Consider the following 72089-nt stretch of genomic DNA (forward strand, 5'->3'; position numbering starts at 1 on the left):
TGCAGCTCTCGATTGGCCAAACTGATAAAAGAAGAAGGCCTGGGTTGGGATGGTGATGGAATATATAACCTTTTGCATCGGAACCTTAGTTCTAGCCTGATTTTACTGCAGCCAGCAACCTTTAGTAAAAGAACATAGGTTCTTCAACTTCACTTCAACCAAATGGAGTTGAGGGCCTTTCTTTCTTAAGGGATCTGACCGGGGCATGTCTGATACTAATGTTAGGTAGCTGGAGTTGACAAGGCTCACTTATCTAACTATTTTCAGCTGTGAATTTCTTTTACAACAAGGGCTCAGATTCTTTTTCGTACTGAGGCAGGAAGTAGGCATTGAAAGTCAATGACATGTGCTTCTTTGCAAAATGTAATGCAACACTCAGAATGCTTCTGAGTATTTTTGGCCTCTGCAAAACAACACCCAAAGAGTGAAATGAAGTGTTAGGGAGTTTCACAATCTAGTGGTGTCATATCATATATTTTATTGCTAATTAGTAGATTTCCTTTCAGGGGCAAGGGACTTAAGGCAGAAATAATATGGCCCTCCATTTGCAGCAACTCCATTCTGACTCTAGTGTTGAGCACATTTCTTGAAATAAGTGTCATTAATTTCAGTGCCTGGGGCTTTTAGTCTCATTAGCTTCACAGCTGACTCCAATGGTTTGCACTAAGAAGGCAGCAAAAAAACAAAAAACCTCTTTAAAGAAAGCTCAGCTTGTGAGAGTGGTTTTTTTAAAAAAAGAATCTGAATACTTAGTCTGAGAAGAGACAGAAACTGCACAAATATCTGAACGATATATCTGCACAGAGCAAAACTTGTACAGCTGACTGGATGTGAGAGGGTGTATACGCAAAGGCACGCACTATCTAGGAGTGTTTAGAATGTGTTGTGCTGGCAAAAGCTGGAAAAGGTACCATTTTTTTTTTTGATGCAAGGAAAGAGAGATGAACTGTCATCTTTGGCCAGGGCTGGATTGGGGACAATGTCACATATTCATGTCTTCCACAAATGGTAAACCAGAGCAATCAGGACACTTGCGTTAACCTGTCAGGGGCAAGCAAATAGAACTGCTCATGAATTGTCTCAAGCAGAAACTTTATTGTTAGGCAAATATGTTACAAGAATTTCACCAGATTGAGTGCATTCCTTTGGGAATGGCCAGACAAGGCTTCAGGAATGCCCACTCTTTAACACCTCCCTCCAGTTTAGCTGGAGATTCCACCACACATAACCCAAGTTTCTTATTATTGTCTTATCACCTAAAACACCAATTTGCTTATTTTCTCTTCTAATTTTACAGAACGCAGATACAGAAATCTCCTGAACATACAGGTAAAAATATTTGTTATGCCTATTCACTGTGCACCAATATTCAGAATTCATGCTGGTAACCAGTTTTTTTTTTTTTTTTTTTTTTAATATTCCTACTTGATGGTATGGCTTTAGGCTATGTTGGTTATACTTCAATGTTACAGAAATCAATGCGAAATGTTAAACATGATGTTTAATTTAAATGATTTCCAAGAGAAATAAATGAAATCAATTTACCTTGGAGCCAACAGTTTGATACATAATAATGGCTTTTAAAACAATGAAAGTTGAAGAGCAAAAGCATTAAATAAAATTTACCACAAGTGGAGAAACATTTTTCCTACTTGTCCTTTGATGCCATACTAAAAGATTCCTGTTTTGCAGCTGTAAAACCTACTCATAGTTTGGGCTTCCACCAAAGCCATGTAAATTGAACAGATAAATAAAGCAGGACTGTTTACAAAACTTGCATTTTGCTCATGTTTCGGACTTATCTCTCTCTTCCATTCATTTTGATTGGCAGGCCCAGGATTGAAGGCTTTCAACAGCATTGCATCATTGCAATGCAAACTCCACCCCTTTCAAACTTGGGTTGGATGCCACAGTACACATTCAGAAAGGGTGGAAGTCACAACACAGTGCTGCATTTGTTATTTGATCTTTTGAAATTATGGTTACCCAGAATCAAAACAAAACTACCTAAGAGGCTTAGTATCATATATTGTTTCAATACTGATTAATCATAGGCACTATTTTCACTTCAGTGTCAACTTTCTCCCTTAACCACATGATTTTACTCTAAAATCCCTCCTTCTAACTCAATGAGACAATTGTAAGTCATGTTTAAATATATCAGTAAGAACATAAAGTTTGAATATAATTCAACAAAAGCATCAAGGTGTGTAAAATCTGTTATGCTTTGCAATTTATTTATTGGAGGCAAAGTTAGATGTACAGTAGGGAGTATGATAAAGTTGGTTTGTGAACTGGGGAGAGATATTACATATTTCCTTCCTCCTGGTTATTAAGTAGCCTCAACTATAGTCATCTCTCTCCCAGTGTTTACCCTTTTCATTAGTATTTTGTTCAATAAGTTCTTCTGAACTCATCACTTTGTCATCCACCACCTTTCTATTTATGGTGACAACTTCTCTCCAGGCTTCCAGCTAGAGATATGAGAGTAGAACAGACATCCACTATTTTATTTAAAGAAGGAGAAGGATCACTTTGGCACTCCTCTGCTTTAATAATATTCTGAAATGTATGTTTAATTGAAGATACAATAGTTCTGTTTTTCCTCATTGTGTGCCCAGAAAATGATGAAGGACAGTAAACTGGATTTTCATTACTTATTTGTCATTTCCCCTATATCAGTCTATTTAAGTTATTCCCCCTCCCTCCCACCAGTCCTGGGATGGTAATGGAAATAGTTGCCTGATGGTTAATTAATTTTAGTTCTCCTTACAAGTTACATACTCAGCAGGATTTGTCTTCTTCCTATCTGGGTCTTCCTGGGGTCTTGCCGTGTGTTTCACATATTTTAACCATTGAGATGTTTAAAGATCTCAAGATGTAGGAGGGACTTCCTAGAAAAGCCAAGCAGAATCCTGACAAGAGACTAATCATATTCGTGCCTCAGTGATTACCATGATTCATGATTATCCTCATGACTGGCTGATACCATGCTGAAAGGGAAGAACAATAAAACAGAGGAGAAAAAAAAATAGCCATGCCTGTCCCAAATGGACAACACTATTTGGTGGCGATGCAGAACAGAGGCAGGATAGGGATTATCATTGGATAAAAGGTGGATGTATAGTATTTTAAAGAATCTTTGAGGAATAACTGCAGCATTCCAAGAAGATGGGAGGCAAGGACATCAGGAGATCAAAGTATAGGTTACAAACAAGGCAAGACATTTTCCTGCCTGAGGTGAAAGACAAAAAAGCACTCTCTCTGTCCCGTGTACAGATAATGAACAAATTGGCAATTCAATCTTTGTTTCTGTCTCCCACTCACACTCAATGAGAACAGACTAATGATGGGGTGCAGGCCATATAGCCTGATACACACAATTGTGTTTACCATTTTCCATTGTTTACCATTGTGTTTAGGATTAACACTAATCCATTCACTCAAGTTACTATTCCTTCAGACACTTCCTTCTAGAACCTTGTTACTGGCAATGCAATTGAGTTGGAGATGGTATGGTTTGTTTTTTGTTTTTTTAATACAAGATAGGGAATCATTTTGAAGCCATGCTCTTAATTTATATATTCTTCCAAGAGATATAGTAAGAGTGCCATCATGATTATAATTAAGTAGGAAACACATAAATATAATACTCATTCTTGAACAGATAAATCATACTGGTAGATAATTGTGCTAACAGAATTAAGTCAAAACAGGAACCACTGAGTGTCTCAAATATTTTTGCTATCCTAGTAAATAAATACTACTTAATTATGTACTTCCTGATGTATGAATTGTGAAATTGTTTTTTGTAATTAACTGAGGCTATAGGCTTCAGTTTCTTTTCTTATGATCTTCAGGATCATTTCTTATGATCCTCTTTTTGCTCATATATCTGCTTCAGTTAAGGATGATTCGGGTATACACTTTTATCACTCAATATCCACAATACAGTATAAGCAGGATCTCTGCTAATGACTTAAAACATTTTTAGTATTATCTAACTATAATTGTGCTGATGTAACAGGTCAACCTTAACATTGACTTAACAATGACAAGGTGAAACCAAAAGATGCTGTAAATCATTGATGGAGAAAATGGCCATAATCTGATACATGAAATGTCAAAACAGGACTCTTGAAATTTCACGCTCTATCATTTTCAGTGGAATACATTCAAATATTCAACTGAGACAGACAAATAATATTGTGGAGGGATTATCATGACCTATCAGATAATATATACATGCAGGGGTGAAATCCACTTACCTTCGCTACCGGTTTGCAAATGGGAGTGTGTGCGTGCACGCTCACTTCGCTCACGACACCTCTGTGCATGTGCAGAGCATCAAAAATGGGACGTGATGATGCCTACGCATATGGGTGGAGCCTCCCACCACCGGCGCTACCAGTTCACCCGAGCCGGATAGAACTGGCTGCATTTCACCACTGTATAATGACTTTATTAGCTCTGGTTCCTCTACCAAGCTCTGCTAACTATGCACTAATGGTTAACTGGGGAACCATTCCAAATTTCAATGTTTATATTCTTCTGTGTATTAAGAAATATATTATTTTTTACTGTTTTTCCATAGAATATAAGCAAGAGGAGGGTGATGGCTGGTCCTCCTTTGTAAGTATATTTTGGGATTTGAGGCAAGTGTTGCATTTGTTTTAAAGAACACGCAGGCAAAAAATAAAGTCTGTTAACTGAAAATGTATATTAATTTAATTTAATTTAAACATTAATTTAATATGATTGCTCCATATAAATAGAAAAATTTACCCATTTCTGTAGCTATGAAAATGATGATGGTTTCTCAGTGGTAAATTTTGATGAAGCTCTAGATAGACATAGATTGTGCACTTAAATCTTGGTTTTAAATAACCACAATTTATATGTTTGAAAGAAACGGAATTATAGTAAACATGACACGACTGCTACTGCACTCTTTGCTTTACTTTGCTAACAGTTTGGGGTTGAAGCTACTATTAAAATGTGACAATGCATATATTGTAATATTGTTTTTAATCTCTGTAAACCATTCTTAACTGTGCATGAATGAACAGCCATAGAGTTATCCATGAATGAACAGTCCTATAAATTAAAATTATAAATAAATCCAGTTTTTTGAAAAACATTATTGTGTTTCAAAAAACCCCCAAAGTATCAGAAATAATTCAACTTTCTAATGAAACCTATTATGCAGTTCAAGAACAGATAAACATGTTTGAAGAAAGTGAATTTAGTGTATCACCCTTTACCAAGTTTCTAATTGTCACATATTCTCTAAGCAACTTATTTCCCTGACAAAGCTAAATGAAGGATGCTTTTCAAATCAGTCATTGGGGAGACAGCAGTTAGCATAATCTTGAAAATTAAGGAATGCATTGTTAGCTTTTCTACCACCTTATCAGAGTAATCACTATAAATAGAATCATTAGCTTCTGGAGTATGTGTATATGTTTGTGTATTAAATGTTACTCTTGGTTGTGGCTTGTGATAGAATTCATTCTGTACCCCGAAAGGTAATCTTAAAATGATAGATTGTTTTGGCAAAAGGACACATCTGTTCTGACAGGATGAAAGTGATGATTATGAAAGCCCGGATGAAGATCAGACTGGAGATGGTGTTGATTATGAGACGCCCAATGATCAAGATGGGTTTGATGAAAATGATGCAGATTATGAACCTCCTCCATCAAATGATGAGGACACTGTCCGCAATGTTATATTTCCTCACAAACCAATTCCGGCCACTTCAGACTACATAGGTAACTACTTTTTTTAAAAAAATTATTAAACGGTTTAAAACAAACAAACAAAAAACAAACAAAAACATACATAGGTAACTATTTTAAATCTGATTTGAAGCAGCTCATTATTCAAATAATTGGGAGGGGAGGTGTGGTATTTTGCAGAAGAGATGTGGAGAACTTTCCCCATTGAATAATAATAGCAACAATTTTCTTATTCCTTAAAATATTTTTTTTCAAATTCATTCTTTAAAATGTTTGCATGCTCTTTTAAGCTGCGTTATGGAACTCATTCATAGTTTCTGAAAAGCCAGCCTAAATATAAATATAAAAGTAAAACATAAAGATATAAAATTATGCATCCTGACCACTACTTATCTAGATTACTATAATACTCTCTACTTGGGGCCTGCTTATAAAAGATATTCAAAAACTGCATGTGGTCCAAAAATCACCAGCCTGCATGCTCTGGGGCTCTCAAAACTGGCAGTACATATCACCAGTTTTGAGGGCTTTGCATTGGTTGGCTTTTGACTCCAATTTAAGGTTTTGTTTTGAACTCTAAAGCCCTTCACACCTTAACATCTATATCAGAGATAGGTTTCAGCAGTTTCTGATCAGTTCTGGAGAACCGGTAGTGGAAATTTTGAATAGTTCAGAGAACCGGTAGTAAAAATTCTGACTGGCCCCACCCCCATCTATTCTCTGCCTCCCAAGTCCCAGCTGATCAGGAGGAAATGGGGATTTTGCAATAACCTTCCCAAGCCACGCCCACCAAGCCATGCCATGCCCACCAAGCCACACCCACAGAACCAATAGTAAAAAATTTTGAAACCTACCATTGATCTATATCCCAAAAATGCTTTTTCAAGAGACAACTGGACTTTCTGGTTTTAGTTGCCTCTTGAAAAAGCATCTCTGGGACAACCATGATCTGGATGACCAAGAATCTCCATAGACATTAGGATGTATAGAATTGCTGTCTCCAACCAGTTTGGCCTGACTCTAAATCTAATAGGAAAAAACAGGTACAAACCTCCTATTTCTGGAGATTCAAGGACTACTTTTCTATTGCAATGCTGTATCTATAGAACAGCCTCCTTATGGAGATCAGGTTAGATTCTTTGTGCTGCTTTTCAAAAGCTCTTAAAGTCCAGGCTGTTTTAGAGAGCTTTCCCCTAATTGATTTTGATATTGCTATCATGTTATTCTATTTTTTTATATTGCAGCATTATACTGTTTTTATTTTTATGTTGTTTGAATTGTGGTGTGTTTTTATTTTTATATTGGTATTTTATATATATATATATATATATATATATATATATATATATATATATATATATATATAATTATTATTATTCATATTTCTATGCCGCCCATCCTCCGAGGGCTCTGGGCGGCTTACACCAAAGACAGTATACTAAATAGCATATTGCCCCCAACAATCTGGGTCCTCATTTTACCCACCTTGGAAGGATGGAAGGCTGAGTCAACCTTGAGCCGGTGAGATTTGATCTGCTGATCTGCTGAACTAGCAGTCAGCTGAAGTAGCTGCAGTACTGCACTCTAACCACTGTGCCACCTCAGCTCTTTTTTCCCCCTATGGAAGTCACTAAGAACCATGTTTATTGTGGCAATGTAGAAATGTTTTAAAAATACCTAGCTCACACAACAAAAAGAGGTTAATATATATGCCCTTGCCTTTGTTAGACAGACCTGCAACACAGAGAGGTAAAACTTCTCTCCAGCCTCCTGTTCCCCCACAGAGGCCTGCCCACAGCCCCATACCAGGAGCATCCCGAAGCAGAGTCCATGGGGTATGTAGTTTCTTTGAAGTTCAAATAGCTTATTTTCATATTTATTTGAAGGAAGTCCAGAATCAAACAGAGATGCCGACTGGGAAGAGAATTAACAACATTGCTTTCCTGCAAAGGGCCCACGTGCCTTTGCTTCTCTTTTAAGCCTTATGGGCAGGCCAATCATCTCCAGGCCTTACTCCTAAATCGTCCCTTTCATTTTAACTGTTCGTGCCTTCTGGCAGCTTTGTGCATGTGTGCACTAGGTACAGGCTCCTCCTGTTCCTCTGCCCCTCTGCTGTCCGACTCTGGAGGCTCCGGAGTCCATGCATCAGTCCCAGATGCCCTGGCCCCATCTCTGCCTCCGACAAAGAGCCCTCGTCTGGGCCTTCCCCAGACTCCAGGACTGGCCCATGTTCCTCCCCAGCCTCCTCACTGTCCAACTCCGCTGCCAGCTCCGCAGGCTGCTGGCAGACCACAACATGAAGAAATGCTGTATAGCAATGTATACATGTCTGTATAATCTTCCTCACAACATTTAATCAAACTGTTTTGAATGTTTGCTTTGAGTATGCTTTAGGTATACTCTGCATCTCAGAGTTGAAGAGGCATTCTTCACTAAAAGTATTCTGAAGTATAAATAAACCCAACCTTGGTTAATCTTGAAAAATAAAGCAGGGATAGGCTAATATTTGGATGAGAAACCAGCCAGGCCATAGTCTATATGGGGATGTAAAAAAAAAAGTGTGGAAGAATCCAAAGGCAAATATTTTATATGTTATTGTCAAAATCCCTAAATAATCATATATAAGAAGTCAATAGGACTCAATCTTAACTTAAAGGAGAGTTTTTCTTTATAGTTTAACCTACTTCAATATGCATCCAGCCATAAAAGATAATTGTAATAGTTAGAAGATCATTCTGATACTTTGTTGGCACCTCTGGAGGGCACCTAAAATTATTTCATGCAAATTTAACTCAAGTTAGGTACCATATTGTTGAATACACTCCTATTTATTTATTTATTTGTTTATGTTAATGTACTTTGGCAGACACCTTTCAGTTCTCCTTCAAGCAATAATGAGAGTTACAGAGACAAAAGTGCAAATCTCTTTAGACGTAAGTGTGCTTTCTTTCTTGCATTTAATGGCTTTCCACTATTAAAAATATAAAATATTCCTCCTGCCTTCCCAGCCTTCCACAATTCTAATACTAATCTGATTCTTTTTAATGATAGCATGTTGAGTTTTTAAATTAACTTTATTTTGTAAAGGGTTTTTGATTTATTTATTTGATTTATGTAGAAAAAAGGGGATATCAATAGCACCCAAAATTGTGCTATTCCACCCAGGCAGTTAAAGCTATTCTTTAAGTTTAACCAATTTTTGAATGGAAGTTGTTATTAGAATTCTAAAAATAAGTAAGATGACTTTAAGCTGTGGAAATAGTGCACAGAAATAGTAGCATGCTATCTGATCCAATATCCTTTTTGCATTTCATTCCAGCACCAGTCGATCGAAGCAAAAAACCACCAATGGATCGACCTGGGCCAACCTTTGAGAGAGAAAGCCTTGGAGCTGGTGAGCGTGTATTCATAATCATCATTTTTTAATTCTGGCCTTTGTTCAGGGTCAGATTTGTTAATTGTTAAGAGAGGGCACTGGACAAATATACGGTGCAGGTTATTAGAAAATAGAATGTATAGATGAAATGTAAAGCTTCAGAAAAATAAAGTGGGCAAGCAATAGCAAGAGATTTTTTTCAACCAAAGTATAATTCTGATGAGTCTACAGGGAGATTGTTAGAAATAGTGCATGATTCAAACCAGAGAAAAATTGGATAAAGGTCAGAAAACAAATTTAGAGTGGGTGTATAAAGCTGAAGATAAAAAGTGTTATGTCTTTGCAAGAACATTTTAATGAGACTACATAATTTTGTTTTCAACAAGGAAGAGTTTAGTTGATCGATCTATCAAATAAAAGAACAAGAAACGCACCATGCTTAAGGCATGTTTAATGGACTTTTAATAGTAAAGCAGTTTCTCAAAGGGCATTATCATTTCTTTGGCATTCCAGAAAGAGAACAATTCTATCTGCAATATCAATTTCCTTCACATTTAGAAATGAAGCCAAGTTAGTGCAAATTGGCAAGTATGACTTTGACATGTTCTTGCTGCCTTTCTGGAGAATATTGCATCATATATATACACATACACACACACACACACACACACACACACACAGAGAGAGAGAGAGAGAGAGAGAGAGAGAGCGAGAGAGAGAGCGAGAGAGAGAGCGAGAGAGAGAGAGAGATAATAGATAGATATAGATATAGATATAGATATAGATATAGATATAGATATAGATATAGATATAGATATAGATATAGATATAGATATAGATATAGATATAGATATAGATATACCTACAAAAAAGGAAAGAGATTGTGTTAAGCAGTGGTGGGTTGCTACTGGTTCACCCCAGTTCAGGCGAATGGGTAGCAGCCCACCTGCCTGGACGTCATGAAATACGATCTGCGCATGCGCAGACGCATGCACAGATGCGAGCGAACCGGTAGCAAAGGTAAGTGAAACCCAACGCTGGTGTTAAGATAATGTACTTGTCTCAGATTGGCCAAATTGCAGATTTATTTATGTCTACATTACCATCAGTATAATTATGATGTGAAACATTTCTACAGAGTTATTGTGCAGGGTGACAGCCCCATTCACCAAAAAATAAATAAATAAATAAAAAATCAAATGTGAACAGGGCTGCCAAGAGTTGCAGAAATAGTAAACTACACTGATGGTTCCAGTCTCAATGCTGTGCCCCTGCATTATCCTGATTTCAAGTCCTCAAGCACAGGAGACAAGGGACTCCACCATCCAAATGTTGCTTACAAGAAATTCCTTTAAGAGATTCTCTTTTTAAGGCTTGGCAACATGCAAGTTGCATGGCAACATGCAAGTTGTCCACAGAGCAAGATGGGAGTGCTCTATGGCTAAATAAAACATGAATACAGGTAGTCATCGAATTACAACAGTTTGTTTAGTGACCGTTCAAAGTTACAATGGCACTGAAAAAAGGGACTTATGACCATTTTTCATACTTACGACCATGGCAGAATCGCCATGATCATGTGATCAAAATTTGGATGTTTGGGTACTGATTCATATTTATGACGGTTGCAGTGCCCCGGGCTTGTGCGATCTCCTTTTGCAACCTTCTGATAAGCAAAGTCAATGGGGAAACTGAATTCACTTAATGACTGTGTTAGTAATTTAACAATGGCAGTGGCAAATGTGGCAAAAAAGTCATAAAATTGGGCAAAACTCACTTAAGAAGTTTCTCACTTACCAACCTAAATTTTGGCTCAATTGTGGTCATAAGTTGAGGACTACCTGTATTTTAACACGTTTTATAAGAGATAAAGCCATTATTAGATTTTTGTTTTCTTCACAAAGACCTGGTAATATTCTTCAGCTTTTTTTAAAGTTAAATGTAACCTTAGCGGCACTGTCTAGTTTTCTGAGTTCAGTGATGAGTAACTAACTGTTTTTAACTCTTTTCATTCATTTTTTTTTTCAACTAAGGCAAACGAGCTTTTCCTGAAATGGTAAGAGATGGCTTTATTCTAGTGAATAAAAACAATATTTTAGTTTGTTTTTTCAATTTTTTTCAATGTACCCTTGTTTTTCTTTCTTTCTAGGCTCTAACACCAAAGCTCAGGTAACCATTTAATTTTCTGTAAAGTAAACCATCAGAATTAGCCAAAGAAACACAATATGAAGAAATTCACTCCCAAATCCTCTCTCTTTCTCTCTTAGATCTCTGGCAGAAGACTTGGCAAAGATACAGAAGCCTCCTCTGCCACCCACTGAGAGATTCGAAAAAAATAGTCCTTCCTCTAGAAAAATGCCACCACACATAAAGTAACTATATCTGTAAAACATAAATAATTCACCATTCAGCAAGTGTGGTGCGCTGATGGGCTACATCTCTGGAAAACAATTCTATGGACTTCTTGTTAGCAAAGTATCTTCTAATGTTCTTTTGAACATGCTCTGAATACCACATTTTGATTTTTAAGCTCTAACATAAATAGCAGAATGTCACATGACTGAAATGCAAATAGATATTGTCAGCAGCCCACTTAGAAAGATATAAACGGATAGAAAGGGATATAAATGATATAAATTTCACATAGAATTTCCTTCCTGAGCTGTTTCCCCACAATTATCAGCACTGCCCCTAATATTACTGGTATTGACTACAATTGACACTCTGTCATTAAGCAAAATGAGGGCCTCCGGGGAGGATGGGGAAGGCCTTTTTCGCCCTGCTCAGGCTCTTAGAAAGACTCTGGAGGCTGGGGAGAGCAAAAAACGGGCCTTCTGGTTTCACCGGAAATTGGCAAATGGGCTTTTTCCGGCCTCTGGAGGGCCTCTGGGGGAGGGGGAGACTGTTTTCGCCCTACCCAAGCTCGTAGAAAGGCACTGTGCTATCGCGTGCCAGGAGCGGGAGGGAGAGGGGGGAGGTCATGCGCACATGCACAGGGGCAGGACACATAGAATTATGGGTGTGGCCATGTGTGCGCATTCCCTACTCCTGGCACACGATGGCAAAAAGGTTAGCCATCACTATTATAGAGCATAGTTTGCAAACCACAATGTTCAGTTCACACTGCATATTAAACCAAAATTGCTTTGGTTGATTTTGGTTTAATATGTTGCATAAACAGAGGTACTAAGTAAAGATTTCATAGTTCAGTTTTCTTGTTTAGGTTCCTAAGGGAACAGCAACTACTGTAATCTTTTGTCCAAAATGACTTTTTCTTGTTTAGAACAACAGCAAATTACTTGGAATCAAAATGCCATTTTAATTACTGATCATGCAATTTCATTACTTAGGATTTATTTTTTATTTGATTTTTTAAAAACAGATCAACTATTTTTTTTTAAATTAAATAATACTTGCAGAACATATTAGTAATTTTACTTGTTTTCTAGGAGCAATCAGATGCTTGAAAGACAGACAGAAGTAAGTATATCCATATATAATCTCTCTCTTTGAAAATGTCATTTGTACATGTTCTCAATTTAACAGGTCTTTTTTTTTTTTTTACATTTTCTAATTTCACTAATCCTTGAACTAGTTTATACAATCTCTTTGCTGCCTTAATATACTACATTCCAATATGGTTAACTTAATGGATAAATTAGCAGTACATTTAACAATCTGGATTTTTTAAAATATATATATTTAATACATGCTTCCTACCCTGGAAGATTTAAAAACAGAACCTCTCAAAATTATGCTGCCAAGTGTAGAATAGAGAGTATAAGAAGGTGTCCATCTTGAAGATGATATAGATGTTTTGGCTGAGCTGGTAAACATTAGGCTCCTTCCACATTTAAGGGCTAGACTGACTTGAGATCATCACCAACAATGGGGAAAATGCCTATATAATTGCAAGCTAAGGCAATTACTGAGTGGATCAGATCAGGAAGGCAAGGGTCATACTTTTACGGCTAAAATAAGATTATTTTGAAAGTCTGATTGTGCTTCTCCTTTCCTTCCTCATGTACCTCAGTCGGAGGGGAATTTTCCTGAGACTCCACTTAATACAGATAGTCCTCGACTTATGACCACAATGGAGCCCAAAATTTCTGTTGTTAAGTGAGACATTTGTTAAGTGAATTTTGCTCCATTTCACGACATTTCTTGCCACAGTTGTTAAGTGAATCACCGTAGTTGATAAGTTAGTAACCTGGTTTGTTAAGTGAATCTGACTTCTTCCTTTGTTTGTCAGAAGCTTGCAAAAGGTGATCACGTGACCCCAGGATGCTGCAACGGTCATAAGTATGAACCAGTTGCCAAGCATCTGAATTTTGATCGCATAATCATTGGGATGCTACAAAGGTTGTAATTGTGAAAATGGTCATAAGTCACTTTTTTCAGTGCTGTTGTAACTTTGAATGATCACTAAATGGACTGTTGTAAGTCAAGGACTACCTGTACTATCTCTCATCCCAGGATTTAAGGAACATTTCCATCTTTTATGTTTAATCAACTGCTTCTGAATACTGTATTTGTATCAAGTATTTGTACCCTCTCCCTAGGTCTCTAATAAGGGAAGTCCTATAAAGGCAGCTTTGTGGTGTTTCTTTGAGAGCTTGAAGAAGATGGGTTCCAATTGGCAGGGATTCCCATCTTCCTGCTATTCAGGATTGCCCTTCTACATTGTAGTCAAGGTTCCATAGCACCTTGCTGGTTTTCTCCCAGTTCCTGAGGTGACTCTGCTGCTACCCTGCATAGGAGACACCTGTATTCTTTTCTTCCCCCGCCCTTATAAGCAGATGCAATGAGAGAAGAATAAGAATGGGAGCAGATGGCTGCCTTGCTGCCATTTTTCATGCTTCTACCTGGACTAGTTGGAGAGAATGGTGATCGTTAAATGGGACAATAGAGGCCAGTGAAGTGGGCAACAAAGTAGTGTGGAAATGCTTCCGAACATATTGGTGTCTATATTCCTTATATTGGCACAGAAATAGTATCCAGGCAGAATAACTTTAGGTCACTGTGTACCTTTTGAAAACAATGATGTCCCAATCAAGTTGATGCCAAAAGGGATTGAAAAAGAAGACTGATCTTAAATATCCATTCTTTCTTAGTCCCTAAATAAAACATTTCAAAAATTACCTTTAGCAAAACAAAGCTAGACCTAAAACTATGGTTATTTAAACTACTGTATGTAGTTTTAATTATAGAAGTGATGATTTATTGAATTGTTGTCTCAATTCTGGCAAATTGTTGGTTATTATGACAATTATTGAGGGAGGGAGGGAGGGAGGGAGGGATGAAGGGAGGGAGGGAGGAAAGAAGGAAGGAAGGAAGGAAGGAAGGAAGGAAGGAAGGAAGGAAGGAAGGAAGGAAGGAAGGAAGGAGAAACATAGGAAATTACCTTAAAAGATTTCTTTCGTCTTCTAAGATAATTCCTATTATGTCACTCATATGTATGCATGTATGGATGTATGGATATGCACATACATATGTCTATGATACATTCTTTTGATTTCTGTAAATTTTGTACAGATTATTTGATATTCTAAATAAACCAGTTCAGTTAATCAATAAAGAACTGGCAACACTAATATTGATTTATGTTATATTTCTTTCAGATGGAATCTGACAGTACGTAATGTTTTATATTTACTCTACTATTGTCATACCCAGTGAATCTGTTTTCTATTAAATATTAGCAGTAAAGAATGAGTCACTTTCCAAGTGTCTTTCCAAACACTTTCCAAGGAAAAAAAAAAAGCTCTGGAGAAGGAATTGAAAAAAACTTTCCATGGGAAATAAGCAATTTGTACTGAACCACTTACATGATGATGCCACTACTGTACATTGCTAACAATGATGTGTGCTAGGAATGCTATCAAACTACACATGATATGAAATTAGTGGGCAAATTTGGAGCCAGTGGTAGCCATGCAATATCAATGGACTTAGTTTATTAGAAGTCTTATTAGATGTTCATATGGAAAGCATGAATAGGACCTACTGTCCTTGCATAATTATTTAGCTACACCATATAATATAGCTCATATGAATGCATAAGAATGTAAAAAAGTCCTTCTGGTTCAGGGCAAACCCAGCTTAGTTCAGCATTTTGTTTTTCACAATAGTAAACCTGATGCCTTTATGGTGCTCAACAGCAGGAGATGGATATATTCCTCACTCTTACCATTGCTCCCATGCAAATTCTATTTGGATGCAGGCTTCCCTCAATGAGAATTAATCTAGAACCTTCCAGGACCAATAGCTCCTAATAAGCCTGTCCTCCCAATTTTTCCAATTTCTTTTTAAGACCATTGAAGAAAGGTGATTAGTATATTTGCGGTTATTCTTTCCACAAGTTAACTGTGCATGATGTGAAGAAGTATTTCATTTTGTGTCTTTTAAAGCATCTTCCAATCAACTCTATTGTATGGGGTTTTGACAAATGTTTTGAGGTAGCGACAAAACCTCCCTATTCATGTTCTCATGCTATTTATATCCCTAACTCATGTTTCCTCTCAGTTGCCTATTTTCCATGCTAAAAAGTGCCACATGCTGTAGCCTTTTCTTGCAGAGGAGGTCTTTGAGCCATCAGCTAATTTTGGTTGCCCTATTGAGTAGCTAAAGATGGCTACCAGACCACCAGGTCCATAAGCAGTATTCTAAGTGAAGCTGTACCATAGATTTGATAAGAATGTTACAGTGTTAGCGTTTTTATTTTCAATCCCATTTCCTAGTGATCGTTAACATGAAATTGGTCTTTTTCACAGCCAGTGGATTTTTTTTGTCAATTGTTTGTTTTTGCTCTTCTCTCTAGATATTCTCCAAAGGCCAGTTCCACAGCCATCACCTCAGCCCTTCAACACCTTTCCTTCCAGAACCACTAAGTCTAATATAATTCCTTTACCACCCAAAATGAAGACAGATCTACATACAGAAAGGTTGGTTGAATGAACCGTCAACCCAAAGTACAGAATCAACTTATGTCGCAATTATTATTCATCATTTAATTCTATAAATAATATTCTTTTAATAATGATGTTCTATGCTAGTACTCTACAGTAGATTAGTATCCATTTTAATAGTTAAGTAGTCTGAAAGAAGAAACTTTCATAATAATGTATTTAAGATTCTTAATCTAAAGATGTTTCACTGCAATGGAAATCCCATAAACCAATAGCTAAGGCTATAATAATTTATTATTTGTTTATAAAGCTAACAAGCAAATTAAATTGTTTTAGCATTGGTCTGAGACTATCAATTATGTCTTTGTTTCTATAAAGAATATAGAAGAAAATACAGCCTCCCTCTATGTTCTTTATAGAAAGGGTTTGATGCTTGCTTTAGCCATAGATCTACTGTACTTCTCGTATTAAAAGCTTCAAGGCAGATTTGAAAGATGTACAATGAAGTATAATTTTAATATTTATTGACACTATAAAATTTCACTCTGAACAATAGCAATTTGAAAATAGTGGCTATACTCTTATTTTGGAAATCAAGAGTACCATCTGCCCCAGTAAAATGATGATCCCACCTCTGCCTAAGAAGATAGCAATGGTTCATCTTCCATTCCTTTCTGGAACTCAATCCAGACTCAATCTTTGGACCAGAAATTGGGCAATTTTGGTCCTCTGTCCAAGCTGCCCATTTTAGGGAAAGTCATTCAGAAATTGATCATGACACAGATTCAAAGAGCCCAGAATACATCTGGACCTATTTCACTTGGATTACATATTTAGTTATAGTATTGAAGCAGAATTTATTGCAGGACCAATAAATCCTGGGAACAGGATGGTCCTTCTTGAGCTTCCAGTGACTTTTGATATTATCAATCATGATATATTTCTGGATGGGCTAAGGGGGTTGGGATTGGGGGCACAATGTTGTGACAATTTTCCTTCTTTTGAGGTCATTTCAGTCAATGTTGTTGGAGTGGAAAGACTTGATCCTGTGCCTGGCTTTGCACAGATTCTTAGGAAATTGGATAAATTTTAAAAAGTTTAACCATTTATCAATCAAGTCTCTAAATTATTTCAGTTATTATCAAAGGAATGTATATTACCTAAAACTGAAATGGTAATATATTCCATTAAAACATCTCTTTTGCCCAATGTCTTTCTGACATGATCCAGCTGCATCTAAAGCTCCTAAGGTATTATCAGCATTAGAATTTGCCTTAGATTACTCTAAAACTACATTCTTTTAATATAAGTATTGTAAATATTAGTTGCTTGCAAGAATTCTAGAATAAAGGATTGCAGTAAGCAATTTCTGGTTTACATATAGTGAAGATTGAAAAAAAAAGGGACAGCAAAACTTAACTACTGTTCATATAGCTATAGATCAGTGGTTCTCAACCTTCCTAATGCCGCGACCCATTAATACAGTTCCTCATGTTGTGGTGACCCCCAACCAGGGGTTCTAAATTTTTTTACTATCGGTTCTGTGGACATGGCTTATTTTGTGGGCATGGCTTGGAGGTCATGTGACTGGGTGGGCGTGGCTAGCTGGTCATGTGACCGGGTGGCCATGGTTATGTGTATAGGGACTACTCAGAGGGCTGAAAAAAGTCATTTCTGACAGATCCTCACACTTTTGACTGGTCCTCACACTTATGACCATCCTCACATTTATGCCCATGCAGCATTCTTAACAACCATGTCACTCATTTCACAACTGCTTCTCTTCACCATGGTGATAAGATAGGGCAAAAAACGTAAAATGTGAGGCCAGTCGTAAATTCGAGGACTGGTCAAAAGTGCGAGGACCGGTCAAAAATATTTTTTTCAGCCCTCTGAGTAGTCCATGTGCACAAAAGGACTACCCAGAGGGCTGAAAAAAGTAATTTCTGACAGGTGCTCGCACTTTTGACCGGTCATCATTTATGCCATCATTTATCTTCTAGTCCAGAGATCTCCAACCTTGGCAACTTTAAGCCTGGCAGACTTCAACTCCCAGAATTCCCCAGCCAGCTATGCTGGCTAGAGAATTCTGGGAGTTGAAGTCCACAAGTCTTAAAGCTGCCAAGTTTGAAGACCTCTGAGCTAGGGCTTTGGGGCCAGCCTTTTGGGGAGGGGGTCCCATTTGGAGAGACCCCCTGCCTCTCAGGAAGCATCAGGCCCAGGCAAAGAAAGTTGCCAAAGTTGGAGATCTCTCGACTAGAAACCTCCAAAGGTCCCTTCCAACTCTGTAATTCTGGTATTGACAAGCAAGCACAGTTAAGCTACTTAAATCCTCCAGAGCAGGGGTCCCCAACCTTTTGGACCTCAGGGACTACCAAGTTCATAATTTTAAATTTCGCAGACCACTAATATGAATCCAGTGCGCCACTTGCTGAAGCACCTGGACTCCCAGTGATGGGATAGGGTCCTTCAGGCACTCTCCCCCCCTCTTTCTCTCTCTCTCCCCCCCTCTCTCATTCTCTCTTTCTCTCCCCCCTCTTTCTCCCTCTCTCCCCCACTCTCTCTCTCTCATTCTCTCTTTCTCTCCCCCCTCTTTCTCTCTCTCCCCCACTCTCTCTCTCTCATTGTCCCTCCCCTTCTCTCTCTCCCCTACTCTCTCATTCTCTTTCTCTCCCCCTTCTCTCTCTCCCCCAGTCTCTCATTCTTTCTCTCCCCCTTCTCTCTCTCCCCCACTATTTCTCTCTCTTTCTCTCTCCCCCCCTTTCTCTCATTCTCTTTCTCTCTCCCCCCCTTTCTCTTTCCCTCTCTCTCCCCCACTCTCCCCCACTTTCTCTCTCTCATTCTCTTGCAGGGGGCTGATCTGGTGTCTGCAATGGAGAGCAAAATCCAGCTTCTTCTCTCTGCTGTAAGTGCAGCATCAGGATTCCGCCTTGGTATATTTGCGGTGCAAGGCAGCCCTCGTTTCCTGCCGACTCGGAGCTGTAAATAGCGTCTGATTTGGGGAGCAGCTGGATTTTGCTCTCCATTGCTCTCTCGGCCCCCTGCAAGCTCTCATCTCTCGAGAAGCCCAACCAAAGTTTCCCGCACCACTTCAGGGAGCACTCCTCAAGAGACGAGAGCTTGCAGGGGGCTGAGAGAGCAATGGAGAGCAAAGTCTGGCTGATCCCCAAACCAGATGCTGTTTACCGCTCCGAGTCCCAAGCTGCAGGAGAGGAGGGCTGCCTTGTGCTGCAAATATACCAAGGTGGAATCCTGATGCCGCACTTACAGCGGAGAGAAGAAGCCGGATTTTCTCTCCATTGCAGACACCAGATCGTATTGCACCACCTGCAAAAATGCAAAAATTTCCAAATGTAGCCCTGCCCTCTAACAGCCCTCCTGATGTTCAACTGTTGTCTCTCAAGGAGGATACTTGGCCATCTTCATGCTTGAAAGGATTCTACAGTGTAACAGCAGATGTCTCCCACCTTGGCAGCTTTAAAATTTGTGGACTTCAACTCCCAGAATTCTCCACAATTCCCCAGAATGGGCTAGGCGGGAGTTGAAGTCCACAGGTTGTAAAAGAGCCACAATTGCCCAGCCCTGGGCTAGGGTAGGCTGACACCATGTGGGTGGGAGGCGGGGCAAGGTGAGGGGCAGATGTGCCAGCAATTTAACAAACGGTTCAGTGTGCTGCGAGGCCAATAAATTGCAAAAAAACACTGAACCGTTTGTTAAATTACTGGCTCGCCCACCCCTCACCCCACCCCACCCCCACTATTTATTGGCAAGGGGTGGGGTGAGCCAGCAATTTAACAAATGGTTCGGCCAAACAACCTAGAACCGGCAGAATCCCACCACTGGTTTGTTTCCCTCTAGCCATCAGCTGGGACTCAGGAGGCAGCAATAGATTGGGAGTGGGCGGGGTAAGCAACTGGCGACCGGCGATCCAACAGAGGCAGAGGGTGAGAGTGAGTGAAGGCATGGGGGGGGGCGAGAGAGGGCTTTGGCGACCCCTGTGAAATGGCCGTTCGACCCCCAAAGGGGTCACCACCCCCAGGTTGAGAACCGCTGCTATAGATTAAGAGGGTACTATATCAGAATTCATCTGTGTATCCTAATCAGTCTTTGTTTTCATTATAGCATTCCCTCAAGTGCATCATTACCACCACGACTTCTGCCAAGTATGTATTTTAGAACTATTTTATGAATGTTGAGTTTGCATTTTGAGATAATCTACAGATACTGAAATCTAGTATTTCATTAAATTTTATCAGTTGGAGAACCATAAAATATTTGTATTAATGCAAATTTATAACGCATCAATGATCTCTGTGTCACAACAGAATAAGACAAATAAATTAAAGACATGAAAGAAAAACAGAAATGTAAATTCACCCAACTTTCACTATTCTTTTTTGTAGCTTCCCATACTTGCAAATCAGGCACGATGTCATGTATTGCCTTTTGTTCTAGATTTGAACTAGTGATATAATTACACAGTGATGGGGATGCATATCGCTACTGTACATGCCAATAAATATGGGTATTAAATATATGAGCAATTAAGGTGACCCTTTAAAATGTGTGTGGGGACATTTTACATATATAGTGATGAATCATTATTCCAAAGAATAAACCATAATTAGGGTAGAGTAATAAAATTAAGGAGATGCACATGTACCAGTGGAAGCCAAGATCAACAAATAATCTACCCTGTACTATATAACCAGATAGCACTGTACATGATTTATCACAGAAGATCATTATCTACTTGTCTTTGCTAATTCTACTCTGCTGGCACCAGATAGAGGAGTAACATCTGTATATACATTACAGTGAAAGAGAATATCTGTGGTGGATTTTACAAATGGAAAATTTTGAGAATTTTTCCATCTCTAGCAAGCTATCAATGTATTTGTGAGTAAAAGTTTGTGGGTAATATAGTCTGTTTTTAATCAGTTTGTATACTGGATTGACAGCAAAACAGCATTAATCTAAATCTTGGTGTCAATATGAAGTACATCTGGTTCACTTGAAATAGATTCCTTAACTATATCTTAGTATGAATTCAGTGGGCTAACTTTAATTTCTAAACATATTTAATGTTTCTGAAGGTAATCTCTCCAGAACCTTTTCCAAAACCCCAGCAGATGGCAGACCACCATTACCAATTCCCAATAAACCAAATGCAGAATTTCCTAAAGCTGACAATGAAAGAATGGAACAAAGTCATAAGGTATACAAAAATTAAATACTGGAACACGTAAGTGATTTATTCAATAAAATCTCAGACCTAGCTGATACATATGAAATCAAGGGAACAGTATATGGACATAAGATGTTAGGTAAGGTAAGTTGAGGTCAAGGCAAGTTGAAGTCAACAATAAAGACCAGCAGGAAGGTATCTTCTTCTATTATTTAAATAAAATAAAAAGAGGCTTTGTAGGAAAATGTGTAAAGAAACTTGTTATATGATTCCCTCTACACAAAGTAGAAACTTTTTTATAATATCTGTGGCCTCCAGAGGTGGGAACTAGATCTGTAAGAGGCAAAACATGCCGTCCTCCGAAAGCACGTGCCCATTCAGTCACATATTCACTATCATAATTGATGGATAGGTTCTTGCCAGTTGTTTACTCCAGAAGCAAATAAACCAGATTTAACCAATCATTTTGCTTAATATGCCCTGCACGCATGAAATCAGGACACCATCATTGGTTTGGGGTGGGGGGACTAAAACACAGGCAAAGGGAATCAGCAACAGGGACAACAAATTCCATGGTGGCATAGAATTATAGCAATCCAAAAATAAATGGATAATATTTTAATTTAGTAGTTAGCTAACATATTTGATAAATCTCAAGGAGACATTGGTATTAGAAAAGGAAAAAAGCTAACACAGCTAAAAATGTCTTAACCCTGTCTAATCGTGGGTTGGTGACATGGCAGAAGAGAATACACAATCCAAACTCAGGTCAAACTAACATCCCTCTTAGTTTAAACTGCAACTTCTTAACTGTAGATTTTCCCCACTGTTTCTATTGCTTTCCTCATTCTTTGCTTTTATAAACACTATAATATTAGCTTACAAGGCAGAAGTATTATAAATTATAAATTGTATTATATACAGATAGTTCTTGACTTACTACCACAATTGAGCCCAGAATTTATATTGCCAAGTGAAACATTTGTTAAGTGAGTTTTGCCCCATTTTACAACTTTTCTTGCTACGGTTGTTAAGTGAATCGCTACGATTGTTAAATTAGTAACACAGTTGTTAAGTGAATATGGCTTCCCCATTGACTTTGCTTGTCAGGGGATCACATAACCCCGAAATACTGCAACCTTCATAAATATGAACCAGTTGCACAGCATCCAAATTTTGATCTTGTGAACAGTGGGATGCTGCAACAGTTGTAAGTGTGAAAAATATACGTCACTTTTTTTCAGTGATGTTGTAAGTTTCAATGGTCACTAAATGAACTGTTGTAAGTTGAGGACTACCTGTATTAGAAAGAAAATATACAGAACGTCTGTATAGACCCTTAAGCAAGGACTTAAGACAAAGCAAAGCAAAAGCAAAGGTCTGGCAAAAGCTGGGAAGTATGGAAATAGTTGACTAAACTACAGATGGGTACAACAAGATTCAGAGATACTCTGAACAAATGAGACTATCCGGTGGCTTCTGCCCTTGCGATTGTGATGACAGGCAGACAACAACACATATGTATACCTGTGCTTTGTGTCCTGATTAGTGTACACTTGAGGATCTCATGGCCGTGAGATGCAATTAATATTGCTAATTTCTGGCCAAGATCTGTTTAACTTGTACATATTTTAATCTTGCATTTTATATTTTAAATGTTATGCTGTGAAGCATGCCTTGTTTTAATCATGATACTTCTGCCATGAATAAAGAAAGAAAGCAAAGAAAAAATGTAGCAGGGAGAGGAAAGAATATGAAGGAAATACCTCTGGTTATGGTGAAAAGTTCCAAATACTAGTTGGTAATTTTAACTTAAGACAGAATTTGGACAATTGCAAAGAAGTATTATTAAGTAAATACATGGCAGGTGCAAAATATTTTAGAATGGCATCCAAAAGCCATGAAGGATAAACAAAACTTTTTCAAGAAGATACAATATAATTTGTTTATTTACATTAAACATACATATTTAGCAACATAAGCAAAATCAACTCTCAGCAGTTGAATACTTTCAGGACTTTAAATGATCTGTATGCTTTTCTAAATACATTTCAAAATTCCACCTCCATGATTATGATAATAAACACATTTTTCCATTTCTTTTTTCATTTGGCTGACTGATCATCAGGGTCAACAAAATCAAAAGTGGTATGCTGCTGATATCACCAGGTCAGATGCAGAAGTTGCACTTAGGAATATAAACCAGGTAAAGATTTCAATGATTATTGTCTGTATGGATCAGTATTTTTCAACCTCAGTAAATTTAAGAGGTGAAGGTTTCATGCCGGTGGGGCATTCTGAGAGCTGAAATCCACACATCTTAAAAGTTGTTGAGGTTGAGAAACTCTAGTACATATGTATACAAGAAAATTGCTAACTGCTTAAAAATGCAATCAAAATTTATCTGTTATTTATGTATTTTTAATTTATAAAGCTGTTGTGATGACATCTTTTCTCAAAAATGTTTTAATGTGTTACTTTTTTAGGATGGTTCATTTTTAGTAAGAGACAGCTCCAAAAAATCAGTTGCGCAGCCGTATGTTCTAATGGTGCTTTACCACAACAAAGTTTACAATATCCAGATACGTTATCAACAAGAGACTCAGGTCTACTTCTTGGGAACTAGCTTGAAAGGAAATGAGGTATGTTGTGGCATCATTCTCTTAACTCCATAATATTTCCACTATGAAAGTTTATTAAATGTAAGACTTTCTATGTCAGTCAAATTGTCCTCCCTCAGATGTTCTACAAAATCTGTATATATTAACTGAGCAGAATCAAATCTATAAAAATGATGATGTTATCTATTAAAGGATATCCAAATTGTGGCCATTCAATGGGCCAGGTCTCTTCACATCTTCTGATCTAATATTTCTATAAAAATATTAGTAACTAAATAAAGATCCATTGATCTGTCCTCAACTAAATAATTCTATAAAATGAAATTATTACAAAGTAGGCAAAATGAAGTTGTTTGAACTTTTTTTCTGTCACAAAAGTAACTGAAAGGTATTTTGCAAATTACACAGGACTTCACTTCAGTGACTGAAATTGTTGATTACTTCAAACGAATGCCCCTTCTATTGATAGATGGAAAAGACCGATGTTCAAAGAAGCAATGCAAGTTAACATATGCTGCTGGAAGTCTTTAGAAGCGAAAATGCATGAAGATCAAGTTCAAGCTCAACTTTCTCTTTTCAAGTTAGAGGAGTAACTGATCTGTGTTAGCTGAACTCTAAATTCATATTAGAGGAGTTATCAATTTATATTGGATGAACTGAGATAATTTCTTATCTGTTTTTTCATATTATACCATAAAGGTTGCTAATATATTATCTCTCCCTCCCACCCCTTGGTATGAAAGCCGTTAAACACATTCATTTTTCACTGAAAAAATTATATGTGTGATATCCATTGATTAAAATATACTCTGCAGACTGTCTTATTATCACTGGATATTTTTTTTCAAGATGAAGAAGTCTTCTAAACAATGATTCTATATACATTTTCCATATAAAGGTTTAGTAACAGATTCATTCAAGAATAGCTTAACAGATATTTCTTGATGTTATCAAATCCAGCATGCTTACTAATGTTTGTTCTTAGTGAAAACATTTGTTTATTGAGTTCCATATACCATAGCATTGGTTAATTGTGATCATTAAGAGTCAAAGGATTTTTGTGTGTGTGATCATTTTCTACTTAAATATTTGTTAAAGAACTGATTGTTTCTCTTGCAGTCTTTATTTGTATTTTTCCAACAAAGCTATTGTATATTATGACTTCTCACAATATAAATATGTTTTTATTTTTTATTGGTCTTCGAACTATGAAATGTACATTAATTTCTGTATCAATAAATCTGGATTTCATTCAAACTGGGTATAGGAAACCCTACACCCAGTGGTATAGGGTTTCCTGCAAGACCGGGAATTGGACTAGAAGACCTGAAGGTCACTTCCAACTCTGCCAGTCTGTTATTATTGTTATCTAATTTACTTTTAATTTTAATTAAAAAAAATTAAAAAATTTGATTTATATGCTGCCGTTCTCCGGAGACTCAGGGCGGCTTACAATGTGCTCAGCAATAGCCTTTATCCTTTTGTATATATTTATACAAAGTCAGTTTATTGCCCCCAGAACTGGGTCCTCAGTTGTGGACCCGTCTGACCTACTTGCCAGTCTGACCTACTAAGTCTGACCTACTAATTGCCAGTCTGACCTACTAAGAAGTATATTTTTTTATTAAACTGTCATTGCAATTTGTATGGATTGTATTTTTGGTCATTAACGTATTATATCTTGGTGCCCGAGTTAAACTGAAGAACCGTTCTTATTTTTTATACTACTAAAGAAGTTGAAATGACAACAAATTTTTAATGTGGACATTTCATAATGTATTTTACAAAATGCAAAGATGATGGACTGGATAGAATGGGTCAATTTGTTGAAAAAAATATTTTAGTGACTTAAACAAACCATTTGGTCAACAACCTTTCATTATATTCTTCTTGAACAGAACCAGAATATTAAGATTTTAATTTTTTATTATAGTAGAAGAGCGGCTGAATCTTTGATCTGCCTGTTGCAGTGTAAAGCTTGTATATTCTTATCTTTTCTAAAATAACAAGTTTATTATCACAAGGTTTTAAATGAGGAATGTGGCGGCTCAGTGGCAAAGACACTGAGCTTGTCAATCGAAAGGTCAGTGGTTCAAATCCCTAGTGCCACATAACGGGGTCAGCTCCTGTTACTTGTCCCAGCTTCTGCCAATTTAGCAGTTCGAAAGCAAGTAAAAAATGCAAGTAGAAAAATAAGGACCACCTTTGGTGGGAAGGTAACAGCGTTCCGTGCACCTTTGGCATTTAGTCATGCCAGCCACATGATCATGGAGATGTTTTTGGACAGCGCTGGCTCTTCGGCTTTGAAATGGAGATGAACACCATCACCTAGAGTTGGGAACGACTAGCACATATGTGCGAGGGGAAGCTTTACCTAAAATAACAAAAATATTTGAATACCACACCAAAGCATATTGACTGTTATCTAATTTACCTTTAATTTTAATTAATTGCCAGTCTGACCTACTAAGAAGTATATTTTTTTATTAAACTGTCATTGCAATTTGTATGGATTGTATTTTTGGTCATTAACGTATTATATCTTGGTGCCCAAGTTAAACTGAAGAACCGTTCTTATTTTTTATACTACTAAAGAAGTTGAAATGACACCAAATTTTAATGTGGACATTTCATAATGTATCTTACAAAATGCAAAGATGATAGACTGGGTAGTGTCAGGAAATTACAAGGAACCACAGATTTTCTCTTGTCTAAAATACAACGTTTGGAGGCATTTGTCTCCAGTTTATTCATTTAGATGAATAATTCACTATTAAATGTGATTAAAACGAATTATGGAATGAACCAAGTCTGAAGCTTTCTATATTAAACAAATCATGACTAAAACCAACCTCATAAAAAGTTATGATTGGAGGAGAAAAAAGGAAGTAAAAATTTCTGAGTACAGGACTAAAAGAGGGAAGGGGATCCATTAGCGCAAGCCCTCAGTGGTTTGGTCCCAAGCCACTACATTCTCCCAAGCAAGTAGCAATCTGATATTTCAGATGAATGATGAATGAGCCCCTTCCACCACAACAGAAAATATTTCGATGGAATTGATTGTATGCTGGTAGTTTTTTTTCTCCAGGAAAATAATTATGAAACATTTACCTGCTAACAGTTGCATTTATACAGGTCTATTTTATTTAATACACAATTGTTTTAACAACTAAACATTCCAAATTAAGAACATAAAAATCAAAATATTTTATCATTCTTATTGAAACAATATTGAATATTTATTAGATTATTTATCTAAATAAACAAATACATAGCAAGAAATGTATATTGGTGTTTATATAATCTGAAAATAGGCATGGCTTTTATGTTCAGAAAAAAATATTATTTTGTGACAATATATGCTGGATCTTTTTTCATAATACAGAAATATTATCTTAAACAGAGGACTCAAGTATTTTTTTTAATTCTCTCTCTCTCTCTCTCTCTCTCTCTCTCTCTCTCTCTCTCTCTCCTCTTATGCAATCCAAACCCACTGCTTTCATGTAAAATGTTGGTAAAAAGAATAAGAAAATGCCAAAAGCATTTTTATGTGATGCCAGCTTATATATCAATATTTTAGTAGCTCAAACTTAAAAATCTTTACTTCTAACTTCTGATACTCAATTATAAATATATTCGCAGTAATATTTTAAAGGACATTATAATAAGAGATCATTAAAAATCAGTAAAGTTCCCTTTCACTTAACCATTTTAAATATTAATGTTTTAGACAACAAAACTACTGGAGAGATGCAAGCGAAAATAATACTCAGTTTTTATTTTTGAACTCTTCTTGACTCTTTTCCTCATTTTCTCTTGAAGCATCTGCTTGAACAGGATGACTAAAGTTCAGAAGAAGATCACAAAGCAGGAGTTCAGTTTTTACTGCAAAGCAACATTTCATTTTGTCTTTAAAAATCTGTACATTGTGTTGTTTCTCTGTATTATCTTATGTGCATTTATTGCTCCAAGGGATAATAATATGATTGCTTCCACAATGCAATTTGGATAAAAAGGATGAGAAAGAAAAGCAATGGCTTTTAATGTTATATTGTGATCGGGTATGCATGACAATATTGTATTATGTAAGACAATATTATAAAAAATCTGAATGCAAGAAAAAGGAAAAAATATTATTCTGTTATATTCTGCATGCTATTTTTAAAATTTCCCATGTGGAGTAGTCAAGCAATGACACCAACACATTCCAGTTAAACCTTCAATTATTAAACTCCCAACTGTTAAAGTTGGAAATCTGTAGGAAATAACTGAAATGGAAGGGAAAGCTAGAGGGAAACTGTGAAATTGGAAAGAAAATACCCTGTTTCCCCCAAAATAAGACATCCCCTGATAATAAGCCCAATCGGGCTTTTGAGCGCATGACAATAAGGCCAAGCGCTTATTTCAGGGTTCAAAGAAAATATAAAACAAGGTCTTATTTTTGGGGAAACATGGTAGTTCTGAAAAGATTTTCTTGAAGCGCAGGTGAATATATTGTGAGGAATACTAGGGACATTCCTCTTTTCCCACATAACATTTTTAAAAAATCCACCACAATTAAAATACATGCTTGTAGATTCTAGTCATTTTAAGGCCATCTATTGATTTATGCAAACTGTGTGTACAGTACATACAATATTCTTGATTTCACAATTAAACATTTGTGTTAATATCACTAATGCCATCGTTTATTGCTATTATCATAGGATTTATGTAGAAATTCCTGACACTATGCCACAAAATGGACTGGAAGGGGCCAAAAGTTTGACAAATCTGAGTTATGCTTTGAAGCAGCTAAAGACAAATTGTAACTAAACAACCCTCTCCTATTCCTTAATGCTATTATTGCAAGGAGTCTTTGCATTAAGTAATGTTTTCTGCTGTATTTCTGCAGTGATTCCAATAGCACTTTTTCCCCTAGATACTGGTGACCTAGATGCAAAACCTTGCTCAACCACAGAAACAATTCAGCAATTCAGTAGCTACTATCTAAGACTAATCTAGAGCCAGAATGCTATCATAAACTGTTAAAATTGTTTCTGTCTGTCTGTCTGTCTGTCTGTCTCTCCCTGTGTGTGTGTGTGTGTGTGTGTGTGTGTGTGTGTGTGTGTGTTCATTACATTAAAATATTGACTTAGCAAGTTTTAATAGCACAGTTTCAGCAACAGAACATTTAATTTACAGCTTCTACTCTCTTGCATTATAAAAAAGATACTTTTAAAAAAACTAATATACATTTAGAGCAGGGTTCTCCAAAGTGATCAGTATCCACCCAAGACTTGACAGTAATATCCATTATTGTAATTTAGTAGTATTACTATTAGTTAAAGTAGCATTAATTAAATTATTTTCATATAATAAATGATTTAATGAGCTGAAGAGTTTTGGGAACCCCACTTTAAAGAAAGAAAAATATTCATATTCATATCATTCTTCATTTCATATCTTTATTCTGACTGTGGCATTAGAAATTACCAATAAGTTTATTCATTTCAGATGATACTTCATCCAAAATTGTGATTGCATTATCAATAACAAGCAAGTGATCCTTATCATTCAAGGACATCTGAAAAGAAAATAGAAATAAAAATCAGAATGAAGTGCAACAACTTTTTCCAAACTTTTGAAACTCCTTTGGTAACTGTAATGGTATAGGAATCAATTTGCATAAAACGTGAGCTAAGTAACAGTTTGTTCTTTAAATTCTAAATAATGGTAATTTATTTGTACTTCACATGCATACAATAAATTGCTAATAAAATGATAAGATCTTCAGGGTGATTAAGTTTGATTCCTGATTATTTTCTAAGCAACAGAATTTAAGACATCGTTTACAATTACCTTTGCTTCTTACAGTGTATATTTTCCACTTCCTAGTCTAGGCCAGATTTTTTTTCAAACTATGTTCTGCACAATCTTAGGTTTCCATGAAAACTTGACAGGGTTTTGTGAGAGACAGAAACAAAAAAAGAAAAAGAAATAAATTCACTTCAATGTAGCCAGTTAGTATTAGTAGAAGTCTCTTGGTCAGGGATTGTAAGATTATAATAATTATAATAATAACAAGATGTTTCAAAGTTTGAAAATCCTTGTCCTACTACAGCCATGGCATCTTAATCAAGTTCTAAGCAGGTTCAGTACTGTTCAGTTCTTTCAAGATTAATAAAAATCAACTAACCTCTGCCGCCTAGCTTTCAGAGAAAAGATAAATATGAAGAGAGATTTTTATTTACAACAGAAAGCACAGTCATATAAGTATTTTTATCTGAATATGGCTTAAATCTTCCTTGCTTGACATAATATTCTATTTATGTGAAAATGGGCTGATAATTTTAATAGTATCTGCAATCACAACTGAGGTAGTTGAATAATCAGTGGAGCTGAATGATGAAATACACTGACAGTCTCGATATAAAACATCTATCATGAAAACAGGCAGTTCATTATCTACTTCTTTTACCATAAATGCAAGTAAACTTGTGTCCTATTGTATCTCTCTGTGTCTCTCTGTCACCACCCTATAAAAAAGATGTTGAGAATCTGGAAAAAGTGCAGAGGAGAGCAACCAGGATGATTAGGGGACTGGAGACTAAAACATATGAAGAATGGTTACAGGAACTGAGCATGGCTAGTCTAGTGAAGTGAAAGACCAGGGGAGACATGATAGCAGTCTTCCAATATTTGAGGGACTGCCACAGAGAGGAGGGGGTCAAGCTAGTTTCCAAAGCACCTGAAGGCCAGACAAGGAATAATGGATGGAAATTGACCAAGGAGAGATTCAACCTAGAAATAAGAAGGAATTTTCTGACAGTGAGAACAATCAACCAATGGAACAGCTTGCCTTCGGAAGTTGTGGAAGATTCATCACTTGAGACTTTCAAGAAGAGATTGGACTGCCATTGTCAGAAATGCTTGGGGGGGTTGGACTAGATGACCTATAAGATCCCTTCCAACTCTGTTAATCTGTTAATCTGTGTGTGTGTGTGTGTGTGTGTGAACATATATATGTCAAAAACAGCAGCAACTGATTTTAATTCCCTTAACCACACGGGGGCACCATTGGTATTTTAAGATATTAAAGTATATTCATTCTGTTAGCTTCATTTTACTGTACTACATCATGGGAACTCAAAATGTAAATACACTTGTTTTATTAAGAGATGAATCATGTGATAAATAGTAAACACCCTTGTGCATTTTAACCCACAGAAGCTGTTCTTTTGGGTCAGGTTCTGCTTAAAACAAAAGGCATTCAATTATTTCAATTGTTATAGAGCTAACCTGCAGATTTTCTTGTGTATGAGTAAAATATAGACAGTGTTAATCTAAAATATACTAGATATATTACAGGATGGAAAAGTAAAGGCATCCGGTTTTAAGTTATGTATCATGTTTTAAGGATTTCTGTTCGTTTGAATAACTTTTGAGGAACCTGCAGGAAATAGAAATTAAGATAAAGAGCTGCAGGTCGAATTTGCTGTTTGCAATTCGTTGCTACTATTGAGGCAAGCCAGAGATCAGATTGTAGAAGTGGTGGACGATGACGTTCTTCGTGAAATAAATTCTGAAAGGATGTTTAAGGCTTTTCCATTCCCTTTTGGGGGAGCGAGCGAGAGCAAGTATATCGGACGTCCCCGTGTATTTTTTAACCCCTCTCTCTGTGCACACTGAAAAGCGATAGCCAGGAAGAAGCGCGGCGATAGAAATCAGCCGTGTAAGTCCGCCGTGAAACGGCTTCTCTCTTTCTTTCTCCCGCTTTGTTCCAACGTTCGGCCACGCGGGGTCGCTCGAAACAAACGCTTTTTTTCTAAAAATCGAACGCGGGAGAAAGAAAGAGCGAAAAATAAATTCGAACAAGGCGGTCTTTGAAGACTCTGAAGAGCGACCCTAATTCTTTCCTTAGACATTAAGCTGTTACCACGGGATATAAAACCAAGCGTTTATTCTAGCCGGAAAGGAGTTTCCCCGATGCTTTTATGCGGAGCGCAGGCTGCGGACTGTAGGTCGAAACGACATAAGTGAAATGGAAGACGATCCCTCCGGTGTCTAAAGGGTTGGAAGCGTGTAAAATAAACATTAATATTAATATTATACATTTCGAGAATGGCCGGTAGACTGAGCACAGAGGGAAAGGCAGGACCCCACCTCGAAGAAAGCGAAGTCAGTGACCCACTATGAGGGGGTGAAAAGAGAGATGAGGTGAAGGAAGAATCGAGGGGGGGGGAGGCTACACGAATGGAGGGAAAAAGAGAGAGAAAAGCAGGAAGAGCAGAATGTCTGGGGAATGCAAGAGATAAGTGCATGTGCATTTATCTATAGCAGTGTTTCTCAATTTCAACCATTTTAAGACCTGCAAACTTCAACTCCCACAATTCCCTGGCCAGTGGTTGCTGGGGAAATCTGGGAATTGGAAGTCGAAGCATCTTAAAATTGCCAAAACACTGACCCATGGCAAAATAAAAATGAAGGCCCCTTTAAACCATTATTGAGTCCAGGGAAGTTAACCACGCACTTTGGTTTCAGAAGTTCCAAAAGTTGCCTCTCATGTTGACAACAGATGATCCAGTGGATTCAATCTCAAATGTCTGAAGCTAGGACAGACACTCAAGGACCAGCCACCATTTCCATTCCCTGCCTGGTTTCTGGGATGTGCAGGCCAGCTTTTTTCTGCCAGCATCAGAACCAATTCCAGAGCTTGAACTGGTTGCTATTTACAAGAGCAGACAAGTAAGAAACTAGTACCAGTGAATAGGGCACAAGAGGAGTAGCATGCAATCAAAACAACCTGCAAACTATTCATGGAGAATCCTGAAATTTGAATATTTTGAAATATATATTTAATATATATTGGAATATGCTGCTTAGACTCCTACCTTCTGCTAATCAGAAAAACAAGTATTTCCAGTACCAAAAACAACATTTCGTTTTTTAATCTGTTCCAGCCCCCTTCCCCAGCCCTCTTGCAGTTTTCTGTATGCTATGAAAAAAATGGCTTTTCTCTCTATTCTAGAGTAATTTCATAAATGCCCATTTTTAATGCTTGTTCAACTGGACTTACAATTCATTTCTTTCAGTGGAACTGCATTAAGGTAACAGTTGGGAAAAATTTCTCCAAACATGAGCCAGATTTTCACTTCTCATTCCATTCTTTGTAATCCAGAAAGTCCCCTATGTTCCAAACCCCAAATACTTAAAGCAGTTTACAGATCTAGACTAGGGTCCATAAGCCAAGTAAACTTGCTGATATATCCTTTCTGATTTTGAAAAATTTGAAATGTGTTGTTTTCCTATGAAACATTTGACATATGGGAAACTATTGAAAAATATTGTGATTGAAAATAAAATAAAATGCAAACTAAACAAATTCCTCATCTTTCCTAGGTATGGAACAATCTGAAGAGCAGGGCATATAGAAAAGTTTACAATAGAATAATACATATGTGAACTTAATCATTAGAATTCCAAATTTCAGGGAAGAGTGAATTACACCTTGAAGCTAGATCAAAACCAATGTGGCTTGCATAGAATACATATAATGTTTTAATATATTCACATCATTTAATAATCAAGAGGCTGTGTTCTGAATCACTGGGGTGTCTGTATACAGTTTTCAAAGGGCCTTAATATAAATCAACAGTAATCACATCAATGGTTTTAAAACAAAGATATAGAAAAAAGACATTACAAATTCCATGCATTTTTAAAATCACTAATAAAGACTTGATCCTTTGATGAAACATGGTATTGTATTTCTCATTAGGAATTTCTAGTACATAAAAAACTACATCAAAGAGGTCCATTCACATAAAGCAACCATATTAATATAATGTAGTCAGAGATATATTTTATTGGGTGTCTTGTTTCTTTGCTTTCATGTGTAAGAAGATAATCAAATTTAAGCTTGTCTTAAAAGCATGTTAATATTTCTCCTTTTAAAATAAGTGCTTTCACATTCTAATAGCATCTAATTCAACTTGTTAATATATAAGATATATCATTTACACACAGCAGTACTTAAGTCCTCTTCATACTCACTCATTATATTGCCTTAATCAGACCATGACAGAAAAGAATACAAAACAGGATTAGTTCATTTTGCCTCAAATTATTCTCCTCCAATACTTGCTGGAACATTCAAATCACTCTTGCTCCTGAAGCTCTTGAAGTTAAATTAAACCCATTTTTAAACTAAAACAAATAGCACCAGTAAGAACATTTTGAAGTTAATTACTAATTTGTGGGTAATACAGCAGCTTTTTGATGCCGGTAACTGTAAAATCTAAATCCATATAAACAAAATGACCTCTTAAATTCAAATGTATTTTACATGTGCAAATATTTGTGTTCTAGTTTATATTATTTAGAGTTCCCTGCTTGCAGTTTTACCTTAGAGGTGGATTACTGTTTTACATTGCAGTTTTGCATGAAGATATTGGGTTTCTGTTTCTTTTGATATATTCTTTTCTAATGTAGGGATTTATATTAAAAAGATAAACTGCCTAAGAAAGCTATATTCCTTCTGTTTAATCAATGCATTCTTCGTTTTATTAACTCATGGAGCTGATAAAACTATGCTTTAGTTAAACTTATCGAAAGACAGTTCAGTTAGGCATTACAGCATAATTTGCACATTTTTGTGCCAATTATATTTTGAAAGCCTAAGTGTCAACAGGTAGGGTTGATTTACCACTACCAGCAACCAATATTCCCACTATTCATTACGTATTTGCTATCTGCAAAGAAGTAATCAAAATAGGTTTTATCCAATGACAACTCATATACAAAGATTGTCTTTTTTTTCCTAGCAGAATTGTTAATATTAATTTGTAACAATAATTTATTAATCTTGTATGCTGCCTAAATCTCAACAGCTCTAGATGAATTTATTGAACATAAATTCAGTCCAATTTATGGTTGCAACAGGATTATAGCTATCCTAAGAGACAACCTGACAAATTTACATTATTATATTGGCATATGCTATACTATGCACTATGCCCGGCAAGAATCAGAGAATCCCTTATTGTAATACTCTGTCTTCTATTCTTTTCTATTAAAGTTTAATGTAAATAAATTGACTGGCAAATAACATTAGCTGCCATTTGTTTCTAGAGAGCAAAATACCAAGGGTAACGTTTCTAGTGGAGATACATGCTCAAACTGGCATTATAGGATGATTGAACATTTTTTGACCTGAGAGAAGCAGAAACCAATGTGAAAGACCTGTATATTTATGCCTTTTATTTCTTCAGTAATAAGCACACTATAGAAAATATATCATGTCTAATGCATTTCTTCAAAATAAAATATGATACTATTGAAATATTATATAATGTAGAATGAAAGCTACTGTTGACCCTAAAGAAATATTTAATATATTAGATCTTTGATTTATGTGAATATTAAACATGTTAAGAAAATACCCATGTTGTCTTATCCAGCCGTGCAGTCCTTCCATATGAATATATCCAGATCTGCATGGAATTTGGTTCCACCAATATTTCATGATGGCTAAAAATGGCTTAAATGTAATCAATAGTATCTGTTCCTAATTAATTACTGGCAATAGAAAATAAAGTTTATAATGATTAATTTCTGAAATCTTCTCAAAAATTATCATTTATATGTCTTAAGCTAATCATAGGCCATACACAAGAAGTAGTTTTCTTTATTCTTGTCTTTACCCAGCAAATAATTGAATGTGTGAATAGCTTTTGTATTATTACAGTCCAGCTAGCTTTACCAACAGGATTACACTCACAATTGTGGATATATAAAAACCTATATAATACTATTTTGTTCGTGATAGGAATAAAGCTTATCTATTTACTATTGTTCGGAGGGATTTATGGAGCAGCCAGTTATTTCTGGATTTATTCCTACAAAATAAGCTTTCATCCGAGATCTTAAAATTGTTATATTCTATTATTGCTTTGGTAATATTATCGAACTATTACATATTATACCTCATAGGGATATAAAGCCTTAGAAAAAGAAGTTTATATGTGGATGGATGGGTGGATGATTTCGAATCCAATGTTTTCTTAAAATTGTTAGGGAACAAAAGAAGCAACAACATAAGATTCACTTCAATTATGAATATATATTGTATCTACATGAGGTCCACAAAAGTTTCTATGGCAGCCCAATTTTCAACATTCAGAAAGATGAAGTACTGACTCATATTTTATTCATACAATCATTATGTAATGAGGTATAATGGGTATAAGCTGCCTTCTGGTTCAAAAGTAACATTTTATGTATGCCAGTTGCTGGGGAGTAGATATATGTGAAAGATTTGCCATTATGAACAATATGAAGAATTTGATGGATTTTTGGTTTGATTCAGAAACACTTTCCTTATGCAACTATGTTAATTTTTAGAAAGTTATTTAAGAAGCTAGCAGAGACATACAGCTTTCTGGTATTTACAAAATGTTTCAAGTTTCGGTGTAGGGAAAATTAATATTATTTAATATCTCTAGTATCTTCTTTTTATTGCAAAATAACTCCCAAGGTAGGTTTTTTTTTTTAAAAAAAAAAAACAAACCAGTCTAATAGCATCAATAAAAAATTCTAAAAATATAACTACAAACTATTAACAAGAAGTTACTTTACCTTAAAAGCCAGATTAAAAAAAAATTGTTGGAAAACTACTAAGAAATGTATAATTATTTCCCTCAGCACTGCATATCCTGCAGTGCGTCTCATGAGCTGCACCGATTAGCAGTTGACTTCTTTATAGAATGATATTCTCTCAGTAATCTGGATGGCTCTCAACCTGATGACATTCAAGAAGCTAATACAAGTAGTGCTTGACAAATTTCTGTCACTAAGCAATGCGGTCATAAAGCTAGGCAATGCAACTTCCTGCCAGCTTCCTGCCACAATCATATCAGTTGAAGTGACTCTGAGGTTGCAAGTTTCAGGTTGTTCCCAAGTATGCTGGCAGGTAGGTAAGGGGCTGCTGCCAGAAGGGGAAGGGTGCAAGTATAAAAAGAATGTGTGGCAAGGCTCAGGTAGGAGTAAAGTGGTGAACAAGGTTTGGGGAAGGTGTGTCTGTGTGTGCAAGAGAGGTGTGGAGAGGCTCTGGGTCAATATTCACGAGTGTATGAATGGGTGGCATGTGAGTGCAGAGGGGCATGGGGAGTTTGCATAGATGGAAGAGACTTGCCCCAGTAATTTGCCACATTCCTTGCCCGCTTCCCCATTGACTTTCTAGGAAAACTGGCAGGAAAGGTCGCAAATGGAGATTACATGATTGCAGGGTGTTGCAGCCATCATAAGTCTGAACTGGATATGAAGCAGTGAATACAGGGTGTTGGGATGTTCAATATTGGTCAAAACCACCATTTGTTCAGTGCCATCATAAGATTGAATGAATTTATTTATTCATCATAACCTTGAACGAATTTATTTATTTGTTGAGAGAAGAAATACTTTAAAATGTTTGCTCATTTTTTTTAATGTGTAAAAATATAAACATATACTGTTTGACACATTGGCGTAGAATCATTCTACTACTATATTTTCTCAGATACGATCCAGGACTAACCTTTTTTTTCAATTGGAAAGACAAATATCAGAATGTATGGGTCCTAATTACATTAAACATTTTAATTAAAATATCATTTTTAAAAGGCGACAGTGTTAACCCTTCAAGATAGGTTAAGTCTGGAAATAGACTCCACAGATTTGAATGGAACTATTGTATACGCTATTGATTATAGGGTATAGTAATATAACCTTGAAAGCTTGATTGAGTTTTCTTTTTCTTCCTCCTACACATCAGTAAATTAAGAAGACTATGAGCATTGTATTTATTTATTTAATAAATTTATTTATTAAATTTAAAAAGTTTTTTCGAAAGTTTTTTCTACTTTTCTGACTTAACACGTATTTTTCCAGTTGACTAAGAAATTTCCAAACAAATCTTTGTGACTACTCATAATTAAGATATGCTGAACAAATAGAGCAAAAAATCCAGAACTCTTTTAGGACCTCTGAAAACTTTTTCAAACCCCTATATTAAGAAGTTGAACAGGAAAGGAATCCAAGTCCCTCAAAATGCCAATGTACTTAATAGAATCAGAAAAGCTAATAATGAGAGAAAAAAGAGAAAACAGAAAGGAATCCATTCAAAACAAAGTGCTGAAGATTAATTCTTCAAACTTATCTGATATTTCAGCCAAGACATGATTCAAAACTAGTCACAGTTTGAATATATTAATATAATAGGATGGTTTATTAGAAAAAAATCCCAGTGAATTACTAATAATTATTTTCATTTCTAAAAGTGACATATTTTGATTTCTTAAAAGAATATTTTCTATATAGACAGAAATTAAACAATGTAGACTTACAGAGAGAAAATATTTTGTGGCATATAATGTCAAAGTCAATATCATCATTTCTTGTTTAGATCTATAATTTTTAATAAATGATGGATCAAGTTATTTTACTGTTTATGAAAATAGCATTTACTGAATACATAAAATGAAATAGCTACAAAATCTGGAAGAATTCAGATGAAATTTTATTTCTGCTGGATACTGTTTGTAAGGTCTGGCTCTTTTTTTAAAAAAAGAAGTCTGTGCTGCATTACCATTTGGAAGCCTATAAAAGCATGAACCAATGTTTCTTGTAAACACAAAGCTTATATGAGATCACATTACAGCTTTTGCTGCACTTTGCTTCAGAATAGATTATTTTAAAATGAGAGAGGATGTTCTTCCAAGAGTTGTTTCCATAAATGTCAGTGATGATTTTGAGAAAACATTTTATTTCAGGTAAAAATGCGGTGAATAAAAATATAATTTCAACACAATAGTGCTATTAGGAAAACATGAATCTGGGATCCTTCTGATAGAAATCCAACCATCATATTTTCATTAGATGGCACAGCGAATTAGATACAACCACTGCATACCGAATGTATCACTGTGTTCCACTTTCAAAATATCGCTGACAAACTGTAATGGGAAGGAAGACAACTGTCTTTTTCTAAGACATTATGTGCTTATTCTTCAGTTCAGCAAGAAGTGTTTGTGCAAATCTCTGTTGACTTTGATGACGTCTCCATCCCACCCAGTGGTTCACACCACTTCTATAGAACCGGTAGTAAAACTGGCGGGAGGCTCTACCCACCGACCCCAACATACTACCGGTTTGCAGCGGGGCCAAGCACACGCTCCTCTGCGCATGCACAGAAGCGTTTTGATGATGTTGGGGTCATCAAAACGCTTCTGCGCATGCGCAGAAGAGCGTGCGCGTGGCCCCGCTGCAAACCGGTAGTAAAGGTAAGTAGAACCCATCCCTGATCCCACCCTTTCTAATAATGTTGTGATAATAGAGCAGAGTTCCCCAGCCATTCCAGCTTTGTGGCCTAACCAGGGGAGAGGGGATGGTTCTGTATGTGCAGTGGGCATGTGCAGCTCTATTTGCATGAGCAGCGGGCACATGTGCCCTCTGCTTTCATAAATGGAGCATGTGCGCATGCGCTCACCCACTGCTAGTGCAAGTGGATATGCATGTTTCCCACACCCACCACTTCCGCAGCATGGTTCTGAACGACTCAGCTCAAGGTTGGGGACCCTTTTTCTCTATTATCACATTATTTTAAAAAATAGCTTTTTCATTGCACCGTCAGGATAAAAAGAAAGATACAGACTGCTGATTGGAACTCTGAAGGCTCCACTTTGGCACTATTTGACTACACATTTCAAGATGACCCAGTCCTTAACTTTTCTGTATTACAGTATGAGAGGGAAATCGTCAAGTTTCTAGTGTGATCCACTGCATCAAATTGACCCCTATGTCTGTGCAAGTGTGTCTGAGTAGCATTGTCCATATTTAATGTCTTAACACTTAGGGCTTCAACCCATATTTGTATACTGTAAGTGTGTCGGTGTGTGTTGGGAAGGGCTGACATTTCATAACTGAACTTACCATTTTCCCTAGCCTGTCTACCTTCCAGCTTTTGTAAAGCAGCATCAGGTAAAATATACAAGAGGATCATTCTATCAGATTTCCAAGGAGCTATTATGATTAAAGTATTTAATTCCATGATATGGGGCATCCATGGAAGCAATCAAAAATAATATCTAATTGTTTAATAATTATTCCAGTCTTCTTATAGGGCTTATTAGAGAGAACCAGAAAAAAGCAGTGACTAAATTCTGTTGAATGTTTGTCTGTATGGTTTCATGTATATGCATATATAGGAACTGGAGTGCAGGTATTTGTGGAGGCCTTAGTGATAGCACTTATATATTTAAAACATGGATTATCATGACACATGAGTGCTTGAGAAAGCACTACAGTGGTACCTTGGAACTCATGCTTAATTGGTTCTGGGAGGCTCAACAAGTACTAAAAAAGGATAACTAGAAAACAAACCATGTGATTTACCTTGTGACTTACCATGGGAAGGACTTTCTATCTATCCCTTTTCCTATGTCAGTGACCTTCCCAGCATAGTCAGCTTCCTGTCTGCTCTCTGTGGCTGTCCCCTACTTCCTCTTGCAACATGCTGAGTGACAAGCAAAGATGAGTAGCAAGACAACATTTTCATGTCAAAATGTTTCCAGTACCAAATTCAATGAGTTTTAAAGCAGTTGAGTACTGAAGTACCCCTGTGTATCAGTGGTGGGTTGCCCCCGGTTCGCACCAGTTCTACAGAACTGGTAGTAAAACCGGCGGGAAGCTCCGCCCACCGACCCCAACGTCCTCAAAATGCTTCTGCACATGCGCAGAAGCTTCTGCACTTGTGCAGAAGAGCGTGTGTGTGGCCCCATTGCGAACTGGTAGTAAAGGTAAGTAGAACCCACCCCTGCTGTGTATGCTATTTCTCACTCTGCCAGTTTGTTTTATAGGCATTATCTTGAATTTCCTTAAATCAGTTTTCCTTTTCTATATATTATCCAAAAGCAGTAAGCTAGACCACCAAAGCACCTTGTTTTAGGTTAGGCTACAACACATAACATTCTTTGATTTGTACGCATGTTCTTGAAATTACTGATAGTTGAAGTAAATTTGTCTATTATTATAAAGTATTTAACACAAGAACGCCTGATTTAGAAGGCCTGTAAACTGACTTTATGGTCAGTTTCTTTGATGGCATAGATGTCTACATAGCATTCTCCCAGTTCAGCCTTTCTCTGCCTGTTCTGTTTAAACTTGTCTTTCTTGAGACAGATGACAGGTGATTCTGCCCATCAATAGCCAAGGCCTGAACTGTTAGAGGCTTTAAAGCTTAACACAAAACTCTTAAATTTTGTTATCCAAAGCTTGAATGGCTATAATGCTTATAGCTTTTAAGTAAAATGTGCATTGTCTAATTTAATGGCATGTTGCATATTACATGGGGCTATCCTTGAATAATATATATATATTTATTTATTTATTTATTTTTCATATTTGTATACCGCCCTACTCCCGAAGGACTCAGGGCAGTGAACAGCCATAATAAATACAAATACATATAGAAGTTAAAAACTATTAAGAAACAGATTAAGTAATTTAGGCTCAAAGATTAAAAAAACATCCAAATTTATCTAAAGAGGTTTAAAACCCAATTTAAAAGACAGTTTAAAAGCCAATTAAAAAGGGAGAGTTAGGCCAGACCAGCTTGTTGGAATAGAAATGTTTTCAGGGCTCGGCGGAATATGCGTAAGTCTTGGATGTTTCGTAACTCTGGGGGAAGCCCGTTCCAGATGGTAGGTGCCCCCACAGAAAAGGCTCTCCCCCTGGGGGCCGTCAGTCGACATTGTTTGGCCGACGGCACCCTGAGGAGTCCCTCTCTATGGGAGCGAACTGGTCGGTGAGAGGCTATTGGTGGCAGGAGGCGGTCTCGTAAGTACCCTGGTCCTGAGCCATGGAGCGCTCTAAAGATAGTAACCAAAACCTTGAAGCGCACCCGGAAGACCACTGGGAGCCAGTGCAGCTCGCGCAGGAGGGGGGTTACATGAGAGCGCCACATTGCTCCCATTACCACCCGCGCGGCCGCATTCTGGACCAGTTGGAGCCTTCGGGTGATTCTCAAGGGGAGCCCCATGTAGAGAGCATTACAATAATCCAGGCGTGAGGTGACAAGGGCGTGAGTGACCGTGCGTAACGAGTCCCGATCCAGAAAGGGATGCAACTGGCGAATCAGGCGAACCTGATAAAAAGTCCTCCTGGCTACGGCCGTCATATGCTCTTCAAAAGACAGCCGTGAGTCCAGGAGGATGCCCAAGTTGCGAACCCCATCTGTGGGGGCCAACGATTCGCCCCCAATAGTCAGAGATGGCGCCAACTGACTATATCGGGACGACGGAAACCACAGCCACTCGGTCTTGGATGGGTTGAGTCTGAGTTTGTTCCTCCCCATCCAGATCCGTACGGCCTCCAGGCACCGGGACATCACCTCGAGGGCATCATTGGGGTGGTCTGGGGTGGAGATGTACAGCTGGGTGTCATCAGCGTACTGATGGTACTTCACCCCAAAACCACGGATGATCTCACCCAGCGGCTTCACATAAATGTTGAATAGAAGGGGCGAGAGGACCGATCCTTGTGGCACCCCACATATAAGGGGCCTCGGGGTCGACCTCTGCCCCCCTGTCAACACAGACTGCGACCGGTCAGAGAGAAAGGAGGAGAACCACTGTAGAACAGTGCCCCCCACACCCAACCCTTCCAACCGGTGCAGCATGATATCATGATCGATGGTATCAAAAGCCGCTGAGAGGTCTAATAGGACAAGGACTGAGGAGCAACCCCTGTCTCGAGCCCTCCAGAGATCATCAACCAATGCGACCAATGCTGTCTCTGTGCTGTACCCGGGCCTGAATCCCGACTGGAATGGATCTAGATAATTCGATTCATCCTGGTACTGAGGCAGTTGTCATGCAACCACACTCTCAACAACCTTTGCAACAAAGCGAAGGTTGGAGACAGGACGATAATTTGCTAATACAGCTGGATCCAGGGAGGGCTTCTTGAGGAGGGGCCTCACCACCGCCTCTTTCAAGACGGTGGGAAAGACACCCTCACTCAAAGAAGCATTTATAATCTCCTGGAGCCAGCCTCGTGTCACCTCCCGGGAGGCCAGTACCAACCAGGATGGACACGGGTCCAATAAACATGTGGTCGCCTTTAGTCTGTTCAGTATCCTGTCCACGCTTTCGGGAGTCACAGGATCAAACTCTTCCCAAATAATATTCTCAGGACCTGCCCCTGTCATCTCCTCTGGATCAATCCAGTCAGAGTCTAGCTGTTCACGAATCTGAGCAATTTTGTCATACAGATATTGTACAAAATCCTCAGCTCTATCCTCCAAGGGGTCTTCCCGCGTCTCTTGATGGATCAGAGAGCGGGTCACCCTAAACAGGGCGGCTGGGTGATTATCTGATGACGCAATAAGAGTAGAAAAGTAGTTACTCTTCTCTACTCTTATCGCCACTAGGTAATTCTTAATATGAGATCTTACCAGTGTTCGGTCGGATTCAGAACGACTAGCCCTCCAACTGCTCTCTAGGTGTCTTTTCCGGCGCTTCATCTCCCTCAGCTCCTCAGTATACCAAGGAGCCAGGTGAGACCGGCGCCGGGTCAGAGGCCGCAAAGGCACGACTCGGTCTAAAGCATCAGCCGCCGCCCTATCCCAGGCGGCCACTAAGTCTTCAGCCGAGTCGTGTGCTAGAGCCTCAGGAAATGGCCCAAGCTCCATCTGGAATCTCTCAGGATCCATCAGGCGCCTGGGGCGGAACCACCTGGTCGGTTCCGCCTCCCTGCGGCGGGGTGTGGCAGTTCGAAGGTCCAGGCGAAGGAGGGAGTGATCTGACCATGACAAGGGTTCAATCGCTATATCCCCTATCTCGAGATCACTCAACCACTGTCCAGAGACAAAAACAAGGTCCAGTGTGTGTCCCCCCATGTGAGTAGAGCCATAAATTAACTGGGTCAGGTCCATAGCCGTCATGGAAGCCATGAACTCCCGAGCCACCTCAGATGTCTCGCCAACTGATGACAGGTTAAAATCCCCCATGACCATAAGCCTGGGGGTGTCAACAGCCACCGCGGCTATAACATCAAGCAGCTCAGGCAGGGCTGCTGCCACATGGCAGGGAGCCAGGTATGTGACTAGCAAGCCCAACTGCACCCTATGACCCCACTTCACAAGAAGGGACTCACATCCAGCCGTCTGAGGAACAGTGGCCTCCCTTGGTCCAAGACCCTCGTTAATAATAACCGCCACCCCTCCGCCCCTCCCCTGAGACCTTGGCTGATGGAAAGCACGGAAACCTGGTGGGCACATATCAACAAGGGGGGCTCCCCCTTCCTGGCCCAACCAGGTCTCCGTAATACCCGCCAGGTCCGCACCCCCCTCCTGAATAAGATCACAAATGAGGGGGGCTTTATTTACCACGGACCTGGCATTGCACAGCATCAGCCGAAGGCCTGGGGCCCGAGGTTCCGTACAACCTGGGGAACGAGAAGAGCTTTGAGGGTCGGAGCGCACCACCGCTTGTAAACAGCGGGGACGCACTCCCGTAGGATGATGTGGCCCCCTGCTCCCGCCATATCTGCCCCTCCCACCTACAGTATCGATGTTATGGGCATCTGTATCGTAAGATCTAATCATCTCCTTGACCCCAGAGTTCACACCTCCCATGCCATGCCCTACGGCTGGCCCAGATACCCTCCCCCGCGGGTCTTCCCCCGAACCCACGTAATCTACCCCCCTCCCAGAATCCCTTAAAATCTTATTAAGAAATTTCCCTAAAAAACCCCACAACCCTATTTTTGCTGTATGCCATCTCTCCGGACTCCAAAGTCCGTCATCGAGATAGGCCCTCGATAAAGAAGAGGACCAGACCTGCGAGAGGGGGGCATCTCGCAGTTTGAGGAGTTCTCCCAATGAGTACATTTTGTAGCTAGATAGTCTATAGCTGGTAGGCATGTCCTAGTTATCCAGGGTCCTGTGGAGAGAGTATCAATTAGAGGTACAAGTCATTTTAGTCCTGCTGAACTCTCATATCAGCGGTAGAAAGAGCCATTTTGAACTCAGATGTGAACATTGATCACCCTCTCACGGCAACCAGATATAAGGGAGGAAAACAGCAGCTATAGTCCTGTTCTTTCAATGTTGTACCTAGGCATAGATGGAATAGCCAATCCTTGAGATTAGAGATACGGATAGTCTGTGGGAAATATATATAGTAGGCGAAAATCCAGGGAGACTCAGATGAAATAAAAGTAAGGAAATTCTCATCCTGATATACAGGAAACAACAAACCTGGATAGCAAATGATTCACAAAAAGCCGAATATCCGGTCATAAAAGGGCGATAGGAGATAAAAATACAGGAGGGGAGATGGAATAAGGCAGTCACTTTGTAGAAGCAAAGCCCCCATGATAGATATAACAATCATTTCTAATCTCCTTAGCTTTCTTTAGGTCTTTTATGCATGAAGGTTTAACCCCCCCCTATAGAAAGAGAGGGGGGAGGCCTCTGGGATGGTAATCCAGAGCTGGCCCGACAATGGAAGGATCAGCATCTTTCCATTGCCCAGGAGATCAGTTGAAAATAAATAAGAAAGGTCCCTATTCTCCTTTCTGAGGCCTCTTTGGTCTCTAAATTGCTTTGGTTTTTGCTGCCTGTAACTATAGAAGCTACAGCAGGTTTAAATTATCAGTGTGTCTCCTTTACCCCACATTACACCTTTGTTTTGCAAACTGTATTTGTTTCCAACAGAATAACAGAGTTGGAAGTGACCTTGGAGGTTTTCTAATCCAACCCCCTGCTCAAACTCAATTCAAGTTCAATTGAAGCTACTTGGTAGTTAGTGATAATTCCCTCATAGTATGCAGTCTGGTAATTTAGGGGCTTCTTCTCCCTGAATGTATCTACTCACCCAGCATCCAACAGGAAAGGCATGATGGTCGTATTTTATTCTAATTGTATTTTAATTGCGAGTTCTTCCAATCTTACTTAATTTGTTTTACCAAACCTTTGTAATGATTTGTCTTTGTAATTCTGCACTTGATATGGCCCAAAGGGCTAATCAATAAATAAAAATTGAAATACTGTATAGGTTCTATCTATCAAAGAGTGTGATTGAATGGGAGGTGTTTCCATTGTGGTATCCCCTCTTTGGAACACCATCCTGCTTGACATTAGACCCTGTTGGGCTTTCTTATGGGCTTGAAGATGTGGCTGTGCCACTGACAACAAGTGGAAGAATTCATAAATTGTTATGTTAGATGGATGTTGTAGATTAAGTCAGTTGTTCATTACAGCTGTTCTTGATTTAGTGACCATTTGAAGTTATGAGGGACTCTCCAAAAGCTAATGATGACCTAGTCCCAGAGGGCCTGCCACAGAAAGGAGGGGGTCAAGATATTTTCCAAAGCACCTGAAGGACAGACAAGGAATAATGGATGGAAACTGAACAAGGAGAGATTCAATCTGGAAATAAGAAGAAACTTTCTGACAGTGAGAGCAATCAACCAATGGAACAGCTTGCCTTCAGAAGTTGTGGGAGCTTCATCACTTGAGACATTCAAGAAAAGATTAGACTGCCATTTGTCAGAAATGTTGTAGAGTCTTCTGTTTGAGTGTGGGGGGGGGTTGGACTAGATGACCTACAAGGTCCCTTCCAACTCTGTTAATCTGATCTGATCACTTTCAATGTTACAGCCACTGCAGGGTCCCCATGGTCATTTGCCCTTACAACCAACCACAAGGATGCTGTAGCTCCCCTCATCTATCTCTGTCTATCCCACTGCACAGAATCCCTGCAAATCTTGTGCCTGGTTCCCCCAAACACAAGTCCCTTGCAGGCCTTCGACATTATTTAAAGAGACTATTATTTAAAGAGCATGATTGTTAAAAATAAAAGGAAGCGACCTGATAACTTTCTTATATTGGATTTATAAAAGAGATTTGTTAAAGCTTTGAAGAATTTTGAGAAAAAGAAAAAAGTAAATCCAGTTCTAAGACATTATTTGAAGGGACTAAAAATCAAGATGGCTAAAAGTAAAAGAAAGGAATATAAAGTTGGTTTTTTTGTAAGGTTAAAATAAATGTGTTGTTATCTGGTAACATTTAATGGACTTTTGCTGATCACAACTGAACAATGAGGCCTTAAGGATTTGTTTATAAGATAAAGAGATGAACTATGAGAAGAAGAGATCATTTGCTGCATTTTAAGAGAAGCTGATAAGTTGCTAAAATTATTTATACTTGTCAGAAGGGGGTGGGAAGTAATTTTTTTCTTTTTTTCTTTCTTTTTTGTTTCTTTACTGTGTTCTTATTCTTCCTTTTTTCTATTTTTTTCTTTTCTGCACTTTCTGGTGGGTTTTTTCTTTTATTCTTTTAGTTTGTATTGGTTTTTATATTTTAATTGTACTTTTATGGATTGTTCATAGTGAAAATCCTTCCAATAAAAAATAATGTCCCTGACTTCATGCTATTTACCTGTTGTAGCACATTTGAAAATTGCAGCATGCTCACCACGTATTTCAAATAAAGCTCAACATATCTGCAGTGACAGTCCATATACCCCAGCTTCGGCTAAGACACGAGAGCTCTTGAATGCCCACATTGGAAAGGGGAAAGCTCTTAATATGTAACATTCCATTACTTTCTCTTGTGTGATAGAGATGAGGTTAAGCTGATGTGCTAGGATCAAATGGAGTTTTCCCCTCCTGCCTCCTGCTCCTTGTACTTTGTGTTTGCTTGGGCTATAAAAATAAAATCAACACATTCAAAACCAGCAGGCACTTTTTTAGTTAATGACCTTCGTCTACTTTTTTACAGGATTGTTTTCAAGAGTGCACTGATACAAGTGGGCAGAAACACATTTGACTTCGACATCCAGCAAAGGCTTATTTTGCAAAGAAACATCAAGTGTTAGTTGTTGAAACTATGTTGTGCATTCCCACAAACAAATGACACTATTCAGAATATTTCCTCTCTGACCAGTAGATAAAGTCTGCGGTGTTGACAATGCTAATATTATATGCAAAAATATATTTTGTCTTTATATCTTGCAGATTTTTATTGCTTTATATAAATTGCCCAGCAGGGACTCATTTTCAGAAAGAACCGTATTTCTTAGAAGGGCTCTGGACAGGGTCGGGATATTAGTTTTGCACCATGCTTATGGATGGCTTAAGAAAAGGATCTGAAAAGAAAACAATTTTCAGTGCACTTCATGCATTCATAACTGGAATCAGGCCAGAAGATTTTTAACATTGGGTCTTGCATTGCTTCCAAGGTGACATCGTGAATGAACATTGTACAAAGATTTTACTGTTATCTCTGCTTTTTAAGTAGAGACAGATATAGTGTATATATTTCAGCTTTGCCAGATATTGGGGTATCACAGTATGGAGCCTACCAGGAAACAAAACCCCTCAGTTATGGATAATATATCTGTATATTCCTGTGATGATATGCCTTTATCACTATTTTCAAGTGTTATAGACACCTTATACTGAGCTTTGGAAGATGGAATTTATGGTTAACTTCTGAAAGTTAATGAAAAATATCTGTTTTTAAGGTAAAGTAAATAAATGCAGCTTCTCTTCTAAATTAGATGCTGTTCTTGGAATTTCTTTTTCAGCTAATGGCTCACCTTATTCATTTTCTTTCACTTCATGTATATGTGTGTATGTATGTATGTATGTATGTATGGGGTCTATCTTGTTTGAAAAGAATTTATTCGACATATATATCCTTTCAATTATGAAAACATTTTTTATTTTAATGGTTATACAGCTTATAGGTATGTACTTTTGTCATGGAAGAACTGTCTATAAGTTATGAATGGTCTAATATCAAATAATTTGTCTGATACTAAATCAGTGTTTTGATTGGAAATTTTCTTTGGTATCTGTAGTTGTCACTTAGGTAACTGAACATAGAGAAAGCACAAAAGTTAATTATTTGGAACTAATATTTACGATACCTTCAGCTTCATCAATCTGATGATGCAAATGGGAATTCCATTCCATTCAAAGCTACCAGTTGAGATGCAAACAATCTTGCAAACTCAGCTGGATTCACTAGAGCAAAATATTGCCTTTCATTTTTTTTAGTACCGTTTATGGATAGTTTTCTTCTAAATATTATTTTTAAGGTAGAATGCTTACTTTCATCAGTTATAGATATTTTTAGAAATTTGTTTGTTGGAGTCGTGCAGCTGTTACCTAGAATAGAGACACGTTAGAATGGTGGGAAGTTATACCTGAAAATGTTGTAGATTGAGTTGCCTTTATAATGCCCTTCATAATATATGTCTGAATGATAGTGAAAATGTTTGTGGTAAATTACTCTAAGATACACAGTTCTTGACAATACAACTTTACTCATTATATTCCCTTTTACCATAGAAAAACAATTCTGCTGTTTCCTGCCTTTATTTATTTTCCCCAGCTTTTATATGGTTCAACCAATAATTTCTATCCATTGCTGGTAACTTGTCACATCTTTGTTAACCAACATGATTGTATTTTTAAAAAATCCTTTTGAAAACGTGTTTCTTTACAGTATTTAGCAGTCATTGTAGGTGTTATTTTCCTGTTTTTCATTCTCCACTTCTGAGATAAAATTGTCTTCTACTCTTTTCCTGAAACTATTTTTTGTCAAACTCTGTTCTCTTTCTTCTCTATTGTTTTGTATGTCACATCACATGTGGAGCATCCACTCTTGGAGATAATCTATGATATTATGAGAGAGCTTTTTTGTTGATGAAAGAGGCTATTGAAATATTTTCTGTCAAAACATAAGGAACACAAATTTGCTTTAATGAACCCTACGCTGTTTCTCAAAAGATTTTGGTCACCTGCTCTTTTTTATTTATCGACTTTGAGAAGAAGTATTGGCATGAAGATTATAGATTATAGTTTTGTCTACATACTATTCCAAGGTATTATAGTCATGTCTGTTTTGTGACTAAGAAATTAAATGTTTATAGAGAACCAATGCAGAACCCATAGGACAGAAAGAAGGTGTTAAGCTTGTCCCTGGTTTTAGAATTTAGCTACCTAAACTCTTCAAAAAGTTTGCTATCTTTTTCAGAAATATTTAAATAATTTTGCATTCAGAACATCCAGGAATCAAGAATATGACAAGATAGGTAAGTGACTAGATTATTTACTCCATACAGCAGGTAACAGAATGAATGCTCAAATCTCTGAGTTTGATGACAAGATGTAATTGGTTCTCTCAGGATAGATTGATATAGTGACAGACAGGCATTTGATTCATGTTGGCTGATAAAGTTTAAAATGTTCAGGTGGGAAGCCAAAATATATTCCAATTGTGAAAATCTTGATTCTAAGACCCTTCGAAACTGAGGAAAAACTGTAGTGGATAGGTGACATTTTTGGACAAACAGAAAAACAAGTAATCCAAAAGAAATGAGTGTTGTCTTGAAAAGTGTGAAAGGAAAATATCTGGTGGGGTAACTTTAGTTTTTTCATTTATTTTATAATAAGCAAAACTATAGGACATTATTTCTCCTGTTCTTGGAACATCTTAATATTCCATTCTCAAATCACAGGCATAGGGAGGTAGGGGGAGTAAGAGATACATAAATTATTTTCTTAATAAAATCCACAAACTTCTAGTACCTTCATTTTAATCCAAGCTCACCACTATAATGTCAAGTATGCCTTTCCAAAAATAGTATAAAAGGATACAAAATCTTTTTTTAAAAAAAATTACAATCAGATGTAATGGTTTGATATTCAGCTTATTTACAAATAAAGAGGCTAGGCTCTTACCATCTCACCTTTCTTCAGTAATTCAAGTCTACTTGCATGGAATGCAGTTTTGTTTCCATTTATCCAAATAAAAGCAGGTCCTGCTATTTGTGAGGATTTTTACTTACAGGTAATCCCCCCCCCATTTCCTTATCGTGCACTTGGAGACCTTTGTTTATTTATTTCTCTGAAACAATTCCAGGTTCAGTTATGCAGATGTCGGTGTACTATTATATTAAAAAGGGGGGGGAGTCATTAGATTGAAAATAGTCCAAATCAATCTAAATTGTTACTAATTTTTATGCAAAAAGAACATTCTATCCATCAGTGCTTTCTAGATCAATGGGACGCTTGACAAAATAGAAAAAAACAAAGCATTTTCTACAGTTTATCACTGCAAACATATATTGGAATCACCTGGTGCTAGGCTATATTGGTAATATGTGATAATTTTTTATCTTTGATATACTTTTAGTAAACAAATGTTTGTTTTAATTATGGGATTGAAACATATTTCATGACCATCTGTTCATCTGCTGTAGAAAACTGCAGAATAAAATAAAATAATTAAAATTTGAACCAAATAGAAAAATGCATAAACACAATCCAGCAAAATACAGAGCTGTTAAAGTCAAACGTAGAATATTCATTTCAGGGTCTGCTTAGTCTTTTAGCGAATTATGGAACACAGTCAGAATGCCACATTAGTTAACTTGAGTAAGTCTACTAACACATTCAGAAACAAATGTTTACATTTAAATATTGTTAAGAATGTGCTTAAAATTAATATAAAACATTAATACATGCACACATTGTTTAAAAAATAATCTCATTTTTTAAAATTATGTGCACACATGAGAAAATACAGATATATCATTTCCAGTGTTTGGGATTTAAAGAATCATGTTTCTTTTACAAATATGCTCTGAACCTATGTTTCCTGAACAGCTAAATTTAATGAGATTGAATAAGACCTGGTCTTTATTATTTATTATAATAAAGTTATCTTCTGTGGTATAATGGTAAAAGTTTTGGACTATGATTAGGAGATCTATATTCAAGTTCACAGAATCAGTCACCGAATGATTAGGAGATCTGGAAGTTCACTGTTGACTTGGCTCAGTACTCTCTCTTATTACTGCTATGAGGGGGGGAAAAATCCAGAAAGAAGGCTGTGAAGGAAGGAAGGAAGGAAGGAAGGAAGGAAGGAAGGAAGGAAGGAAGGAAGGAAGGAAGGAAGGAAGGAAAATTAATAATAAATAAAAAAAATATTTCAGTTTGATTTGAAATGGCTTGTTGTGATAACACTGTCTTGGAAACTAACTTGAATACCTTAAGAAAGAGCTTTAAATGATCCAGAACACTAAAAAAAAAGTTGATAGGCATTCCTTGCAGGGATGTCAAACTCACAACCCGTGGGTCGGATGCATCACACGTTGGCCATGCCCACCTCCATTTTATCAAAAGGGGAAAAAAGTTGCGATATGTCACATGATGACAACATGACGCAGTGAGTTTGACACCTGTGCTCTACAAGATTATATTTATAGTGACTGAAATAAAGTTCTGGTACTAACTATTAAATTAGGTCCTGGAAAAACCTAAGCTCTTTTCTCCCATCCTAGTGTGTCCATGTCTTCGGATCTGATGGAGGAGCTTTTTTTTAAATCCCAGTTGACAGGAATTTGAGAAACAGTTTCAATGCCCATAGTTAAATTGTAGAACTTTTGGAATAGGGAGCTGGACTGTTAATTTAGTCTTGATTGCTATATGACAAAGATCTCCTTGCTTATCAGATATCATTTGTATCGAGATAAATAATGTCCAGTGTTTCTCTTTTGGCTGCTACTTTCACCTTTTCTTACAATTCTTTTTAGGGAGGAAGGAAATACCATTGCATTTATTAATGATTTTCCTTATTATAAAATACTCTAAATGATGCATACTTCCAGAAAGACAGAAAATACATTTTATTGGCATGTGTATATTCTTGCGCATAGATAAAAGAGATTTTTCAATCCAGCCAATATTCCATAATATCTGACTCTGGGATTTTCCATTACGTGCATTTCTGACACCCCCTTTTGCCCTTCAAACTGTAGAAGGCTTATACTTATTTACACAAAATATGGATGGCCTCATTTCATTGTTCCAGTTCTTGCAACCAATATAATATACCATCCATTTGCAGTCTTAGCAGGAAACAGTCCTACCACAGGTCACAATTATATGACTTGTGGGTTCATTCCATTCTGAAAACTTTAGCAAGCATGTTGTCTCTAACAACACATCTGATGTAATATTTACAAAAGTTCAGCCTGTTCTGTTTTCTACTTATTGGAGATATGACTGTTATCAAAACATGCTATTATAGGCACCACTGACCTTGATTTTCAGATGATCATACCAAGGTGATATCTGAAAGTTAAATCAAACGTTGACCTGCATGGATACTAATTCAGTGTGCCACATCTTGCTTTTGATGCATAACTATATTAATATTTTGCATTTTCTGAGTCTTCATTAAAATGAAGATATGTTATAAACTAATTAAGGATGAATGTCAAATGTTGCTGTGAATAGTTGACTAGAAATGTACTCTGCTTCTTGTTGACTTTGTAAAACATTAATGCTTTGTAGAATACTGGTATTGTGTCTATCAAGAATCAGTAAATGGCAAGTAACAAAATTAATAAACAACAGCAAAGAAGAAAATTCATGACAGCTGGAATTTCCAGAAGTCCTTCCCAGTGCAAGAACCGTATGGAACTACCAATATAAAGTTTCAGCAGAGGAAAGCCCTTGCATGTATTGTCACTTTATGAACATTTAGAAGGTTAGTAAAACAATAGATCTCTTTTTAAGAGCTGCTCCATTCTTGGGGTATAAATGAATATAGAAGAAAGTGTTTGGTTAAGTAGCCTGAAAGTCAAAACAAAATTCTATGAAAAAATAACCCAGGCAATTTACCAATTTCAGTTCTGCCAGCCTAATCAAACTTTGGAAAACTCAGATTCAATAATCGGTTCAACATATAATCAAACTATAAAGCTTTATTGAAATATCAAGAAAGTGTAACAGATCTAAACAGAAAACAATTCCTACTAATCCGAAGACCCTTTGCCACTCAGTTTCTTTGTCTCCACCCAAAACTATGAGATGAGTGTTTGTTAATTTTTGCCATCAAGAATCCTTTTCACTTTTAAAAATTATGGAAAACGTCAAAAGAGCTTTTGTCAGTATGGGTTATATTTATTGATACTTATTATGTTAAAAATTAAAATTGACACATTCATACAATATTTATTTATTGAATCATGCACAATTTTAAATAGAATAAATATCAACGTAAATAAAATGTTTTACGTTAACTCCCATGTTTTTAACAAGTAAAACATAATAATGAAAACTCATTGTTTAAATTTTTTGCATATATCTTCAGTATCTGGCAAATAATTCTGAGCTCACAAACTCTGGAGAAGATTTTGAGGAACTTCCAAAGATTCTTAGATCACACTTTAAGAAATGCTCTGTTGCATATTTCTTCTGCAACAAGTGTCAGCTTCACTATCACACAGTGGAATGGTTTCTGATGTAGCTTGTTGGAATCATCATGAGTTTTCAAGTACTATTATTCCAATTATTGTCTTTCAGTTTATTATACTGACTCTGAAAAAAAAACGATAATGAAAGTATGTTAATATCCCAGTAATGGTGGATAAACTCCAATACTTATTGAGCAGTCAACCCCCAATTTTCTTTTTTCTTCTAAAACATTCTAGAGTATTGGGAGAATCCACACAACATGTGATGTGGGCAGCAGAGCAGGCAGAAAGTTCCTATTATTAACCTGAAACCCTTGCATTAATTGTGCAAGATTTAAGATTAGATAAATGTCCACCCTCTTTGTTTTCCAATGAGATGCATTACAAATGAATCTACCAATTATCCCATGATTCTGAACAAGAATCTTGAGAAATGGCAACAGATGAAAGGGGAAAAGATGGGCTTGTATCCTACCAATACAACAGTAGTTTTCACCCCTTGTAAATACTCTTTAAAGAATTTTATTAAGGTATTTTGTTATAATTCAAAAAGCAAAAATTAATATACAATAATTTTTCTATCACGGTGTAACATCACCAAAATATCCATATATATATATATACACCAATAATCAGAGAGTAAAATTAGAAAATATTTGCAAATTCTTATATACAAATTTACATTTCCCAGACTTATAAATTACCATAAGTATACCATCATCTATAATTATAATCCAACATTATCCTTTGTCTCTCTCCCATCGTTTCTGGATCCAATCATACCACATATTCCAACTACCATAAAAGTCTGAGTCTCTTTTACCTTTGATCAGTTTTGTAAGTCTATTGGACTCCGCACATTCCATGATTTTATATATTATTTTTGAGTCCATTGGTAAGTCCTCATTCTTCCATTCTTGTGCGAATGCCAGTCTCCCTGCAGTGATTATGTGCAGCATCAGATACCATTTAGTCATTCCAATATTTACGGGTCTAACCCCCAATAAGAAGGTTTCCGGTTTCAGTTCCACTCTACAGTGTGTGATTTCAAGCAACCATCGTCGTATTTTCATCCAATATTTAGCTGCCAGTTGGCACGTCCACCATTGGTAGAAATAGGTTCCATTGCTATGCCCACATTTCCAGCACTGTGGAGAAGTCCTGGGGAACATTTTAGCTAATCTTGCTGGAGGTAGGTGCCATCGATAAATCATCTTGTAAATATTCTCTTTATAAGAGGATGCCATAGTTAATTTTAAGTTTTTAAACCAAATCTCCTCCCATTTTTGAAAATGCAATGAATAACCCATATTTCGCCCCCAGGCAATCATGGAGTTTTTAACGACATCCTCCCCCACTTTCAATGATAATAGATAAGAATAACATTTTGATAAAACTTTCCTGTCATTACCTAATAAGATTTTATCCAATTGTAAATACTGATTTCATTCTTTGTATAGGCTGGATTTTATCTTTGTGTGGATATTTTGAATTTTTACAAATTTATATGTTATTATCAAATTTATAATATTTTTGTTTTAAAAATTAAAGTTGTAGTAAAATTTTGTCAATTTTAAAATTCTTTAAGTTTTTTTCCTTTTTATTTGCTTATATAGAATACCATAATTCATCCTGTTCAGGAATAATTTTAGATTACACACTTTTATTAATTTATAAGCTGCCCCAAAGATAGACAGTATGAAGCTGAGCGTGTATATTTTTTTAAAGAAAAAATTATGCACAAATAATGTACTTAATTATACAGTACCATATATGATGCCACCAACATTCAGGTGAATAGAGAAATGAAGTGCAACATATTAAAAGAGCACCTTAAATAATATACCTAGATTTTAAATGTTTTTTTTCAGGATGCATTCATCTATAATTATTGTTTAACTTTACTAATATAAAGGAATCAGATAAAACTCTCATAGAATGGGTAAAATATTTTGATTCTTCTTTGGACTGACAGCCACCTCTCCAATATTTTTTTGAATTAGAAGAGGGAAATTAATTGTGAAACCAATTTGGGAGTTCTTTGGGGAAGAAATTGTTTAAAATTAATAAATGTACCAAATTTCTAAGCTTTATTTATATCCATACTGAAATTCTGTATAATGATTTTAAGATCAAAGATTATAAAATATTCAGATACTCTAAACCCCAAGAGGTGACATCATGGAGCATAAAATATAAGAGTTATGGCATCTGGATTCTCTGCGAGAAATTAAAAACTTAGTTCCATGGGAATCAAAGACAAGCATAAGATACCAGTCCTAACAAGTATCTTATTGTACTACCTTGACCACCAAGGGATTTAATCAATGCAAAGATTTGCAGCATTAAAAATAATGTTGCAAAAACTACATTTGGAAATAGGAGTGTTTCAGTATGTAGCACAAAGCCATTAAGTAATATGTTCTTCATAACATGGTATGTTTCCATAATCACTGGTGGATAATGTTTGATATGTTCACCAATGAAGGAACAACTTTCCCATACAGAAGTATTTGCATGACTTCCGGTGGCTCCGCGTTGCCCAAATGGACGCTTCCTTAGGAGCTCCAGCCCCGTGATTCCGTTTGCCGCTAGAACAGCGAATATCAGCTGTTCTAGCGGCTCGAAACTCTCCCCCAGGGAAAAAGGGGAAGAGAAGAGCAGAAGGGTCTGGGTAGAGCTCCCCTAGACCCCCAGGCTTTTTTTTTCAAGCCTGGGGTTTGCAGTGTGAGAATTCCCTGAAAGCCCTTCAGTGCTCCGGATCCGGGACGATTCTGCTTTATGCAGAACAAGGGGTAGCGGCAGAGCAATTTTAAGGATTGTGAGAAAATTTGAACCTGGACCCTGGCAGAGCAAAATCAGGAGAACCGAAAATGCAAGTACTAAACTTTAACTCTGTTGAAAAGAAAAAGAAAAAAGATGGCGCTTAAGGGCGTTTTCACTTACTAGTGAAAGTGATCGTTAAAGCTGCAACATTGTAAAGGCTACTGGATTACACAGCAAGAAAAAGATTTAGAGTGCTAGTGGAAAAGGACTATGGTATTGACCCCAACTACTTTATACCTCTAAATTGTGTGGAAAATTATTGGACTTATTGACCTGATAGCTGAATAAATTTAATGTGGAAATCAAAATATGGCTGACATTAAGGATGGAGGAACATTACTATATGAGCCAGCAAACTCACAAGTCGTCACTGTAAAGGTTTTACAAGAACTCTTAAATTTTTATACTTCTGTTATATTAGAATCAATTGAAAGAACTATTCAAAATTATAATCTGGAGAACAACAATGTTTTGCTGGCTGGAAAAGAGGAAGGAAATCAACTTATTTCGACTTTGAAGCAGGGAAAAGAAGCTGTCAGGATCACGATGGAAGTTAGCACACTGAAAACAGAGGTTTTGGCAGAAGCTTTTATGCAGTTAACTGAAAAGCAGCAAATAGACTTTTTCCCGCAGACTGTTTTAAGGAAGGAAGTGACTGATTATATAAGCAGGAAGAGTCGAAATGGAGGTTTCGAATTGAAGGAGATAACTTTTAGAAGAGAACAATTTCCAAAGATGCATCAGCCTCAAATCTATATTCAAAAATTTTTGAAAATAAAAGCAGGGGGAGGAGCAATGTTGAAGAAAGTACTATTGCAGAAGAAGGACTGGAAAAAATATAGAAAGAAAGGAAGAATTGAAGATTAGTTTATTTTGGGGAGGATTTTAATACTAAATTTGAAAAGTTTACTGAAATTAGTATTTTTTAAGTTTAAGTAAAAATGTTTAACTAAAAATGGATAGCTTTTTAAAAAATTATCAAGGTATTAAAATGGTTAACTTTAAACTTAATTGATAACTTTCTGAAAGTTTTGAAACAGATATTTTGAAGAATGAACTCAAGAGTTAGAAATAATTTAACTCAATGGATTAATAGTATTTTTAAGGTTATATTTTGAAGAATATTATATTGAAGTGTTTTTTTAAAAATAACTTACTGAAGTATTAAAATGGTTAATTTAAAATTGAATGGATATAAATAATATTTTTTTTCTTCTTAAAATATACGCTTTAAAGAAAGTTTTATAATGTTTAAATTAGAATTCTAAAAGGGAAGGCTGATGAACAATTTTTAAAAGAGGAGTTAAAGAGTGTGAGGGGTTTTTGAATCTTGTAATAAGTTAGTATATTTTAGCTTATGTTTGTTTAATGCTATACCCTGTTTTTGCTTTGGGAAGTCGGAGGTGGGGGTGGGGAAGGGAGGGTTGAAGGTTGTGTGGTGATAAAATGGTTGTCTAATTCTTAATAAAATTAAAAGATAGTTTAATAAATAAATGTATTATTAATAAATGTATTAATAGAGAAGTAAGAAAAATGGGGGAAATGTTATAATAAAGGAAATGATAATATTAAGATATGATAAATATTGGAAGAGCAAAAAGAAGACACAAAAGTTGTATTTAGAAGATATATTGACTGATTGATTATGTATTGTTTGTTTGTTTATAAAATAAAAAAACTTTTTGAATATAAAAAAAAGAAGTATTTGCACAAAGGCAGTGTAATGGGATAATAAAATAATTAGAGCATGATTTGAGCTCACACACAAAAAAGTGGATTAACAGTTCGGTCCTATACAACTTTATTCAGAAATCTGCTTGAGTTTAGTACTTCAAAACATATGTTTATGGAATCACAGTACAAATAACCTTTCAAACTGAAAAGGTGTAGGCAATTAAGAAGAGTTTGCTGGACAGCTGTTGTGGTGAGGGAATTTTCATGTGATCTGATGTTGTACAATAAAGAAAGTAGTCAATAGTTTATAAACTACATGCAAATTCAGTAGCAGGAAGAAGTTTAGGAGGCTCTTGTTTCATGAGCCACCATTTATTCAAAAACAGCTTTGCTTCTTAAATAACTTTGAACTCCACTGATCTTTGATAAAAAGCCCATTAAGCTCTTCCAGTAGTACTCAAGGCTAATGTGTGTCATAGATTAGTTTTCCTTAACGAGTATGGATTTGGATACTTAGTCTTCACATTGATCTAAATGTATCAAATACTTCATAGCAGTTCTCTAAATATTTTGAATGTACAATATTTTCAACAAGAATTGGTATTGGTTTTAGCTGTAGATATTTTTTTTTTTTAATTTGATTTATATGCCGCCCTTCTCCGAAGACTCAGGGCGGCTTACAATGTGCTCAGCAATAGCCTTCATCCTTTTGTATATTTATACAAAGTCAGCTTATTGCCCCCACAAACTGGGTCCTCATATTTCAGTCAAACCATAATGCAATCTTACATATACAGTATTTGTTACAGGCTGCACAAACGTAGTCATTCAGTTTAACAAATACAGATTACAAATATAGTCTAAACATACTTATTAGGATATAAGTCTCATTGATGCTTATTCTTATAGTAAAAGTAATTTCCACATAAAGCTGTTGACTCCATTGCAAATAGTTGTTTTGAACTTCCATATGATTTACACTGGGCTTAAGAGTTACCTTTCTTTCAATGGTAGAAAACTCTGAATAGGATCTGCACCAGAGGTGGGTTTCAGCAGGTTCTGACCGGTTCTTCAGAACCGGTAACATAAATTTTGATAGTTCAGAGAACCAGTGGTAAAAATTCTGACTGCCCCTGCCCCCATCTATTCTCTGCCTCTCAAGTCCCAGCTGATTGGGAGGAAATGGGGATTTTGCAGTAACCTTCCCCTGGAGTGGGGTGGGAATGGAGATTTTACAGTATCCTTCCCCTGCCACGCCCACCAAGCCACACCCACAGAACTGGTAGTAAAAAATTTTGAAACCCACCACTGATCTGCACCTTGCATGGCATCTGCCAAGACTCCCTGTTTAAATGGGACAGAGTATCCTCCTCTGAATGTATCTGGGGTGCTCCTCATCAGACCCTGGATCACATAGTGACTAACCATTTAAGAGCTTGTTCAGGATGAAAAGCAAACTTTCTCCAACTAACAAATACCACACTTAATTGGATAAATGGTCTAGATATTAATAGATAGAATAGCTATTCTGTTCTTATGAATCAACATATTTTATGACATATCAACAACCTATGACATATACATATAAATATTTGAATTCCTCAAACCTTACAAAATTGATAACATATTTCCACCATATACATACTGTAGTATTATATGTTCATTCCATATCATTTTATTACTGTTATCCATGTGATCTATGCCATACACTAAATAATAACCTGCAGAGGTTTCTCTTGTGCCTCTTTCTGTTTCGTCACATATATAAAACCACTCACCAAAGTATCCAAAAAGATGGCATTAAATATACTAAACCTAGTTGTCAAAGTCTGGCCCTTACTCCATATCTACCCATGATAGAAGTTTCCATAAACCCCAAAAGTCAATTTATTGACGGTAAACTGAAATGCTAATGGCTATTAAGTCCCACTGAAACACTTAACTGAGCAGGCATGGATTACTATCAACACTCAGAATCATAATCTTAGAAAATCTCTGGGTTCACCATTACATTTAGGTTTAAGTTTGGGATTACCCTAAACAGGTACAAGGAAAATCCCAAATTATTTTTTCCAGAGAATGGTGCATTTGCACCATTTACCATTGGCTTTCCTGTTCTTTTCTGCCCACAATTATGCTTTGGACTTTGGGAGGTAGGAGTTAATAAAACATTTACTGTTCATATTTTGGATTATATTCTGTCCTGGGAAGTGGGGCACTCTTGCTGTGTTTTAGCTTTTATCTGCCCTCATTTGATTAAAAATAGCTATCCTGAAGATTTCATGGAAGATTGTCTTCTTCGGAAGAGGAGTTTGTCATTATTTGGATGAGTGATTAGATTCACCATCATGGTTCTGATTTCTCCATTCCAGTTTCAGGTGAGCAGACCAATTGGGAGGACAGGTATTGTCATATAGTTCTGCTCCTTGACAGTGCTTTGCTTTCCCCAATCATGTTTTCTGACTACAGCTGTAGGTTTTACCCTTTGTTGAAATGGTGGAACCCAGAAATACATCATTGGATGGTATTTGTCCACATAAAGTGAAATAATTAAAAATAAATTAGATGAAACACATTTTTACCTTTGAGGTTATTGGGATATTATTGCTGCTATTTGTGCGATTGTTTGGCTGGAATGGCAGTTATTAGATAATGATGAGAAAAAACAAATTAATTTTTATTTTGATGTATATCAAATAAAATTTAATAAGAAAACTGCCCAGTCTGAATTCAAATGAACTAGTAAAGTTAATTCGGTGTTGGGCTGCTTAGATTTTCTGCAATGCAATATTTTTACACAGGGGAAAAAAAAAACTACCTCAGCAGCATCAGAAGTTTCTACAAGCAACTTGGGGGTGGAATTATTTGTTTGCTTGCTTGGCTTTTTAAAAATTGTACATGTAAACTCATTTATGCATCTCCAAGAAGAGTGAGGGGAGAACATAGCCTCATTTAAAATCAGTAAGTAAAAGATCTGTTGTAAAAAATGAACCTTCTGAATAAGTAAGCATTTGAGAAGGATGATTCCCTACACCCCCCCCCCACTTCTTTTGTATATGCTGTATTTGTGCAAAGCTTCCTTTAGGATGTTGTATCCTAGAGTTCCCTTAGGGACTCAAGGTTACTGCAGCAAAAGGAGAAGAGCAATACGTGAAAGCTAAAACAACAATGTCCTATCAGAACAAGTTCTGCTGGTCTTAGTCCAGAGCAGCAATGCATTGAAATGAATCCAGCAGAAAGCTAATGCTTGTAATCTTTCCCTTGATTGTGATAAATCTGTTTTACGTAACATCAAAAAGTTTGCTCTCTTTTATGATTTTTTTTTTGCCTTCCTAAATTTGTAATCCTCTATTTCATCTCCCTTTGCTCATCATTCAGCCAAACTAGGCACATCCAATCCTTGTAGCACATCTTCATTCTTTCCCTGCGGCAGCATCTCTGGAAGAAACTGCCAGCCAGATATATAGAGTGCACTATAGAGTGAATCAATGCCTATGCAGTCTCACTCTATATTTTACACTTGTTTGTTATAGGGTAGTGCTGTATGTAGCCTCATCACTTGCCAAGAAAGAATAGATTCCATACTCTTCCTGTCATTTAAACTGTAGAGGGCAGTGGAGCATTTTAGGAAACAGATGTTAACACCTACAAGCAAGCGCTTGGTCATCTACACCTCTTCCGTAGTTGGGGGGGGGGATATTTAAAAAGAAGCCATCTCAGTTAGCTGCTATTTCTATTTTTCTTCTTCCTCGAAACCCCAAAGCAATTAGCTAGCTTTTATGTGCTTTTCCTAAGTGCTGATTCCCAAATGTATATATGCACAATAACAGAAGGAAGATGTGTGGGTTAACTGGCACTTTTTCTAGCAAAGAGGAGAGTATATAACCCATCTCCCACAGATTATACCCAAAGCTTATTTTCCTGTCTGAATTATGTTGATATCAAAATTAAATAGTTAATAATGTTAATGGACTAGATTATATGTGCCATTCACATATGCAGTAAAAAAAACCAACCCAGAACAATTATTACAGGAACCTGATGTTTAACATCAGGTCTTATTTACAGAATTGTTCATTGTATGTTTGTACATTATACCAAATTTAGAAAATTGTACATTTACATGTACCACAAATAGTAGCCAGTTTGCTCTGTTGCCACCAGTACTTGCCTGGCCACCCTTGAATTGCTATAATGTCTGTGCTGTCCTGCACAGACACAAAACCATTACAGCTAAGCTCTTTCTTTGCTCCCTTTCTCAGATTTGCACACACAGACTTGCACACACAAACATTTCCTCCATGATAGGGAAGAAAGTGCTCTTTGGAAGAGAATATTTATAGCTCAGGGTTGAACTGTGGGGGTCCTTGATGCTCTGTGACCTTGGTGGTTTTCTTGCAGACTTTTCATCATCAAAGCCCACAATAGAGTGAATCAAGGAATACCCAATGCTGATGGATGTTACCTAGTTTGCTAATGAAACATCTGCAAGAAAACCATCAAGCACAGAGAGCACCAACGACCCCACAAAGTGCTCTTTGCATAGCCCATTTTGGCCAGGTGAGTCAAAACTTCCTCTGAGGCTTCACTGAGAAACTTCACTCTTCTTTAATTTGTTATTAGGGGCAACACAGATAGAGCCCTTTATGAGTAAATAAGGGGTATGCATATCAGAGTTCTTGTTCAGACAAGAATTCCCAAACTCAGCCTGGTTTACCCCAGTTGTGTCTTTTTTTTAAAAAAAGATACTTTTAAAAAATACAAAGTCTTGAGCAAGCTATAGATACAGTAGTGGCCAAAATTGTGGAAACCTTTTGGGAAAAGTGTATTTTCTAAAACTAGCTAATAACACCACATTTTTTGGAGTAGTACCATAAAATTATATATCAATAGAAAGATAATTTAATCAAGAATATAATGCAGTAACTTTTATGAAGAATTTTCTATTAGAATAGCAGTTACAGTATAAAGAAAAAAAGTGAAACGTAGACAAAAACAAGATACAAAAATGATCACTATAGAAAAAATGAGATATACAAAAATTATCATGTCAGTTAATGCTTAGTTGGGTAACCTTTAACATGAGTTACAGCCTTACAATGTCTTCCCATGGAGTGAACGAAGTCTTTTAGTTCTGCAGCTGTTATAATGTGAAACCAAGATGGAATGATTGCTTCTATTAATTGGGTTTTATTGCTGGGTTGCTTCTGACTAACAAGTTTCTTTAGTCGGCTCCATAGATTTTCAATTGGGTTAAGGTTTGGGCTATTCCCAGGCCATTCCAGCAGTGGAATATGATTATATTGAAACTCCAAAAAAAAAGTGGTGTTATTAGCCATCAAACCTCAAAAATACACTTTTCCAAAAAGGATTCCACAATTTTGACCACTACTGTATGTCAATTTTTTATATGGCTGCAGGAGGAAAAAATAAGAAGCCCTCTATCCTTCCAAATAAATGGTGGGGGGGATACGTGTGTGTGTGTGTGTGTGTGTGTGTGTGTGTGTGAAAGAGAAAGGGAAGGAAAGATAGGGACAGAAGGATGTTCACTAGGCAGTTAAAAATGCCAAGAAAGGATACAAGTACTCTGGGGTGTCCTTTGGCTGGGATATGAAGAATTCATTCCAACCTTGGGCTAAGACACTCGACAAGAAATGCATTTTGCTTTGATAAAAAATAAAAACCTTTTGGTGACTTGTCATTCAACAATCATTATGCACAGGATACTTGACCAGAAGCGAGTAGAACTATGTGTCTTCTAGCAACAGCGTTTTAAATATATTTTCTTATAAGGAAGGGAAAGAATCCCTATATAAATTTACAAGCAGAGGCAAAGTTCTCCAACCTCTGTCCAAGTTTTCTACAGCTTCCTGTTCACCTTTTTTTTTAATTTCATTTTTTTTTAGCCAAGAGCAGCTGCTTGCAGCATTCAGTCAGAACTTTATTTCACTTGAACCTGGTGAACTTCCCAAGGTCATTGAAAAGGCTCCTGTACTGAAGACTGAACAGCTTGAGAGCTCTGCCTGCTTGAGCAGGATTCCTTTACACAGTAGCAAATCTGATGCGGGAGGGGGAGGAATTTGGAGCAAAGTCAAAATGGCAATAGCTTGGTTTTTTTGTTTTTTGCTGCTGCTGCTGCTGCTGCTACTGCTCCCTCACTGCTGGAATTTTGAAAGTGCTACCTTAGCTTCAGGCAGTGCTACAGCCACTGAAACTAGTAGCTTTACTATGTTTCTGGAGACATATTATAAAGACGCTTGCTCCTGGGGAGGAAAGCTATGGCAAATCTAGACAGCATACTAAAAAGTAGTGACATCACCTTGCCAATAAAAGTGCGTATAGTGAAGGCTATGGTTTTCCCAGTTGCAATGTATGGCTGTGAAAGTTGGACCATGAGAAAGGCTGAATGCCAAAGAATTGAGGCCTTTGAACTATGGTGCTGGAGAAAATTTCTGCAAGTCCCTTGGACTGCAAGATGATCAAACCAGTCAATCCTAGAGGAGATCAACCCTGACTACTCTTTAGAAGGCCAGATCCTGAAGCTAAAACTCAAATACTTTGGCCACCTAATGAGAAGGAAGGACTCACTGGAGAAGAACCTAATGCTGGGAAAGATTAAGGGCAAAAGAAGAAGAGAGCAACAGAGAATGAGGTGGCTGGGTGGAGTCACTGAAGCAGTAGGCGTGAGCTTAAATGGACTCCAGAAGATGGTAGAGAACAAGAAAACCTGGAGGAACATTGTCCATGGGTCACGATGGGTCGGACACAACTTTGCAACTAACAACAACAAATTATGTTTCTTCACAGGCACTATGTTTCTTTGTACATTGTAGGAAAGCAGGGTATAGTGGTCAGCAGAGGTAAACAGAATCAAATTTGGTTAGTATTTGGAAGGGATTCTGCCAGAAAATGCCAGAATGCAGCTCCCACTGAGAAATCAAAACAAGTTGGAGATGTAGAAGAAACTTCCAGAAAATGCCAAGGCCATTGGTAAGACTCAGTCACTCACGGATTCAGTTGATCTAAATTTAAGGAAATGGATTTTTATATATATTATTTAGTAAAATATCTTGAACTTTAGTTTCAGTTTTCCTCTCATGGTAGTAGACTTCTAATAGGGATCTGTATATATATCTCTCCAACCTGAACCTAATCAGGGTTTCTTCCTCTAACTGTTCTGTATTTGGGTGAGTTGTCTTTCTCTAGATCAATTTATAGTGCCAAGTTTCCATCCACTGTCACAGGGAAGCCACTTTCTAAGACATTAAATTAAGGTTACCAGTTTGCTCCAACAGTCCAATTAGGTGATAGCATCTAGCTGGGCTGACCTCAAAAGACTCCACACCCTAGAGATATCTGGAAGTTAAAAAAAGAAATTTCATAGGAAAACATAAACAGCTATGTCATTATCAAGAAGACAGACCATATGCCTATGAAGTCACATACTGTATAAAGACTTGAGCTCAAATCGAGAGAGACTTATGTTCAAAAAATGACTATTTTGGGGGGTGAATGGGAATGGAATTCGAACACAATAATTCACAGTATTTTACTCCTGCCCATTTTCATCCCCATTATATGTCTTTTCTTTTTAAATTGATCTCTTCCAGTGTTTGTAGAAAGGGACCAAAATTGAGAAATAAACTTAATCCTTGTCATTTTGGCTCCAGATGGTGGTCAGCTGAAGGCATGTCCAGTAGAATATTATGCTGGGATCTAGATAATGGCAAGATATTTCAATTTAATGTTTGATCGTTTATGGATGCTTTATGATTGTTGTTTAACAGTACAGTTCCAGAGAGAGAAATTTGTAACAAGGAAGGAAAGACAATAAAAGAAATATCAAGTAGATTTGTGGTTGTCAACAGACAATGCCCTGAGGCCCCACTATAGCCCTACAATAGACAATGCCATACTAATCACTCTGGGAACAGAGCATTTTGTGTAGTTCAGATAGGCTATGCATCTTGTTAGAGAAGGAAAGAAAACTTCCCAGGCTCATGGCCAAGATGCCGCCAGTAGAAATATTGTCCTATGCCAAAATCTGGCAAGAATTTAGACCTTCAGAAGCCAACAGGAATCATCCCATTCTCCATTCAAATGTCACAGATTTCACATTAGAGGAACAATGGAATCAATTCAGCTATTGATTCCCTGTTTAGAAAAACATTTACTCTCTGCTGATGTTCAGATGGCTCCTCCAATCAAGTATATAACTCACTTTTCTAATTAAAAGATTCCCTATTGCCCATTATCCTGAAGACCATGACATTTAACCCTACAAAGACATCTGTTTAAACAAGGAAATTTATATATCTATTGCCACACAAGGTGATGAGAAAAGACTTTGTAAAGTGGAATTTCAGCCCAAGATTAATATTTTACCCACCGGATCAACTTCCTGCTCACTTTTTGCATATATTAACATTCAACCATATCTCAGTAAATATATACCTAATTTCTATTCTTCATATGGGAAAATCCTATCTTGTTCAGGTGTTGAAAAGAGAAATAAGGAACAGTGAATGATTAAAAAGTTATAGGAAATATTTATGGCTTCTTCATATCACTTTTCTGTGTGGTTTTACCACCAAATATCAGTAATGCAGCCTTTGTGTGAGAAATTGGTTATAGCAGTTAGTACTGCTTAGTTTAGGTAAATATGACCAAGGGAGTATACTAGAGAAAAATTTTCATAAATTGACTGCAGGTTTGCACACAATGCCCAAATTTTATCAAGTTATAACTCCCTCCATTGATTCAAGCTCAGTCTAATTTCAGATAGAAAATATAGAAATAGAAAATGTACAAGATTATTTGCGAGAAAGCTGGTTTATTAATGGATAACAGCAAACACCTTTTACTAAACACCTTTGGTAAAATGTAAATCCCCAACAGTCAAATAACATTTGGAAGCAGTTCACTGAACTATCAGGAGGTACAACACAAATAGATTTCCAAAATTTGGCTAGTATAGTCAAAAGTAGTTTTACCTTTCTTTGGAGTTGATTTTTGGCCTATGTAGAAAAAAGTTGACATCTGGTTAAAAGTGTTGCATTAATCCAAATCAAATTATTATTCTTTAGAACAGCTGCACAAGGAGTACATTAGAGGGGGCATGATCCTGCTCTTAATTTCAAGTAGTGCAAGGAATATACACATTATTCAATTGATTGTAAAAGATGCCATTGCACTACATTTAACTTTCACACAAAGGGATTGTTATGCAAGCAAACCCTATTATATCTGATTTCAAAGAACAGGCTTGCAAATTGTAAAGTGATTGATAACCAAAAGTGAATAATGAAAAACTCCAATCACTCTAAATAATTTTAAAAAGTAAAGTATATATGTTCTGTTCGGAGAACTAGGGTGTAAAGTAACTGAAGCAGAGATGGCTGAAGCTTAACTCATGTAATCAGGAACAGTAACAGGCTAACAAGTACAGAACTGGCAACAGCAACGAACAGGCATGCTATTATTTATATAGCAGCTGTCAAACAGGGCAGACCAATAGCACGTGTCCATTTTTCCCGCTGACAGAGCTGTCATGCCTCAGCCAATGGGAGGCGTCTCCGTGTTGCTATGCCCTGGCGTGGCTGAATACACAATAATATATATAATAGATTTTCAGTTAGAAATTATATCTTAGACCATTGGCTTAAATCGGGTGTTTGGATTTAAGTTGGGGGTAATGAAGCAATTTGTTATTGCTTGTTTGTAAGCTGAGGATCTGATTTGGGACTGCTGTGGCCAAGCAGCATCTTTTTTGGGAAGGAGTGAGGGAGGGAGTAATGACATCATTTAAGACTGGCAAATGGGGCAATTTGGACAACTGAACCATTGTTTTAGATAAAGGAAGAATGTCACAAATGCAAGAGAAAACCAGAGTGTTCAGAGAAGCTGTCAAAGACATGCAAGCTTTCTTCATAAAATGCAAACCTTACCCAAATTAAGAAGAAAACAAAGAACACACTTTTTGGAAAAATATATACCCGCAGTAAATAAATAGTATTCGGAATGATTTTCAGGAACCTGTGGCAAAGAAGATTAAAAGTGAGCAACAAAACATTTATTAAATATATTCTAAACTGGAAATGGGTTGAGAAAGCTATTGGATGACACAAAAGCTGTGCTAAAAGAAGAGAGCCAGGTTGGTTCTCCAGGCTAGCAACTGAATGACTGAATTATATTATTGTCTCAGGAACAAAGCCAGCTGGGTGACCTTGAGCCATTCCCTTTCAGCCCCAAGAAGGAGGCAATGGGAAACCATTTCTGAAATCTTGCTAAGAAAATTTCAGGGACTAGTCCAGGAGTCAACACAGACTCAAACACATATAAAGAAAACTGCAGGAAAAATGAACAAATACTTTGTTTCCACACTGAGGATGCTAATCTGATTCTTGTGGTTGTCTATCTTTTTCACAAAGGGATAGACAAAGCACCTAGAAAGTGGATTAATAGTCTAGCTATCTAACAAAAAAAGAAATCTATGGATCCAATAATATCTACCCGAAGTTTTTAAAGAACTGAACTGTGAAGTTGCTGATCTTTTGGTAAAAATATGCAGTTTCTCTATAAAACTGATGTGTTCTGAGAAATGGAAGTGAGCCAATGTAAATCTGATTTTTAGAACAAGGAACAAGGGAGTGGACAGAGAAAATTATAAGCCAGGTACCTTAATGCCTGCTTGGAGTAAATACTACAATTTATAATTAAAGGGAAAGTGGCATATAGAAGACTGCCTTGTCGAAAAAGTACCAGCATGGCTTTTGTCAGGAGAACCTGGGATGATTGAAGAGATATATTGTGCTTGCTTTTTTTAAAAAAAATAAATGATAAAGTCTCTCATTTAAAGGCAGAGCAAACTTGGCAGCCATGATATAAAAGGTCAAGGGCTCTCTTAGATTGATAAATAGATTAAAGATCAGAAAGCACAGAACAAGAATAAGAGAAATGCTTAAATTAGAGGCAATCAAAATAGAGTCTCCTTGAATCTTACTGTGACCGATACTTTTTGAATTTTTTATAAATAATTTGGAGTTCATAAATGTAGACAATGTAGTGAACAGCTTTGCTAATGATACGTAACTGGTTGGTTGCTAAAATAAAAAGGATTACAAAGAGCTCCAAAAAGATCTGTTTCTAGACTGGGTGAAATTACATCAAGACGGCACATATATTTTAGTATCAGCAAGAACAAAGTGATGCATGTTCATAATTATCTGCCAGGGTGTCAGAATGTCAAGGAACAGCAAAGGACAAATAAAACATATTTTCGGGCCACAACATCTCCATGTTCCTGTTGTAATTGTTATGCCACCATCATTACCTGCAGACACCTATATCAAAAAAACAAAAAAACAAAAACAAAACAGACTTCACATAACTTATACAGGTAGTCTTCAACTTACAACAGTATGGTTAATAACTGTTAGAAGTTTACGATGGCACCGAAAAATGTGACTTATAACCAGTTCTCATACTTACAGCCATTGCAGCATCTCTATGGTCACATGACCCAAATTCAGGCAGTTGACAGTCATCATGTGTTTGTGACAGTTGCAGTGTCCTAGAATCATATGATTTCCATTTGTGACCTTCCCATCTGACTTCTGACATGTAAAATCAATGGAGAAAGCTGGATTCGCTTAAGAATTGTGTGATTCATTTAATTACTGTGACAAAAAGTTACAAAATCAGGCATGACTCATTTAATAACCACATTGCATAGCAATAGAGATTCAGGCCCCAGTTGTTATGAATCAAGAATTAGCTCCAAATGGGATCTGAGGAGGCAAGGCCTGGTGAGAAAAAGGTGAGTAGCTCAATGAAAGAATCAACACAGTTAATAACTGCATTTTAAAAAGTCAGATTTCTACTTTTTCTGTGCTTGAAATAATTCAGGAAGTGATTTGAAAATAAAATGAACAATATAAAAACACACTTATACTATTACACATAGGTTCTGACTATCAATCATGAAACAGTATAAAATTGAAAAGATTGCAAAAAGGCAATCAAAATATTGGTCCTTTTTGAGGAAAGATTATAGAATTTGAAACTTGAAAACCGAGAAGAAGTGGTTTAGCGGAAGCATGACAAAAACATATAAAATCATGTGAGGAATGTAGATATGAATAGAATGATGTATGTGTAATTTAAATGTAATACAGGTATAAATTAATAATTAACATTGCTGTATATGAATGTTTTTCACACACACACATTTTCAATACAATTGAGTATAGAAAATATGAAAGAAAAAATAAGATATAAACTAAAAAAATGAGAAAAATAAGAAAACAGAATTATTACTTCCACCTTTCTTTCTATCGAGTAATTGCTTTCTTAATTTCCCCCTTTCTACATTACCATTTTTAATCCCCAAATTCATAAATCTTCAATTCAGTCTTTTCTTCTTTCAATAAAAAGTCCATACAAGGCTTCCAGTCTTTATCATTTTTTCTGTAATCATTTTCAATGTATATGAAGAAATCATAATATTTCTCCCAAAATGTACCGATGCACCACCAAAGGGTGGGATTATCCATTAAATTAATTGGCAGAAAGAGAGAGGAATTGTTTATTCAAACAATGCGTCATTAATTTACAGAATCCAGAAGGCATACTATAATGATGGACATTATCTCAAATGGATCTTTAGAAACACTAGGTATATGTATTAACAACAGTTCTGTTAATGCAAATAGACATTTAATGGTTTAACAATGCACTTCTGTAATTATATTCTTGTAAATGCCTGGCTGGTTGTAGTTTGGGTGGCAATGCCGGGTCCTTTTGCCAAATAGTAAAGTGTCCAGATATAGGAATGACTTCCCCTCACTTTGTATTGATGTTACTGGTTACTTTAAAAAAAAAAACTATTGGGGAGAAAGAGGGAGAGGGAAGAGAGAGAGAGAGAGAGAGAGAGAGAGTGAGTGAGTCTAGGAACTGCTTGTTCACCTTTGTGGTTGTGCAAGAATGCAGATTTAAAATAAACAATGCTTGGTTATTCATAGTTGCACAATGAAAAATAGCCTTTAAAAAAGCCACCATGAACTTACTACCTTCAAATCCCTTCCCTCTGCCCGAGGTGAAAGGAGAACTTGGGAGACAGTGTTACAAAACAGGTTGTACAGCTTTCAAACCATTCCCACTGGTAACTGTTATAATAGAACTCTATGAAATGCACATAATTATTTAATGCAGAAAAAAATTGCAATTACCATAAAAACAATCGTAAAAGTACTTTAAGTATGGAGTAGGGGGATACACAGTGTCAGGAGACCTCGTAGGGAAAATGCATTATGAACAAAGTGAGTGAGCTAGAGTTTCCATTACCCAGGAAAACACTACTATAGATTACCAGTTCAACAAAGAGGGACTGGACTTATTGTTCTCAGCTCAGCTGGGAAATCATCAGCATTTTTCTCAAGGCTTAAAATTTTGCAGC

General features: G+C 36.9%; 1 protein-coding gene across 1 annotated transcript; it reads left to right on the forward strand.

Annotated features, from left to right (window-relative positions):
* Positions 1–15747: 15747 nt before the first annotated feature.
* On the forward strand, positions 15748–54186 carry LCP2 (lymphocyte cytosolic protein 2). The gene is made up of 7 exons (XM_070934400.1): positions 15748–15766; positions 15938–16061; positions 20148–20188; positions 21122–21243; positions 23342–23419; positions 23700–23855; positions 54031–54186. Exons 1-7 carry the CDS (start codon positions 15748–15750, stop codon positions 54184–54186), a joined length of 696 nt encoding a protein of 231 aa, XP_070790501.1.
* Positions 54187–72089: the final 17903 nt, after the last annotated feature.

Source organism: Pituophis catenifer, unplaced genomic scaffold (genome assembly GCF_029215685.1).
Source record: "Pituophis catenifer annectens isolate HBS135680 unplaced genomic scaffold, rPitCat1.0.hap2 SCAF_2, whole genome shotgun sequence".
In the NCBI taxonomy this organism is placed as follows: Eukaryota; Metazoa; Chordata; class Lepidosauria; order Squamata; family Colubridae; genus Pituophis; species Pituophis catenifer.

Bases quoted from the DNA above. Each gene is read 5' to 3' on its own strand.
- LCP2 (XM_070934400.1), top strand. The intron at 16,062-20,147 runs GTTGGTTGAATG...TTTTCATTATAG, and splicing joins ACAGATCTACATACAGAAAG to CATTCCCTCAAGTGCATCAT. The intron at 20,189-21,121 runs GTATGTATTTTA...ATGTTTCTGAAG, and splicing joins ACCACCACGACTTCTGCCAA to GTAATCTCTCCAGAACCTTT.